Source organism: Lissotriton vulgaris, chromosome 4_1 (genome assembly GCF_964263255.1).
Source record: "Lissotriton vulgaris chromosome 4_1, aLisVul1.2, whole genome shotgun sequence".
In the NCBI taxonomy this organism is placed as follows: Eukaryota; Metazoa; Chordata; class Amphibia; order Caudata; family Salamandridae; genus Lissotriton; species Lissotriton vulgaris.
In genome coordinates, this window is record NC_141691.1 from 1,491,281,248 (window position 1) to 1,491,353,336 (window position 72,089).

Below are 72,089 nucleotides of genomic sequence, written 5' to 3' on the forward strand. Positions count from 1 at the left end.
CCACAATCCGTTTGACCTGAAGACAAGCTGTAGTGGGGCGCCCCTTTATCGTTTTAGTTGCCATTCCGCCCGCTTTTGCTACACTGTGCCTCTTCCGCCATTCAGCTGTTTACCGCCCGCTCTTGCGACTACAGCGTCTCGCTCACCATGTAGTTGAGTTGCGCCCGCTCTTGCGGTGCAGCGATAGGCGGCTGCCACAGGACTCTCAAAATGGCGGCCGGCTCTTCGGTTTTGGGCCTGGTCCACTAAAATGGCCCTGGGACACCTTGGAACTCGGACGCTTCCCTGATAGGGCTTGGGTCCCATTCTCGAAAAGCGTCCCCTCAGCCGTGAAGATTCTACAAAAGTCTTGGGGGCCTCCGACTCCCGCAGGCTTCTGGTGGGGAGCGGCTGCCATGATTGCTCGTGGAATGGCCACGACGGAGCTACGAGATGGTAGTGGTCTCATGCTGACGCCAGCTTTAGTCTGAAACATCCAGAAACACTATAGACTACCAATTCGATCAGTTCCGGTAGCGCCCCAACATGACCCGGAAGAGAAGAACTTGCCCTCCCCTCTTTGACTGATGGTTCTTGTTGCCTGTCCCCTCTGTTGTCATTTAACAGAACTTTTTGGACTGCTGAAAGGGGTTGTGTTCTGAACGCTGGTTGGTGGAGACATTTAGACTATATTCTTGACCTACGTTGTCGCGTAATGCGTTTTATGACACGCCGCGTTAGCGCACCCGGAAGTGATCCGAGGCGTGGCGCGCAGCGCGTAACGTAAGCATAACAGGTCATGTGACTTGTTAATAAAACTTTTCATTGGTTCATTTTACTTTTGTTAATTTAATGATGAAAAGCTTGGTCATATGACCTAAAAATTACGCTTTTTATTATTTTCGAACAATAATTTTTTTTTCAAACATATGTTATAATATTCCAGGCTAATGTACTTTCCCGGAAAAGTTACAACTGTCTTGCAAGTAAAATATATTCCTTTTTCGAGAAAAAGGGCGTTTCTTCCTTCCATGACGGAGCCGTTGAGTAAAAGAGATTCGGCCTGCTGTCTTAGTCGCCGATACGCCTGATTATCAGATTCTTATCGATCACTTTATGTTGCAGACATGAAAAACACAACTGCCCTTGACCATTTATCTTTACTGCGTTCCTACATATTATACCTTTTATCCGTCATGTAATTGGACTGCTTTATTTCACTTGCCTTTTACTGATTCGAAAACAGTGACTAAAAGTAAAAACTTTACCAATGTAAATACTACTACCGTGTTTTGTTTTAAAAACCTTTATTGTGAAAATGTCAGTATACAAATACGGGCCTATAACCACGTGGGCCGGCCACGGAGCAAACTGAAATCGTATATGATGAGGAGACATTTACACTGTAGAGGAACGTAACGAGCGGGCCATTAGGTTGCAAGAACTAAGGTGTCTAACAGTTGCGGAATCGGTGGACATACATTTTGTAATTAAAATAGAACAGGGCCACTTACAATAACATTTTCTAGATATACATTTGCGGGCAAGGAGTTACGAGTCCCATTTATACCGGCGCCATTTTGGGCGAGGCCGGGCAGGTCCAAGATATAGTCAAAATGTCTCCACCAACCATCGGCCAGACCAGAACCCCTTTCGGCCCTTTATGCTACAAGATGGTGTCTTCCATTCAGAAAATATTGTTGGCAGCATTTTGAAAGGAAACAGAAACAGCCGTTCTCCTAGTGAGTTTCACATTGTTACATTTAGGAAGAATGTTGAAGAGTAGTATGTGGAAAATCTGAAGCCATTTTTCTACAAACTCTCAATCAGACTTGGATGGAAAAAAAAAACCTGAAGAATGTACAAACTGAAAACCAATTTTTGTCTGTATAGCATCAACAGTAACGCTTGAGTCAGCTTTGTGTCAAGCCGCCATTTTCATTCAATCAATAGCGTCCCCCTGCACACATTCAGGGACCTGGTCGTGTCTTCAGATGAAACGCATTGTAGGAAAAGAAGCAGAAAGGAAAAGGCAAAAAGTTCCGCCGGACCTAGTGAAGCTGCAGCAGGTGCAAATAAGCTTCAGACAGTCTTACAAGCACTGCTCAGAACTCTCAACTGAGGCACTCAACATCCAGGACTTGCCATTCGGATCTTGGCGCCTTGTGCTGGTTCCGACCTATTCACACATCGGTCCACTACTGACATCACCTCATAAGCCAACGGGGCACCCCACGCCGACTTTCGGCGCAGCATTGTAGGATGGCCACACCAGTGCGGCAACTTGCTGGACACAACATCGGGGCCATCCAGATCTCGGCGCGTTCGACTCACTGTACCGCAACAGTGACCGCAACTCAGCTGGACACGCCGTCTTTCGGCGCAGCATTGTAGGATGGCCACACCAGTGCGGCAATTTGCTGGACACCACCTCGGTGCCATCCGGATCTCGGCGCGTTCGAGTCACTGTACCGCAACAGTGACCGCAATTCAGCTGGACACGCCGTCTTTCGGCGCAGCATTGTAGGATGGCCACACCAGTGCGGCAATTTGCTGGACACCACCTCGGTGCCATCCGGATCTCGGCGCGTTCGAGTCACTGTACCGCAACAGTGACCGCAACTCAGCTGGACACGCCGTCTTTCGGCGCAGCATTGTAGGATGGCCACACCAGTGCGGCAATTTGCTGGACACCACCTCGGTGCCATCCGGATCTCGGCGCGTTCGAGTCACTGTACCGCAACAGTGACCGCAACTCAGCTGGACACGCCGTCTTTCGGCGCAGCATTGTAGGATGGCCACACCAGTGCGGCAATTTGCTGGACACCACCTCGGTACCATCCGGATCTCGGCCCGTTGTGCTGCCTTCGGCCTGTTCGCACATCGGTCCGCTACTGACGCCGCCTCACGTGCCAACGGATTTTCTACGCTTTTTGTAGCCCTATGCCGCATAACAGGTCATGTGATTTGTTTATAAAACTTTTCATTGGTTCATTTTACTTTTGGTTTCCTAAAGATGGAAGGCTTGGTCATATGACCTAAAAATAACACTTTTCATTGGTTTAGAACATTTTTTTTTCCCAAACGATGAAAGCCCCACCTTGTTTCTGGATCATTCAGACTGAAGCTGGCGTCAGCATGAGAGCACCACCATCTCGTGGCTCCGTCGTGGTCATTCCGCGAGCAATCATGGCAGCCGCTCCCCACCGGAAGCCTGCGGGAGTCGGGGGCCCCCAAGACTTTTGTACAATCTTCACGGCTGACGGGACGCTTTTCGAGAATGGAGCCCAAGCCCTAGCAGGCAAGCGTCCGAGTTCCAAAGTGTCCCAGGGCCATTTCAGTGGACCAGGCCCAAAACCGAGGAGCCGTCCGCCATTTTAAGAGCCATGTGGCAGCCGCCTATCGCTGCACTGCAAGAGTGGGAGCAACTCAACAACATGGTGAGCGAGACGCTGTAGCCGCAGGAGCGGGCGCAACTCAGCTAGATGGCCGCCACCTGGGGAGGCCCGTTCACGCCGCCTCCCCCACGCCCCCCCCCGGGCCGCCGCACGCCAATTTTCGGAGCAGCATTGTAGGATACCAAAACCAGTGCGGCAGTTTACTGGACATCACCTGGGTGCCTGTCGTACATGTTGTGTCAGCCATGTGACACTGGACACAGACCGCTACTGACGAGGCCTCCCCCCGCACCACCCGGGACGCCCCACGCTGTTTTTCTGTGCTGCATTGTAGGATCCCTAAACCAGTGCGGCACCCAGGCGACATCACCTGGGTGCCGTCCAGAACTCTGCACGTTGTGCTGCCTTGGGACTATTCGCACAAAAGACAGCTTCTAACCATTGTTGCTTTTTGTGTTGAGAAATGTTTAAATGTTTTTAGTTTTTGTTCCGTTCGTTAAAGTTAATAGTTAATAAAGTTTTATAACCTTACTTTGTTGGAGTGTTATCTATTTTTTTTAAAACGGGTGAATGGGGCCTTGAATCGGGTTATTGTCATGTGTGGGCTTTGGAAGTGTGCTGCTGCAGGATCGGACATTTCAAACTCAAATGCACGTTCTTTTTCTTACCTTTCCGAAGCATGGAGCGCAATAGCAAGCAGAGAAAGGGTGATGCACGTGTTGAACACTACCTGACCTGGCAAGTTGCTGGCAGTGCCCCCCCGCCCGCTCCTGAAAGAGGAAACACACACACCGCCGCTCCGAGTACTTCACAAATCTTTAAAAGACCATGCGCTTGTTCATGAGGCTTAAATGGTTTATCACCTCTTCTAGAACCCCTGCATCGACCCTCTGACGTTTCCTGGAAAAATTACCATGTAACACAATACCAAGCCCTGTCAGCTGAAACCCCCAAGGAATCGTGGGGCATATTATCAAGGGGGTTTATCTCCGCTTTTTTGGCTTTAAAAGCCTTGAAAGCGGAGATAAAATTATCTCCCTATTACCAAGCTGTCGCTAACACCAGTTAGTGACAGCTAAAAGGAGATAGCGACCATCTTGGGCCCCGCTTTGCATGTCAGTGATACTTATCACTAATGGCATGCAAAGTGGCGTGCCAAGATGTTAGCGACTGGAAACAGTCCCTAACATCGCTACCTTCTATTACCAACTTTTGGAGATATTCGCGCTAAGCGCGAATATCTCCAAAATCTAACACCTGCCCTGAGCAGTTCTTAGCCATGTTATCCAATGGGAGGTGGATAACATGGCTAAGAGCATTTGCTCGATAATACATGAATATCGCTGACTTTTCTGCGATAATAGCAACGTTTATCTGCGATAAAAATCGCCGATGTACGGCGATAATTTTTGTCTCTAAACAAGTTAGAGACAAAAATTATCGCTAGTTGTTCGTAATATGCCCCCGGGTTTTTGCTTGCAGAAATCGGGAGGCGGGAGACTAGCACTGAAATCAGTAGTCACACGCCTGAATCGGGAGGATTGGCATGTCTGAATTCTCTACAGCTGGGGCCATAAACTACATCCGCAGGGTTAGGTGATAGCCTGGGACCAGCCTGGCATCTAAAATGGCTGCCGTGCACGACTAAATTGTGGCATTGGAAAAAAGGCAAGATGGCGCAGCCGCTGGAAGAGATGTATCAACATATATCAGCCTCCTCAGCCACCCTCAGGAAACATAGGGGATTAGGATACATCTCCCGCACCCCCTTATACCTAGTACTTTAATTAACGAAGCACAAAATGGCGAATTCCCGTTTCGCTACCAGTTTGCGGCCCAGTTCGCGGCCCGTGAAGCGCTTCTACCGTGAAAAATCATTTTTTTTTATTTTCCCCACGGGACCCTTTAATAACCCCAACAACATTCCTAGGGGGTCAAGAGGGGGATACCTTGCCCCCTTTCATTAAATTCCCCCTTAGTTTTTCACCTTTTCTTCTCTCTCGATCCTACCGAGAGACAAGATGGCGGCCGCTCCGGACTGTCACGCAGCAAAAAAAAAAAAAAGCTCACGCACAGCCACTGGAAGAGATGTATCAACATATATCAGCCTCCTCAGCCACCCTCAGGAAACATAGGGGATTAGGATACGTCTCCCGCACCCACTTATACCTAGTAATTTAATTAACGAAGCACAAAATGGCGAATTCCCGTTTCGCTACCAGTTTGCGGCCCAGTTCGCGGCCCGTGAAGCGCTTCTACCGTGAAAAATCATTTTTTTTTTTTTTTTCCCCACGGGACCCTTTAATAACCCCAACAACATTCGTAGGGGGTCAAGAGGGGGATACCTTGCCCCCTTTCATTAAATTCCCCTTTCGTTTTTCACCTCTTCTTCTCTCTCGATCCTACCGAGAGACAAGATGGCGGCCGCTCCGGACTGTTTAGAATGTTGACAGACACCGGAGAGCCAATCAGCTTTCTGCGCGCAAAGTTCCGTTTCGCGAAAAGTAAGCGGACCGGATCGCTGCCCAGAGCGCTGTTACAGATATATATCTTGATTTGAACGTTAATTTCTCAAAATCCACTGAAGCACATATATTGAGACCTAGCAAAGGCACATCGGGCTAACAGTCCCTACAATTTTGCCAAGTTTCGTGCAAATCCATTCAGCCGTTCGAGCTAAAAGTGAGTCCAACCGCCCTATGGAAATTAACATGGGAAAAACGCGTTTTGGGACCCCCCTTTTTTCTCGGCCCCCCCTTGACGAAACCCCACTCAAATTTTTAGGGGCTGCTCAGAAACAAAATGTGCCATTTTCCTGAAAATTTCAGCCCATTCCGTCCACAAACGCCAAAGTTATTAGACATAGAATTTTCAGAAATGCCATAGGGAATTAATCCTAACTATATATACCTACTGGCGATAGCCAGTAGGTAATATATATATATCGCCAGTAGGTATATATAGTTAGGATTAATTCCCTATGGGATTTCTGAAAATTCTATGTCTAATAACTTTGGCGTTTGTGGACGGAATCGGCTGAAATTTTCAGGAAAATGGCACATTTTGTTTCTGAGTAGCCCCTGAAAATTTGGTGGGGTTTCGTCAAGGGGGGGCCTAGAAAAAAGGGGGGTCCCAAAACGCGTTTTTCCCATTCATTTTTCCATAGGGCCTTTGGCCTCACTTTTAGCTCGAACGGCTGAATGGATTTGCACGAAACTTGGCAAAATTGTAGGGACTGGTAGCCCGATGTGCCTTTGCTAGGTCTCAATATATGTGCTTCAGTGGATTTTGAGAAATTAACGTTTAAATCAAGATATATATCTGTAACAGCGCTCCGGGCAGCGATCCGGTCCGCTTACTTTTCGCTTATCGGAACTTTGCGCGCAGAAAGCTGATTGGCTCTCCGGTGTCTGTCAACATTCTAAACAGTCCGGAGCGGCCGCCATCTTGTCTCTCGGTAGGATCGAGAGAGAAGAAGAGGTGAAAAACGAAGGGGGAATTTAATGAAAGGGGGCAAGGTATCCCTCTCTTGACCCCCTAGGAATGTTGTTGGGGTTATTAAAGGGTCCCGTGGGGAAAAGGAAAAAAAAATGATTTTTCACGGTAGAAGCGCTTCACGGGCCGCGAACTGGGCCGCAAACTGGTAGCGAAACGGGAATTCGCCATTTTGTGCTTCGTTAATTAAATTACTAGGTATAAGGGGGTGCGGGAGACGTATCCTAATCCCCTATGTTTCCTGAGGGTGGCTGAGGAGGCTGATATATGTTGATACATCTCTTCCAGCGGCTGTGCGTGAGCTTTTTTTTTTTTGCTGCGTGACAGTCCGGAGCGGCCGCCATCTTGTCTCTCGGTAGGATCGAGAGAGAAGAAGAGGTGAAAAACGAAAGGGGAATTTAATGAAAGGGGGCAAGGTATCCCCCTTTTGACCCCCTAGGAATGTTGTTGGGGTTATTAAAGGGTCCCGTGGGGAAAAGGAAAAAAAAATGATTTTTCACGGTAGAAGTGCTTCACGGGCCGCAAACTGGGCCGCAAACTGGTAGCGAAACGGGAATTCGCCATTTTGTGCTTCGTTAATTAAATTACTAGGTATAAGGGGGTGCGGGAGACGTATCCTAATCCCCTATGTTTCCTGAGGGTGGCTGAGGAGGCTGATATATGTTGATACATCTCTTCCAGCGGCTGTGCGTGAGCTTTTTTTTATTTTGCTGCGTGACAGTCCGGAGCGGCCGCCATCTTGTCTCTCGGTAGGATCGAGAGAGAAGAAGAGGTGAAAAACTAAGGGGGAATGTAATGAAAGGGGGCAAGGTATCCCCCTCTTGACCCCCTAGGAATGTTGTTGGGGTTATTAAAGGGTCCCGTGGGGAAAAGAAAAAAAAAAGATTTTTCACGGTAGAAGCGCTTCACGGGCCGCAAACTGGTAGCGAAACGGGAATTCGCCATTTTGTGCTTCGTTAATTAAATTACTAGGTATAAGGGGGTGCGGGAGACGTATCCTAATCCCCTATGTTTCCTGAGGGTGGCTGAGGAGGCTCATATATGTTGATACATCTCTTCCAGCGGCTGCGCCATCTTGCCTTTTTTCCAATGCCACAATTTTGTCGTGCACGGCATCCATTTTAGATGCCAGGCTGGTCCCAGGCTATCACCTACCCCTGCGGATGTAGTTTATGGCCCCAGCTGTAGAGAATTCAGACATGCCAACCCTCCCGATTCAGGCGTGTGACTACTGATTTCAGTGCTAGTCTCCCGCCTCCCGATTTCTGCAAGCAAAAACCCGGGGGCATATTACGAACAACTAGCGATAATTTTTGTCTCTAACTTGTTTAGAGACAAAAATTATCGCCGCACATCGGCGATTTTTATCGCAGATAAACCTTGCTATTATCGCAGAAAAGTCAGCGATATTCATGTATTATCGAGCAAATGCTCTTAGCCATGTTATCCACCTCCCATTGGATAACATGGCTAAGAACTGCTCAGGGCAGGTGTTAGATTTTGGAGATATTCGCGCTTAGCGCGAATATCTCCAAAAGTTGGTAATAGAAGATAGCGATGTTAGGGACTGTTTCCAGTCGCTAACATCTTGGTACGCCACTTTGCATGTCATTAGTGATAAGTATCACTGACATGCAAAGCGGGGCCCAAGATGGTCGCTATCTCCTTTTAGCTGTTACTAACTGGTGTTAGCGACAGCTTGGTAATAGGGAGATAATTTTATCTCCGCTTTCATGGCTTTTAAAGCCAAAAAAGCGGAGATAAACCCCTTTGATAATATGCCCCACGATTCCTTGGGGGTTTCAGCTGACAGGGCTTGGTATCGTGTTACATGGTAATTTTTCCATGAAACGTCAGAGGGTCGATGCAGGGGTTCTAGAAGAGGTGATAAACCATTTAAGCCTCATGAACAAGCGCATGGTCTTTTAAAGATTTGTGAAGTACTCGGGGCGGCGGTGTGTGTGTGCCCTCTTTTAGGAGCGGGCGGGGAGGCACTGCCAGCAACTTGCCAGGTCAGGTAGTGTTCAACACGTGCATCACCCTTTCTCTGCCTGCTATTGCGCTCCATGCTTCGGAAAGGTAAGAAAAAGAACGTGCATTTGAGTTTGAAATGTCCGATCCTGCAGCAGCACACTTCCAAAGCCCACACATGACAATACCCGATTCAAGGCCCCATTCACCCGTTTTTAAAAAAATAGATAACACTCCAACAAAGTAAGATTATAAAACTTTATTAACTATTAACTATAACCAACGGAACAAAAACTAAAAACATTTAAACATTTTTCAACACAAAAAGCAACAATGGTTAGAAGCTGTCTTTTGTGCGAATAGTCCCAAGGCAGCACAACGTGCAGAGTTCTGGACGGCACCCAGGTGATGTCGCCTGGGTGCCGCACTGGTTTTGGGATCCTACAATGCAGCACAGAAAAACAGCGTGGGGCGTCCCGGGTGGTGCGGGGGGAGGCCTCGTCAGTAGCGGTCTGTTGTGCGAATAGTCCCAAGGCAGCAGAACGCGTTGAGATATTGATGGGACTGTGTCCAGTGTCACATGGCTGACACAACATGTACGACAGGCACCCAGGTGATGTCCAGTAAACTGCCGCACTGGTTTTGGTATCCTACAATGCTGCTCCGAAAATTGGCGTGCGGCGGCCCGGGGGTGGGGGAGGCGGCGTGAACGGGCCTCCCCAGGTGGCAGCCATCTAGCTGAGTTGCGCCCGCTCTTGCGGCTACAGCGTCTCGCTCACCATGTTGTTGAGTTGCTCCCACTCTTGCAGTGCAGCGATAGGCGGCTGCTACATTGTTCTTAAAATGGCGGACGGCTCCTCGGTTTTGGGCCTGGTCCACTGAAATGGCCCTGGGACACCTTGGAACTCGGACGCTTGCCTGCTAGGGCTTGGGCTCCATTCTCGAAAAGCGTCCCCTCAGCCGTGAAGATTCTACAAAAGTCTTGGGGGCCCCCAACTCCCGCAGGCTTCCGGTGGGGAGCGGCTGCCATGATTGCTCGCGGAATGACCATGACGGAGCCACGAGATGGTGGTGCTCTCATGGTGACGCCAGCTTCAGTCTGAAACATCCAGAAACAAGGTGGGGCTTTCATCGTTTGGGAAAAAAAAATGTTCTAAACCAATGAAAAGTGTTATTTTTAGGTCATATGACCAAGCCTTCCATCTTTAGGAAACCAAAAGTAAAATGAACCAATGAAAAGTTTTATAAACAAGTCACATGACCTGTTATGCGGCATAGGGCTACAAAAAGCGTAGAAAATCCGTTGGCACGTGAGGCGGCGTCAGTAGCGGACCGATGTGCGAATAGGCCGAAGGCAGCACAACGCGCTGAGATCCGGATGGCACCGAGGTGGTGTTCAGCAAATTGCCGCACTGGTGTGGCCATCCTACAATGCTGCGCCGAAAGACGGCGTGTCCAGCTGAGTTGCGGTCACTGTTGCGGTACAGTGACTCGAACGCGCCGAGATTCGGATGGCACCGAGGTGGTGTCCAGCAAATTGCCGCACTGGTGTGGCCATCCTACAATGCTGCGCCGAAAGACGGCGTGTCCAGCTGAGTTGCGGTCACTGTTGCGGTACAGTGACTCGAACGCGCCGAGATCCGGATGGCACCGAGGTGGTGTCCAGCAAATTGCCGCACTGGTGTGGCCATCCTACAATGCTGCGCCAAAAGATGGCGTGTCCAGCTGAGTTGCGGTCACTCTTGCGGTACAGTGACTCGAACGCGCCGAGATCCGGATGGCACCGAGGTGGTGTCCAGCAAATTGCCGTACTGGTGTGGCCATCCTACAATGCTGCGCCGAAAGACGGCGTGTTCAGCTGAGTTCCGGTCACTCTTCCGGCACAGTGACTCGAACGCGCCGAGATCCAGATGGCACCGAGGTGGTGTCCAGCAAGTGGCCGCACTGGTGTGGCCATCCTACAATGCTGCGCCGAAAGTCGGCGTGGGGAGCCCCGTTGGCTTATGAGGTGATGTCAGTAGTGGACTGATGTGTGAATAGGTCGGAACCAGCACAAGGCGCCAAGATCCGAATGGCAAGTCCTGGATGTTGAGTGCCTCAGTTGAGAGTTCTGAGCAGTGCTTGTAAGACTGTCTGAAGCTTATTTGCACCTGCTGCAGCTTCACTATTGCCCTGGTGTGGCCAAAGGTGGCACATGACATAGGCGGCCGGCTCCCGAGGTGCGGCAGAACTTTTTTCCTTTTCCTTTCTGCTTCTTTTCCTACAATCCGTTTCATCTGAAGACACGACCAGGTCCCTGAATGTGTGCAGCGGGACGCTATTGATTGAATGAAAATGGCGGCTTGACACAAAGCTGACTCAAGCGTTACTGTTGATGCTATACAGACAAAAATTGGTTTTCAGTTTGTACATTCTTCAGGTTTTTTTTTTCCATCCAAGTCTGATTGAGAGTTTGTAGAAAAATGGCTTCAGATTTTCCACATACTACTCTTCAACATTCTTCCTAAATGTAACAATGTGAAACTCACTAGGAGAACGGCTGTTTCTGTTTCCTTTCAAAATGCTGCCAACAATATTTTCTGAATGGAAGACACCATCTTGTAGCATAAAGGGCCGAAAGGGGTTCTGGTCTGGCCGATGGTTGGTGGAGACATTTTGACTATATCTTGGACCTGCCCGGCCTCGCCCAAAATGGCGCCGGTATAAATGGGACTCGTAACTCCTTGCCCGCAAATGTATATCTAGAAAATGTTATTGTAAGTGGCTGTGTCGTATTTTAATTACAAAATGTACGTCCACCTCTTGCAACCTAATGGCCCGCTCGTTACGTTCTTCTACAGTGTAAATGTCTCCTCATCATATACGATTTCAGTTTGCTCCGTGGCCGGCCCACGTGGTTATAGGCCCGTATTTGTATACTGACATTTTCACAATAAAGGTTTTTAAAACAAAACACGGTAGTAGTATTTACATTGGTAAAGTTTTTACTTTTAGTCACTGTTTTCGAATCAGTAAAGGCAAGTGAAATAAAGCAATCCAATTACATGACGGATAAAAGGTATAATATGTAGGAACGCAGTAAAGATAAATGCTTAATAGCAGTTGTGTTTTTCATGTCTGCAATATAAAGTGATCGATAAGAATCTGATAATCAGGCGTATCGGCGACTAAGATAGCAGGCCGAATCTCTTTTACTCAACGGCTCCGTTATGGAAGGAAGAAACGCCCTTTTTCTCGAAAAAGGAATATATTTTACTTACAAGACAGTTGTAAATTTTCCGGGAAAGTACATTAGCCTGGAATATTATAACATATGTTTGAAAAAAAAATATTGTTCGAAAACAATAAAAAGCGTAATTTTTAGGTCATATGACCAAGCTTTTCATCATTAAATTAACAAAAGTAAAATGAACCAATGAAAAGTTTTATTAACAAGTCACATGTCCTGTTATGCTTACGTTGCGCGCTGCGCGCTGCGCCGCGGATCACTTCCGGGTGCGGTAACGCAGCGTGTCATATAACGCATTACGCGACAACGTAGGTCAAGAATATAGTCAAAATGTCTCCACCAACCAGCGTTCGGAACACAACTCCTTTCAGCAGTCCAAAAAGTTCTGTTAAATGACAACAGAGGGGACAGGCAACAAGAACCATCAGTCAAAGAGGGGAGGGCAAGTTCTTCTCTTCCGGGTCATGTTGGGGCGCTACCGGAACTGATCGAATTGGTAGTCTACAGTGTTTCTGGATGTTTCAGACTAAAGCTGGCGTCAGCATGAGACCACTACCATCTCGTAGCTCCGTCGTGGCCATTCCACGAGCAATCATGGCAGCCGCTCCCCACCAGAAGCCTGCGGGAGTCGGAGGCCCCCAAGACTTTTGTAGAATCTTCACGGCTGAGGAGAGGCTTTTCGAGAATGGGACCCAAGCCCTATCAGGGAAGCGTCCGAGTTCAAAGGTGTCCCAGGGCCATTTTAGTGGACCAGGCCCAAAACCGAAGAGCCGGCCGCCATTTTGAGAGTCCTGTGGCAGTCGCCTATCGCTGCACCGCAAGAGTGGGCGCAATTCAGCTGGATGGTGGGCAAGACGCTGTAGCCGCAAGAGTGGGCGCAACTCAGCTGGATGGGACAAGGTTCAGAATTGAAGAGTCATCAAAAGGCAAAAAGTTCCGCCGGATCCCGGGAGCCGGCCGCCTATGTCGGGGGCGATCTCAGGCTACACCAGTGCTATAAGACTTGGGGAGGGTGTCGGAGCCAAGCGTCTTCTCCGAGTCCATGGCCATCACACCGCCCCTCAGGGGCCTTCGTCAAGCTGTTTAGGAAGGTAACATATCACATTGTTTTCTAATGCAGTCAGGTCCACAAACGACACTCACTTACTTTGAGAATAGTGAAGCTGCAGTAGGTGGAAATAAGCTTCAGACAGTGTTACAAGCGCTGCTCAGAACTCTTAACTATGGCACCCAACATCCAGAACTTATGCTATTTGAGAATGGCAGTGACATCGAAGCATCTCAGGGACCAAAACCATTAACGTACTTTCACGTATGAAAATCTTACTTGGGGAGGGGGCAGGAGCGAAGCGCCCCCTCCCAGTCAGCGCCACCACACCGTATGTTGAAAATTTGAAGCCATCGTTCTACAAAGTCAACCAAACTTGGATTAAAAATCTAGAAAAATGTACAAACTGAAAACCAGTTTTGGTCTGCATAGCATCAGTAGCAACGCTTGAGTTAGCTTTGTGTCAAGCCGCAAATTTGATTCAACAAAGCACAGACATTGAAAAAGGCTCAAATTCAGAACTCTAAACTATGGCACCCAACATCCAGGAGCTTGCCATCCGGATCTTGGAGCCTTGTGCTGCTTTCGATCTATTCACACATCGGTCCACTACTGACATCATCTTATAAACCAACGTTATGTAAATAGTTTTTTAATAAAATGTTTTACCCTGTTTCTTTGCTGGTGTGTTGTCTATATTTTTAATATTTGCATAGGGTTTGTCGTTATTTTGTGCGAGGTGGGTGATGGAGCCGAGCTGTCTTGCAGCCCTCATGGTGTGGAGCTCAGTTCATCTCACTATTTTCGTATTTCTCATGAAGGGTTGTTCCTAATATTTCTATTTTAGCGAGGTCAAAAAGAGATCCAATTAGTGGCCTACTGATTTTGCTCGATTACTTTTATTTTTTTACACGATTTTTCACTATCTGCAAAGACTAAACAGAGTATTGCGACTTTGTGCTTGTTTGTAAATAGAGAATGATTCAAAGAGAACCAATTCTAAAACAGTAAATGCTTGGACAACAATCAATCAAATGGAGAGACAAGGAGGCACGACGGATTACAACGGGGGTAAAGGCCTGCGTTAACTACCCTTCAGTATCTGCAAAGAGAGAGTACTACTAAGACAAAAGAGGGGAGGGGGGGGGGTGCAGCGTTCAAAGCACATCAGCGTGCATAAATACGAAAATGTTTTTATCTATCACGTACTTGACATTTTAAAGCTTTTCATATTTGCTATTAAAAAACCAATGAAATTCATAGAAAAAACCATAGGTTATAGTGGATATATAGTTAGGAATTTGCATTTACAAAACCTTGAAAATTCAATGAAAAAACCATTGGTTTTAGGCCATATATAGTTAGGAATTAGCATTTACAAAACCTTATTTTACTCGCATAAAACCATTGAAATTCCATATATAGTTAGAAGCGCTAACTATATATCGCGCACCCGCAATCCACTGCTGATGATGTCACATATTACATCATTCATGACATGGTCAGTGACATCACTGATGGCATCACTGATGACATCTCAAATGACATCACTGATGACATCACTGATGACAACTCAAATGACATCACTGATGACACTTCAAATGACATCACTGATGACATCACTGATGACAACTCAAATGACATCACTGATGACATCTCATTTGTCATCACTGATCACATCACTCATGTGATAATACAATGAACCTCTTCAGACTCTAATATAACCTTACATACACTCAGTATAAACAGACACTCACAGACTGTCACTCATCCATGGAGTTACTCACACACCTAGTCAGTCATGCAAAGAATCAATCACACCTTCATTTCCTCAACTATACAGTTATACACATCTTACTTATTCAAACATATAATAACACATATTTACTCTCTTATATAATCCCTGATACAAGCTCACAGTGATCGATACAGCCACTCACACATTCACTGGCTCTTATGTTCAGTTATTTATATATCTCAACTCTCACATGTATTGTGTTTTACATACGTACTTACTTGCACATGTAGCAATGAGAAATCCATTCACTCACCAACAGACCCATGCACAGTCAACCGCCCATATAGCTGTTTCCACATGCACTCTTGAACTCATACTCCTAGTGAATCAACTGCTTACACATCTATGCACAGAGTCACGCACCTCCCAGCCACCCACACACACACACTCAGCCTCCCATTCAAATACTTGGGCAACCAATCAATAACCCATATGGCCACTCTTATAGCTACTGATCAACACATGCAGCAGCTTACACAACAACAAACATAATGATGCACAAATTAAGACAGTTTAGTCACTAACCTATGCACTCAGTGAGACACATTTAATCACTCACTCATACACTCAGTCATGCACCTACTAAATTCTTCATCCAGACACTTATACATCCACTCATTCTTCAATATGTAAAACATATTTAAACTTTACAGACACATACAATCACTGGATGTTGTCATCAGTGATGTCATCAGTGATGTCACTGACCATGTCATGAATGATGTAATATGTGACATCATCAGCAGTGGATTGCGGGTGCGCGATATATAGTTAGCGCTTCTAACTATATATGGAATTTCAATGGTTTTATGCGAGTAAAATAAGGTTTTGTAAATGCTAATTCCTAACTATATATGGCCTAAAACCAATGGTTTTTTCATTGAATTTTCAAGGTTTTGTAAATGCAAATTCCTAACTATATATCCACTATAACCTATGGTTTTTTCTATGAATATATATATATATATATATATACTGAAGAATGAGTGGGTGTATAAGGGTCTGAATGGATGATTTAGTAAGTTCATGTCTGTCTGTATAAGTGAGTAATTAAATGTGTCTTAGTGAATGCATGGATTAGTCACTAAACTATGTAAATGTCTGTATCAGTCTGTCTGTTGCGGTGTATGTGGCTGCATCGGTTGGTGAGTACCTACATGAGAATCTGTATGGGTTATTGATTGGTTGCCTGAGTATCTGAATGGGTGCCCGAGTATCTGTGTGGGTGGGTGAGGTGTGTGTGACTCCATGCATGGATGTGCGAGTGGGTGATTCACTGGGTGTATGGGTTCAAGAGTGCATCTTTGAAGGGCTATATGGGTGGGTAAGTGTGTTTATGGGTGTGTTGGTGAGTGAATGGATGTCTCAGTGGTAACTTAATTTGTGAAAGGCAGTATATGTGAGTGTTGGCGTATATAAATGAACTATATGTGAGAGTGATTCATTGTGAGTGGCTGTATAGATGAGTGTGTGGTTGTATCAGTGATTGTATAAGAGAGTAAGTAGGTGGTAATGTCTGATTGAATAAGTGGACTTGTTTTTGCATAACTGTATAGGTGAGTAAATGGAAGTGTGATTGAATTTTCCATGACTGACTAGGTGTCTGACTAACGCTATGGATGAGTGGTGGTGTGTGAGTCTCTGTATAGTTGTTTAAGTGCATATGATAGTGCTGTACTGATGAGTGACCGAATGTATGAGTGACTGTATAGGTGCATGGTTAGATGTGTATGTAGACCTAGGAATAATTAAGTGGGTGTGTACTAACTGCTATTGGTCTGTCTATGGTTTTGATATTGGTAGTCTGTATCTCAGAGTAGGTGTACCAAAGGTTATATTAGGGTGTGAGGAGGTGCATCAGATTATCACATGGATGATGTAATCAGTGATGTCATCAGTGATGTCAATTGAGATGTCATCAATGATGTAATCAGTGATGTCACTGACCATGTCATGAATGATGTACTATGTGACGTCATCAGCAGTGCATTGTGGGGGCGCAAGTTATAGTTACCTGAACTAACTATAACGGACACATTTTTCTGGTTTTGTATGAGTGAAATGTCCAACTAACTATAACGTCCCTAAAAACCTATGTTTTTTTCAGTGAATTTCTTATGCTTTTTAAATGCTAATTCCTAACTATAACGGGTTTGAAACCTACGTTTTTTTCAGTGAATTTCAAAGTTTTTTTTAAATACTATTACCTAACTATAACGGGCCTGAAACCTATGGTTTTTTTCAGTGAATTTCAATGTTTTTTTAAATGAGAATTTCTAAGTAAAATGTGCCTCAATCCTATGTTTTTTTTATTTACGACATATATATTTATAAATTAAACAACATTTGAGAATGATTTAAAGTTTGGAAAATGATATCATTGTTTTTTTTAATTAATTCACAGGAGTCGCACACCATATGAGCACCCTACACGATGGCTGTGCGCTCCTCGCTACCTTACATTTCAGAAGTCATGCCAAGGTTGCGCTGGCTTCGCTCCCCGGTCGCATCTTCAGCGTAATTCGAAAAGTAAGAAATCGTATTAAAGAAATGATCAATACATAGTTTGGCGATAGTGTTTAACTAATTTAATTTAGAAATCTTTTTAGAAACTATTTTTTCAGTATATTAATAACAATATGAAATTTGACGTGTGTGCGACGTATACGCAAACTGTCAGCAGCCGTCCCGCATGTATATCCGGATCACGCCAGGGTCGCGACTTTGGCGTATTTTTAAAGTGTGAAATCTTACGATTTAAAGTTCAAATATCAGATTTGTAAAAACACTTTCACTAATATCCTTTGTAAAATATTGTAAAAACTTTTTTTATAGTTTATAATTATGTATACAATATTTCACGGGTGTGCAATGCATAAGCAATGGGTGTTGGCACCCTACGCGACTTCGTGTCAGCAGGAACAGAGACAATCTGATTGGTGTGAAACATTTTCATTCTGTATGAGGGAGGATCCATCCTTGTGATGTCCCTCTTATTATTTGGCTTTCTTGGTGACAAGACATGTTTCTTGTTACTCTCTTCTTTTTTTTCATATTGTGTGTGTGTTTTTTTTCCCAACACTATGGCTTCTACTCAGCAAGACATCGACCCCTTGGATTTGGAGAAGGAAGAAATAGTTGAACCGGCAAAGAAGAGGAAGAAGAGTATTTTATGGGCCTTCTTCTCAGTACCTGAGGGTGAGAAGAAAGTCAACACTCGTAAGGTAACTTGCACATTCTGCGAATGCATTTTATCCAGAGGGCCTGAAAAAAAATACTTGTGCGGAACCAGCGGCATGAAAAAGCATCTGGAAACTCTGCACCATGTTCACCTGGCTAGAGGGCAGAGGAGGAGACAACTTAATGAGGCAGCACAACAAGACCCAAATACTCCTCCTACCTCTTCACAGCAAATTCCCCAGCGCCAAGGCCCCACATCATCCCTGAACTTTTTAAAGTGGCGATCAGCCGTAAGAAGTATGACACCAAACTCTGCATTGCAGAACAATGCATCGATGTTGTTACAGCTGCCATAAGAGCTCATAAATGTTAATTTTTATAATGTATTTTTCTTTTTGTGAAACAGCTTATTTTCTGTTTTTAATTTTGTTAGGTTCTTTAAAAAATGAAAAACACACAAAAAAGAAAAAAGGTTTCAAAAATATTTTTTTTTTACATTGTTCAAAAAAACGAAGAAAAAAACGGTTCTTACGGAACCACATCTATTGGTTAAAAAAAGAAAAATGTCCTGAATAATTGCATGAGAGCAAGGGCACTGTGTGGGTGATTGTAGAACTGCAAAGGTACTGCATGTGTGATTGTATCAGTGTATGGGTAATGTTTGGGTTATTCCATCAGTACATGGGTAGTGCTCCATTGATTGGGACAGTGAATGGTTAGTATCTGGGTCATTGCATGAGTACATGGGTACTGACTGGATGATTAGTGTACTCCAAGGATAGTACATGGGGAATTTGCAAGTGCTTGGGTATTGGCGGAGTGATTGGATAAGTACATAGTACTGGCTGGGTGATTGGAAGAGGGCATGTGGAGTGAGAGGGTGATTGCTGAACTGCATTGGTACTACCTGGGTAATTGAAGGAGCAAATGAGTAGTGTGTAGGTGGTTAGAGGACTGCAAGGGTAGTGCACAGGGGAATGTAGCAGTGAATGTGTTAGTGCCTTGGTCACTGCATAAGTACATGGGTACTGATTGAATGATTAGAGTACTACAAGGAGAGTGCATGGTGAATTTGCAAATGCTTGGGTATTGGCAGAGTGTTTGGATAAGTACATAGTACTGGCTGGGTGATTGGAGGAGTGATAGGGTTATTGCTGGACTGCAGGGGTACTACTAGACTAAATAATTAGAGTACTGCAAGGAGAGTGCATGGTGAATTTATAAGTACTTGGGAATTTGCGGAGTGATTGGATGAGTACATAGTACTGGCCATACCAAAAACAAGAGAAGAAAATGCCTTAAGACAACACTCCACTGCATGTGCATTATACATTCAACTTCATACAGACGTCTATAATCATTCAAGTGTGGAAGTATGTTTGAATGTAGGGTCAGTGATTCCCACTTACGTCCATGTTGCTCATGTTGTGGGACTTGAGTCACAGGGTGCAACATTATCGATTGCGCACCGGGTGGCGCAGACATTACAACATGGACTCACCCATTACTTACTTCCTTCTCCAACCCAGGATGGAACACCACCCAGGGCCCAGGGGTCATTGTTCACACCCCTACACTGGACTGGCATACGCCAGGCTAACCCACTCAGCTTACGCTAACAGGGGGCGGGGATGACAATGCTACATGTCCCAGGTCTTCCCTGTAGTGATCTGCTGATCACAGGGCTAGTTGTCAGCATGCCACTCCCTCAAGGCTGGTTTACACCCACAACACACCCATCCAGCACAGATGTCACAGGACATATGACCTTGTAAAAAAAAAGGCCAGGCACACGTGCTCAATGCCATTTCCACTCTATATCTGGGTGTGTCTGTGCTGTTAATATTTATGCATGAGGGCCTTGGGACCTACCACATCACAATCCCCACTGCCGAAGTGATATGATGGCTTCAGCACCACACTATTCAATCATAAAGGGCCCATGACTTGAGGTGCACAGAGTTGGTGGCAGCCGAGGCACTTTGGCCGACACAGGCCCCGCACAACGTGGCGATGACTTGAGGTACACAGAGTTGGTGACAGCCAAAGCATTTTGGCCGATTCAGTCCTCCCGCCATGTGGCGATGAATGGAGATACACAGAGTGGTGGCAGCCGAGGCACTTTAGCTGACACGGGCCTCCTGCCACGTGGTGATGACTTGAGGTACACAGAGTTAGTGGCAGCCGAGGCATTTTGGCTGACACGGGCCTCCCACTACGTGGGGATGATATGAGCTGCACTGAGTTAGTGTCACCAGAGCTGAGCGCTTGTGCAGACTGCGATGATGAGTAGGCCTTGATACACCATCCTGGGAATCAAGACCCGATTTGAATTATGAGCTCAGCAGGATGGCGTGTACAACAAAGGCAGAGGGCTGTATAAACAAGACTCCTCTGCGTGTTGCAGCAGGATGCGCTGGGGGCCTATGCCGCAGAAATCAGCGACGGCTGAGGAGGTTGCTCCTGCACTTGGTGGGCCCTATTGGAGACACGCCAGTGACAGCGGATGAGCATTGAGGTCTGGGTGCGCAAGGTTGTGCAGTCATATTGCTGGGCATCAGACCGGTCTGGGGACTAGGGCTGGGGTGCTTGCGGAAGATGTAGACATCATGCACACTGCCTGGGAAGTTTGTGATGACATTGGTGTACAGGCCCCGGTGGTGCAGTTTTCCTTCACATTGTTAGAGTGCGTGTGGTTTCTATTACGGATATTGTGTGCAGTGTCAGCAGGGGGCACAAGTAGTACATGTGTGCAATCAATTGCCCCTAACACGTTTGGGAAGACTGCTATGGCATGGTTACCTTGCTTAATATCCAGCTGTTCCTGCGCTGTGTGGGTGAAGTGTAGCTGCATGTGTATCAAGCTGAAATGAACCGTGATGCTTACAGGTATGATAAATACTGCATAATGAGACCGTAACAGAATTTCATGTGGTCCTAACCTTCCTTTTCTTTCCTACAAAGGTCACGACCACACAAACTTCTGTTACGCTCTTTTTCTGCAGAAATGATCATACCTGTAAGCATTCCGATTTGTTCAAGTGAAAAATATTGTACCAGATTACGTTTGTGACCATACTAACGCTTGACCATTGTCTCCATTTATCCAACAGGTTTCTGAATCAGGACTTTTGGAATCTTGAATTGTATTGGGATTTCCAGGAGGATCTGCAGTTATTTGGATCCATAAGTTGCCCTGATGATGTTCCCCGTTGGGAATGTCACTTGTTGTTTAATGTTTTCGTGTTGTTAGTTTATGTTTTTGTAATAAAGTACTGTTTTTATACAACTGTTGACTACTGGACTTCAAAACCTGGCGCACATCCATTTCAGAAACCACATTCTTGGATCTGGAGAACAGAGGGGCAACGCAGCGGCTGGGGTTGGGGTTGGTTACGCAGGAAGAGTACGAATTGGGATGAGCGTGTGGTGCGGATACCGGGGACGCCATTCCTTTTGTGGACATGCATCCAAAACATGTGTGAAAAAATATAATAGGGCTGGCTGTGAGACTCCTCCGACTCTCGCAGTTGTTGGTTCGAAGGTACCAGAGGCCAACAGGTGCAGCACAGCCACCAGTTTTGTCTGCGGAGGGATGTTGATTGTCCTCTGTGTTGGTACCATCAGCCTGTGGGCAATGTGACAGTGTGCACCATCTTGAGAATGGGGCGATAATTCTTTTTCCACTTTTACTGTGATAAACATCCGATAACTCTGCGATAAGTCCCCACTGTTCTAAATGAGCCCTTGTGTTTATTAGGAGTTTGTTATAGCTACATGCAAATCACAATAAAAGATGTTTTTTAAAAAGTGAACAAGCAGTAAAAGTGGGCAGTGTACAAACACCCTGACACCCTAGGCCTGCTCAGGGGATCCCAAAAGGACCCAAAAAATCATTTTGTTTTAAAAAAAAAGCGGCTGGTGCGCGAATCCAGATGAAAAATAAAGAAACAATGGGGCATATTCTCAAGGACTTATCGCCAAGTCATCTGCACTTTAGCGCAGGAAAAGTGACAAAAGAATTATTGTTGCATTCTCAACCTGGTGCAAACTGCCGATATCGCCAGTTTTCCAGCGATAGCTTCCGAAAAAAACATCAGCACGACGAGAGCAACAACTAACGCTAATGATATGCAGAGTAACCGTTACCGTGCAAAAAAACACGAAAACACCACTTCCCGATATTTTCAACGACCTGCCAAATCTGTGATGTGATCCAAAAACAGGCGATAAGACGCGTAAGCAGTTGGAATTTAACACCTGCCTTTTACTGGTGTAAAGAAGGATGACTATCTACAGTATGAAAGGGAGCCAAATCCAGAGCCACATCGGAAGACCAGCCCATGTCATGGAGCTACTGATCATTCAGCTCGGACACCCAAGAGGGCCACAACACCCACTGCCACCACCCACTAGACCCCCTGACTACCACCGAAGCAGAACAGGCCAGCAGACATTGTTCCGAAAATAACATGGGCCCTCAGTCAAACAATAGCTGAATGTTGCGCTAGATGAGAACCAAGTATGTGTGAAGGAGGCAAGTCACCCATGAATAGGAATGCACACAATGCCAAGTGTGGCGGTGATGTGCTGGACAGACCTCACTATGCAGAGAACAGACCTCTCCATGTGGACATATACTGCTGGTGCTTGTAGTGTTGAGGACAGTGGACTCAACCATGTTACCTCAAGAAGTGGCGAAGATCTCGGTCATGTAGCTGTGTCATCCCCCCTGTAAGCGTAAGCGGAGTGGGCTGGCCTGGCGTACGCCACTCCAGCGTAGGGAAGTGAATAAATAGGACAGGACTCTAGGCATGGTTCCCTTCCAGGAAGGCCAACACATCTGCCAGGGTGGCAGCCCAATACATGCCACAAGGCTGCCGCCATGAACACCGGCCTCCTTGACGAAGGCCCCCTGCAAAACAGCACTGCGCAGTTATGTCTGTGCTAACTACTGCCTTCGATCTACACTGTGGATAGTAGGGCTCACAATCGCAGTCCAATTGGCAACAGACATTGCTCCCAGTGCGGCCCGCCCGGACCATGCATCATCGCTGGCTGCGCGCACGCTGAGAGCTTCAGGTGCCACTAACTCTGTGCAGCTCAGTCAACGCCACGTGTCCGTGGGTCCTTGCTGACTGCCGCCTCCGGCCTACACTGTTGTCAGCAGGGCTCACAATTCAAATTCAGTCTTAATTCATTAATTGCAGAGTCCAGTAGGCAACGGACACTGCATCCAGTGCAGCCCGCCCGTACGACGGATCATCGCTGGCTGCGCACACGCTGAGTGTTTCTGGTGCCACTAACTCAGTGCACCACAAGTCACCACCACGTGACCTTATTGAAGCAGAATTCATTAGGCAAAAGACATTGCTCCCAGTGCGGCCCGCCCAGACCACGCATCATTGCTGGCTGTGCACACGCTGAGTGCTTCAGGTGCCACTAACTATGCAACTCAAGTCAACACCACCTGGCTGTGTTTCCTTGCTGACCAGTGCCTCCGGCCTACACTGCAGTCACCAGGGCTCACAATTCAAGATTTGTGCCAATGCAAATTGTTATAAGGGAGTATAATTGGTTAAGAAGACTGTATGCTCCCAATCTGTGCAGCTCAAGTCAAAGCCATGTGGCTGTGGGCACTTGCTGACCGCTGCCTCTGGCCTACACTGTGGACAACAGGGTTCACAATTCAGATTGAGTCGCATTTGCACATGACGCAGTTCAGTAGGCAACAGACATTGCAACCAGTGTGGCCAGCCTAGACCACGCATCATTGCTTCAGGTGTCACTGACTCTGTGCAGCTCAAGTCAATGCCACATGGCTGTAGGCCCTTGCTGACCGCAGGTCTAACACATATCCAAACCAATCCTGACCTGCAAGAACACACAATCATCGCTGGCTGTGCACACTCTGAGATCTTCAGGTGCTTCTCACTCTGTGCATCACAACTCATGGACCCTTTATGATTGACTTTCGTACTGTAGATACCTGACCCAACAATGTCACCTCAGGCAGCAGGAATATCCTGAAGGGACATTAACATTTTCTTCACATAAGCACGCTCATCTCTAGTGCCCCTGCCTCAGTGCACCACAAGTCATGGACCCTTTACGATAGAATCATTTGTGTGTGATTTCAGATCTGAAACCCTAACCTTGGTGCACAACAATAAATGGACCCTTTGTGATTGAATCTCTGTGTGTAATCCGATGATCACTGTTGCCAGCACCAACTATTCCCTGAGGGCTGGCTTACACTCACCCCACACGCATCCAGCACAGGCGCCACTGGACATATGACCCTGGTAATAAAAAGGGGCCGGGCAGTGGGGAAGACCTTGCTTATGTAGCTTTGTTGTACCCCCTGTAAGCTTAAGTGAAGTGGTCAGAGCCGGTGTATGCCAGTATAGAGTAGGGGTATGCAGAATTTGCCAAGGGCTCTTGCCGTGGTTCAGTTCTGGACTCGACAAGGAAGTAACAAATGTGTGTATCTGTTTTAGTGTCGGCGCCACCTGGGACACAATTGACAATGTTGCAATGTAGCGTGCACTCGGAGGGCGGGCTCGCACAAACGGAGAAATGAAGGAGCACAAGACAGTTTTGGTCTTGGCTCTTACATGCCAAGTGTTGTGTGTATCTGTATTGCCACAACATGAGTCACATGCCTAGCCCAACTCACAGCACAACTTCACCAGGCATGAACTCTACATCTGTGTCCGCCCTATACTTACCATAGGCCTACACTCACTTGGCTGCCCACCTTCAACCGGCAGCATCCGTGTGTCGTTGTCAGGCTTGTGGACATGCGCATAAAAGCATGACAATGATGTGCCATAGGAGTGCAAGTGATACAACCGGGCAACGCACACAAGTAAATAGACTCGGAGGGATGGAGGAGCAGCTGTGAGGCAACGTAACACACAGTGATGCCACACATTTGTCACATGCAAGACATGACAGACATGAATCTCAAAGTCATACACATCCTACCACACACTATGGCGTCCATAGAAGGTGCTGCCCTGGAGCCTGATGTTGTGCTCCTTGGGCCAATAGATGAAGGCCAGGATTGTGACGAAGCACGCAAAGTACACGGAAGAAGCCGAAAAACAGTGTGTGCCAGCATTCTGAAGAATCGTGTGGAGACACCAAAGGAGGGACGACTGCTGCTGCAAAGGAATCATGACGGTCCAGGAGTAACAGAGAAGCCAGGAGGCCAACGATACCACGCTGCATCCAGCATCTCTCCTTGAGGAGCATGGCTCACACAGCTACAGGATAAGCATGGGTGGAAAATCCGTTTCGCTCGCGGATTTTGCGGATTTTCGGTAAATTCGCAATCCGCGAGATTCGCGAATCTCCCGCAAAATCCGCAAATCCGCGAGCAGCGGATTTTATGGCTTGCTCGCACTGTTCGCGTGAGTTCGCGGCTTCCCAGTACAACTTCGCGCCCCGCGAATAAGCGCAAAATTGCAGAAATACGATCTTAGCAAAACTGAAACTACTTACCAGGTTCAAAAGTTCAGGCTCATCATTAGTAGCCATTTCCTGTAGTGCTTCCTGAGGGGCCCCTCCAGAGTTCAGTTGCCAGTTGCAACTATTATGTGACCCTGCTCTGAACCTCAGAATAGTTACACATATGCCACAAAGGTCCTGAATTACAGCTAAGGGAGACAAGCAGGAGCCAGGCTGGAAGTTCAAATCCATTAATCAGCCCCTAATTCATTATTGTCAGTTGGGGCAGGGCAGGTGTTGTAACTAATTTTGCAACAATGAAAGCACTTAGCAAGTGCAAAAGATCTCTAATCAGGAAGCACTAAGGAAGCAGGTGCCAGCTAAAAAAATATTCTGTGACACATTAATCAGCCCCAAATTAATTCAGGTCACTTGAGGCAGGGAAGGTGTGCTTGCTTTGCCACAATAATGTACACTGACTGGACAACCAGAGGGTGCTGTGATGAAACAGAGGGTGGCATGGGTGGGCCAGAGGGTGGCATGAGTAGTCAGAGAGTGGCAGTGGTGACAGAGAGTGGCAGTGATGAAGAAGAGTGTCCCAAACAGGCTGGACACGTAGAAACAACAAGTTCGCGAAACTTGCGACCCGACAGGTAAGTTCGCGTTTTGCGAAATTGTACAAAACCCTCGCGAACTGGCAGAAACCCGCGCGAACACAAAAAAAAAATCCGCAAATTCGCGAGAATTCGCAGATTTTGCGGATTGCGAGTTCGCAAATCCGCAAAATTCGCGAACGCGAGATTCGCAAAATTCGCCCATGCTTACTACAGGACCACTTCTCTGGGTGGGAGGGAGGAAGGAAAAAGCCATTGAGTAAGGCGTATCTCTCTCCCTGCCTCCTGAAATTGCTTTCTCTGTCCCTGAGCACTCTTTTCACGTCTTTAGACATTCGTCACGGTGCGGGTGATACCTCACTCCCTACCTCATTGCATACATACATATAGAGGCCCTCCAGAGTTTCCATATCTTCTCTTCCTCTTTTCTGAGAGATTTGGGTGATCGGAGAAAGACCGAAAATCCGAAAACGGAAGAAGAAGGAATGAGGAGCCCTCAAAAGAGAAGAGAGATGGATAAGAAGCATTATCCAAACATACACACTCTGAGTTCACATAGGAGAAGAGTATATAGAATAATAAAACCCTCTTTAACTCGCTCTGGTGTACAGTCCGATCCTTGCCTAGTGGTGGAGAATGTGGGCAGCCTGTCCATTAGTACCGACGTAATGGATGCCCTAATTCAACATTTGATAAAAGGACAAGAGAAGTTGGGATGGGCCGTGGAGCGGCAAATGACATCGGCCCGGGATATATTCAAGGATACCATAGCAGCCCGAATGGAAGGGCCACAGAAATTGGTAACAGAACAAACCCCGACCGGAGCCCGGGATACCAGGAGTCACCCACAGGGGCCCACTGGGGTTTCTCTACAGAAGTACATAAACGGGGAGGACCCAGATGCATTCCTTCTTAATTTTGATAGGGCAGCCAAAGGCTGATGTTGGCCCATTGAGAATTGGCCCTTCTTCCTGACTCCGTTATTGACGGGGGAAGCCCAGGCTGCCTACCAGGTTGCAAAATCCCTTGGAAACACCCCATGCGCGGAGAATAAAACTATCATTCTAGATCATCTGGGAATGGACGCAGAGGCATACAAGGTACGGTTCCGGAAAGAAAGGGGGAACCCTGGGGAGAATTTCAAAACCCTATTCTACCACCTCAAGTCCGCAGAAGACAAGTGGCTGAAGCCCCTAAAGAGCACTGAAGAAGAAATGATGGACCTTATTTACCTTGAACAATACCTAGAGGCTTTTCCATACAACACCAAAGGTGGCTATGTGAACATACCCACCTGTCCATGGAAAAAGCAGTCAAAATGGCAACTACTTTCTCCCGTGCCCAACCCAGTGCTCTCCTATGGGAACCAGAAACACCAAACCGTCCCATGGCAGGAAAAGTAGATAAACGGAATAGTAGACCCCCACCAGGACCTCCAAAACCCCAGCCCCAGAAACTTGAAGCCCCATCATACAAAGGTCCACAATGCTTTGGATGTGGCGTCTGGGGAGACATAGACAGGTTATATCCCAGGAAGAAATCCACCTAGAAGCGAATGGAGGTTGGCTACATCCCGAAGTCCATACTGCATACGGAAGAACTGGGGAGTGCATTCTATGTAAGTCTAGGTGTAAATGGAAGAACAGTGAGGGCCCTATTGGATTCGGGGTGTAGACAGTCAGTCATTCAGAGGGGTCTAGTACATCCCACCCAGATCGTACCAGAGGCCTGGGTGCACATCAGGTGCATACACAGAGACATAAAGCCTTATCCCTTAGCCACTATAGTCCTTAACCATCTCGGTGGGTCCCCTACACTATCAGGGTGGGGGTTTTGGCAGAACTCCCGGAGGATCTAATAATCGGGACAGAGAATCCTGGTTTCCTCAAGATGTTCCTCTCCACTGTCCATAACCAACATGATAGGGAAGGATGAGAGACCCCCAGAATAAGACCCCTAACAGCCCTCATTACCCCCGAACCTTGGCTCCTTGATAGAAAGTTCAAATTTGCTCAGGGTAATGACCCGACCCTCCAAAACGTGTGGAAGAGTGCCCAAAATAATAGCGATACCCCTCCCATGTCTTATCCATATTTTGCCATCAAGAATAGGTTGTTGTATCAGATAGTCACATTGGATTCTCATATCACAGTGGGTCATATTGGTTCTGAGAAGACCACCCAAAACGTGTTGATATATTTCTACTGGCCAGGAATATATGGTAACATAAAAAGGCACTGTCAAGAAGCAAGACATGCCATAAAAGAAACCCCTATTGACCTCCCCCAGAACCTCTACAACTTCTACCAGTAATAGGCGCACCGTTTGAAAGGGTGGGTATGGACCTTATTAGACCTCTACCAAAAACCCTGAAAGGACACTAATACGCCCTAGTAGTCGTTGATTACTCGACCTGGTACCCCAAAGCGTTCCCGTTAACAGCCTCTACCACCCACAACATCTCGGAGAGACTCATTGAGCTCTTCCCTAGAGTAGGATTCCCACGTGAGATCGTGACTGATCAGGGCACCCCGTTTGTCTCCCAGCTTAAGAAAGAGGTTTGTAAAGTCCTAGATCTCAACCACATCAAAACATTGGTGTACCACTCACAAACCGATGATCTGATGGAAAGGTATAATGGAACCCTGAAGTTAATCCTTAAAAAGATGCTGAACACCAAAGGGAGGGAGTGGGACCAGCTTCTATCCCTGGCCTTGTATGTGATCCAGGGTCAGGTCTAGAGCAGCCTCCGGTGTTCCTCACTTGAGATGTTGTTTGGGAGATAGCCGAGATCACTGATGGAATGACGAATGAGACCTGGGAGAAAGAAGAAGAGGATGAGGCCCGGGGATTTCTTGAATACACCCAGAAACTCAAATCCAGATAGGGAAGCTATGAGACCTTGCTTATTCTCACCTGGATAGAAAACAAGAAAGAGAAACACATTTTTATGATAAAGGGAAGAAGTGGAGAAGCTTGGCCAACAATGATTGGGTCTTGCTACTTTTGCCCTCTTCCTCTTTCTAAGTTTAGATCAGAATGGCAGGGCCCCTACAAAATAGCGGGAACAGTTGGAAACACCAGCTATAAGGCCAGATAAGACCCTCCTTTTTACAGAGCTATCACAGAAACATACTAAAAAAGTGGTTAGGACATTTGCCCACGTCCGCCCATCTAACCTTACCAACAGCGAGCACACCCTCCTGTACCCTAGACCAGCTATTCTTTAATGACTCTCTTTCAGACCAAGAGAAACAGGCACTGGATGCTGTCTTACGTCCCTTCTCGTCTATGTTCTCAGACGATCCTGGGAAAACATCCTTACTAGAACAAGCTATTGTTACCATCCCGGGCAAGATCATAAAACAATGGCCCTACCGGATACCATCGGCCCGGAGGCATACTGTCTGGAATGAGTTCAAAAGCATGTTAGCCACCCATCGTAATGTTCCCCAAACCGGATGAATCCACCAGATTTTGCATTGATTTTAGGGCTCTCAGCTCCATCTCTAAGTTTGATTCCTACCCTATATCTAGGACAGATGAATTGATAGAAAAGCTGGGATATGCAAGGTATATAAACACGCTAGACGTTACGAAAGGGTACAGGCAGGTACCTCTGAAGGAGGCAGACAGAGAAAAAACTGTCTTTGTCAAGGGGGATGGGCTTTAAGAATTCACCGTACTACCCTTCAGTCTTCACGGAGCACCTGCCACTTTCCAACATCTGATGAATGCAGTGCTCCTTGAACACCAGACTTTCTCGTCAGCCTATCTATGCTTATTGTGGTATTTAGCCCCACATTGGGGAGACCACCTGAGACACCTAGAGAAAATCCTGCAAGCCGTACATAATGCCGGCCTCCATATCAACAAAAAAAAATCCAGGGTGGGATTCCAGAAGGTCCGATACCTAGGATATGTACTTGGATATGGGGTGATAGCCCCTTAAGCGGAGAAAGTAAGGGCCATTCCAGAGACCCCTTTTCCCTCAACCAAAGGGGAGATGAGAGCCTTTCTTAGGTTGTTAGCGTATTACAGACGATTTATACCCCAGTACTCAGAGATAGCATGACCCCTCACAGACGTCCTATGTAAGAATATAAAAGCAGAGGCACTACTAAATTCGACTGACAGCATGATAGACGCCTTTTGTATATTTTAAAGATTGTTTTTATTAGGTTTTTCATAACACTCTAATCTTATACACTCAACACAGTTACATTTCCATAGTGAGATCAACATGTTGCTCAAGATGGTTGATTGTTATAATTTACATTGCAGAACACACAATATTATTATCCATGTAGGTGATAGCAATTCAGTAATAATGACATTGTGTCTCAAGTCTAGCCCAGCAGTCTCTCACGAATTCCATCAAAGGGAAAGTCAGTCTCTCACCAAAGGGAATAAAGAAACCCTGGGGAGTGGTCGGGTTATTGTCTATAGCATCCTATCAGAGCATGCAAAAAATGTAGACTATTGGAGCCTAATACTTAGGCTACACTTTCAGAGGTTTTGTGGAATAGGATAGAAGCCATAGTGAGAAATAAAGAAAGCAATAACACAAATTCCTTGTCTTCATGTTATATAAAACAAAACAATTAACTTAGAACAAAAAAAAAACCACCTGAGGTCTGCTATTAGCTTGGAGATCTGTCATTGGTTGAGGGTCACTACGTATGGGATCGGGGGGCCTACCGGGAGGAAGAGGGCGAAGAGCCAGTGCGACAGGCGGACCCAAACAGCCAATCCCTGAACCAGCAAGGACCCCACCTGGTACTTGAACTAAGTAACTGCATGTCCCTTCCACAGAATTCACTCAACCACCACCCAACCCGCAATGTGAATGTCTATTCTCACCCATGGGAATAAGTAGAATGCGTGGTCACATCAGATGAGTGTTGCGTATCCCAAGCCCTCACTAGTTCTGCCCAGAGCTCAGCTAACGGTTTACGCCATTTTGTGACTTTATCCTCCCTGATCAAAGCCTGCTCCTCCGCCTTAGCCCAGCAAGTAACACCCTGTTCCCAATGTATCACTAGACACATTTTGTCGACTAACAAAAAGCCATCACTTCTAGCCCTGTACTCTCCTCTCCAGACTACACCAAACCCTTCATCCTCCACACTGATGCCTCTGACTATGGCCTACGGGCAGTGTTATCACAACTTTCACCTGTTGGAATAGACCACCCCATCCTTTTCATCAGTAGGAAGCTATTACCCTGCGAAAGGAAATAACCTATGATAGAAAAAGAATGCCTCGCGTGGGCCATTGATAAGTTGAGGTATTATCTGGAAGGGACTCACTTCACCCTGTATACTGACCATTCACCCCTCCAATGGATGAGCAGAAACATGGGCCAAAACCCACGGGTCTTACGGTGGTTCCTATACCTGCAACCATTTTTGTTCGAAGTGAAACATCAGAGGGGGATCGACAACGGGAGCGCTGACTTTCTGTCCCAAGTCTTCCCTTTCCCCGATCGGGAGAATCATAGGGGAGAATCACGATTCCAGCTGTCCCCACGAGGGAATTGATCAAGTAGAGGAATGGTGGACTCTACCTCCTGAAACTGGCCCTCTCCTCTCTTTTCAGCCAGAGGACTGGGTGAACCCACAATATCACACGCCAGCAGGGGAAACCTCCTTTTCAGGTCAGGGTCCTTTAACCGGGAGGCGTCTGTAGAAGGTGCTGCCCTGGAGCCTGACATCATCCTCCCTGGGCCAATTGAGGAAGGCCAGGATTGTGACGAAGCACGCGAAGAACACGGAAGAAGCCAAAGAGAGGCGTGTGTCGGTTCTCTGAAGAATCGAGTGGAGACGTCAGAAGAGAGACGACTGCTACTGCAAATGAATCCCAAGGGTCCAGAAGTAACTGAGAAGCCAGTAGGCCAACGATACCATGCTGTGCCCAGCCATGCTCCTGGAGGTGCGTGGCTCACACAGGTACGGGACCACTTCTCAGTGTGGGTGGGGAGGAAGGGAAAAGCCGACGAGTAAGGCGTATTTCTCTCCCTCTCTCGTGAAAACACTTTCCCGGTCCCCGAGCACTCTTTTCACCTCTTTAGACATTTGTGACGGTGCAGGTTATCCCTCACACCCTTCCCCATTGCATACATACATAGAGGCACTGACGAGTTTCTATATCTTCTCTTCCTCTTTTTTGAGACATCCGGGTGATCAGAGAAAGACCGAAGGACCAAAAATGGAAGAAGAAGGAAGGCGGAACCCTCAAAAGAGAAGAGAGACAGATAAAAAGCATTATCCAAATATAAGAGCACTGGCTTCACATAGGAGAAGAGTGTATAGAATAATAAAACCCTCTTTAACTCGCTCTGTTGTACAGTCTGATCCTTGCCTAGCGTCACAGGTGTAATTAGACAACCTCTTAGGATGTTCTCTTACGTAATGCGTACATTGTTAAACTGCATACATGTGGTGTTCACAGACTCGTAGCTCAGTTAACCTCTGTAAAAGGGAAGAGGAAACTTCCATAAACTCTTAACTTACCTATTATCAAACTGTGAACGTACGATTACTTGCCTTCTGACAACTCTTCAATTGACTTGCAGGCGTATTCTACTTCACTACAACTGCACTTGCTTCACTTGTGTTACGTCCGCCTAACCTGTTTTAGTTAGGGTAGTGGCACAGCGCCTGCAATGTGTACGGCTCCGACGTCCGTACCACGCCTAACGGTTACAACCACGCGCAATGTGCTACTAGCAGCGCTATCAAGGACACACCTCTAAGATATCGTAACAAAATTGCCCGTATATTACAACAGTATGACAGGCAGCTCAGAGGCAAGCTATTACAAGTGTATAAGTAACAAAATGGATGAGGCGCAACGACTCACTGACCCGCAGACCATCAATTTCCTTCAATTGATAACATTGAAAACCTTACTTCCATTTATATGCTTTTTAGATATCAGCAGAAGTTCTTTGTCGGATATCTGCAGAAGTTCATTGTTGGTTGTTCTCTGTATTGATATTATTGATAATTGCCGTAAAAAATTAATTATATTTGAAAGATTTAATTATAATTAAAAGGTTTGGTTCTCTGCATCATCTTTCAGATAGGGCTTATTCTGGCCTGGGTGGGTATGGTCGGCCTAGTCTATTTTAAACTTCTGGGTATAGTTTAGCCTAGGACACTTTTTAACCCCCCTCCCCCCCAACCCCCCCTCCCCCCCGGGTATACTCTGGCCTGGGCCAAACTATACCTGAGTTTAATTTGAGCAGGGGAATTTTTCGGCCTGCTACACCTGTAGTGACCAAGTGCGTGAGTCCCTGGAAGGGTCTGTGAGTGTGTGCATAAGTCTCTCAGTTGATCTGTCAGTGACTGTGTGAGTGTTTGAGTGCATTATTAACTTGGTGCATGAGTCTCTGAGTGGGTCTGTGAGTAGGTGTGTGAGTCACTCAATGAGTCTGTAAGTGGGTGCATGGGTATGTGAGTGAGTCTGAGTGGGTATCTGAGTCTCTGAGTAGGTTTGTAAGTGAATGCATGAGTCTCCGACTGTTTCTGTGAGTGGATGCATGAGTCTCTGAGTCGGTGTGTGACTGGGTGCGTGACTGGTTGAGTGGGTGTCTGAGTTTCTGAGAGGTTTTGTGAGTGGGTCTATGAGTCTCTGAGTGGGTCTATGAGTCTCTGAGTGGGTCTCTGAGTGGGTGTATGACTGTATCTCATTGGGTCTGACTGTGAATGTGTGAGTCTCTGCTTGGGTCTATGAGTGAGTGCATAAGTGTCTGAGTAGATCTTTAATTGGATGCATGAGTCTCTGAGTGGCTTTGTAAGTGGTTTTGTGAGTCTCCCAGTGGGTCTGTTAGTGGGTGTGTGAGTGACGAAGTGTGTCAGTGAGTGGGTGCATGAGTCTCAGAGTGGGCCTGCAAGTGGGTGTGTGAGTCTCTGAATGAATCTGTGATTGGCTGTATATGTCTCTGAGTGGGTGCATGCTTCTATGAGTGGGTCTGTGTGTGCGTGCTTGAGTCTGTAATTGGGTCTGTGAGTGGGTTTTTGAGTAGTTCTGTGAGGGATTCTGTGACTTTCTGAGTGGGTCTGCCTGTGGGTGCATGACACTGTGAATGAGTGACTTTCAGTTCACCTCTAACTGGGTGTGAGAATCTCTGAATGGGTCTCTCAGTAGGTGTATGAATATATGAGTGGGTCTGTGCGTTAAAGTGTGACTGACTGTCTGTCCGACTCTGTAAGAGCATGCAATAATGTATGACTGAGTGTTGGAATTTATTTGTTCGTAATATTTGTTTTGGCAAGGTTTAAGACTCCTCCACTGTGTTACATTGGGGGTCCATGCCAAGCCCCGCGATGGAGTTGTGACACCAAGCGATTGCCAAAACAATTATTACTGTATTTAACACCACTCGTAAGGGTTACTTTACAAACCTCTACAATAAAATATTGGAATAAAGGTACCCTACCCTGACCCTTTATAAAAATGTTACCACTCCCATATATCCCCCGGGACTGGCACCGCTGGATGAAATGGGGCTGTTTAGTTGGGGTGCGCAACTCCACTGCGATTTTACACGTGTGCCGCACTGTGAGCTGCATTGGAGTCAGGACCCAACCAACATACAACAAAAGTATTAATCTCACTATTCTAAAACACAAAATAGATCTCCATAACTCCCGAAAAATAGACCCATGGGGTCAAGGTACTCCTTGACCCCTTCTATTTTTTTTTAACCCTTCAAAGAATCCCCTGGGACCAGTTCACTTCAGAAATCGGCGGCTGCAACATTTTCCAAAGCTTGAATGCAGCCAATGACAGCTCTCCTCCTGTCCCGTGGCTAGCGTAGCAATGCGTCAAAGTGGCAAACCCTTCACGTCCCCAGTTGTAAATCTGAAAGACCTTTGAATAACTCCAAAACTAGTAAACAGATTTACACGATTTAACAAAAAGGCACTTCCCCGAAGCAACATCTACCTTCCTGCTAAATGTGGTGTGATTCCTTTCAGTAGTTCCGGCTGTAGCCATGTCTAAAGTTGCTATGGAAATTATCATGGGCAAACAGTGTTTTGGGCCCCCCTTTTCTCAGCCCCCACTTGACGGATAATCCCGAAACTTTGAAGATAGCAGCTGAAGTGAGCATCAAAATAGTTTTGAAAATTCAGCAAGGATCCGTCGAATGACGCCAAAGTTGTGGGCAAATGAATAAAGGCTGTTCAGATGGAAACTACATTCTAACTATAAATGCCTACTGGCAACCCCCAGGGGGTAATACAGCCACATTTATGATCCAAAGGACGGAACGCAATAGAAGAAGGGGAAATTGAGGTCAAAGTTTAAAAAGAACCCACAAACTGAAAAATACATATTTGCATCTTAGACTTTTTCAAGTGTAGAAAGTGAGAATATATCCAACTCTTCATAGCAGAAGGACTAGCAGAGAGATGAGGAAGAACAGAAGAAGTAAAAAAAGAGTATAAAAAGTACCTTTGAAATTGTCATGTTAAAAATGTGTATGTAATTCAAAGGAAGAGATAGTAGGTGACTGTGAAGTAGTGTAAACAGCGAAGGCAGTGGGTGAAGCACTGATCCTTTAGGAACACCATATATGAACAAGATCAGCGTTTTGCTTCTAAGCTTAGATTGTGAAAAGGGCATGAATGATGCAACAACTAGACATACCACACTGATAAAAGGCCTTGCCGAAGTCCGACTTATTTTGATCACATACCTGTTGAGATGTATGTGCTGCTTTGTCTAGGTACTGCCGTAGTCTGTGTCTATAACTTTAAAAATGATGGGGCATATTACCAACAACTAGCGATAATTTTTGTCTCTAACTTGTTTAGAGACAAAAATTATCGCCGCACATCGGCGATTTTTATCGCAGATAAACCTTGCTATTAACAAGGTTTATCGCAAATGCGATAAAAAACGTCCGAAATGCATGAATATCGCTGAAAAGTCAGCAATATTCATGCATTAGCGAGCTAAGGCTCTTAGCCATGTTATCCACCTCCCATTGGATAACATGGCTAAGAACTGCTCAGGGCAGGTGTTAGCTTTTGGAGATATTCCCGCTTAGCGCGAATATCTCCAAAAGTTGGTAATAGGAGATAGCGATGTTAGCGACTGTTTTCAGTCTCTAACATCTTGGCACGCCCACTTTGCATGTCATTAGTGATAAATATCACTGACATGCAAAGTGGGGCCCAAGATGGTCGCTATCTCCTACTAGCTGTTGCTAACTGGTGTTAGCGACAGCTTGGTAATGGGGAGATAATTTTATCTCCGCTTTCTTGGCTTTTAAAGCCAAAAAAGCGGAGATAAACCCCCTTGATAATATGCCCCAATGACTTCTATGACCAGTGATCAGCACTGAGCAGTTGCTCCCATGCTGTAGAAGGTACTTTGGTATATTGCCAGCGGGATTTCTCTGAGCATTCAATGTCAGCACCACCTGACAATGTTAGCCTTCTCCGAAGAGCTTTAAATAAATCACAATGGCATGATGCCAGGCGATAACTTCAGGGAAATTTGAAATATATTTTTTAAAGAAAAGGATCGCTCCATTTAACACTTCAGTATTTTATTGCTAAATAGAGACTGAAAACGGGAATGAAAGTTGCAAAGACTTCTGCCACAATGCTGTGCTACCTGTGATTAGTTCGTTTTCTGTGCTGCTATTTTTTATTGCTTTCAGTCTGTCGTGCCTTTGAAAAATCTAGCTTCCAATGCTAGATGCTTGCCCCACAGGGGTTGGTTAGTTCTCATAAAGCAACAGGTAATTTGTTCATTTTGCTATTTCTTGTGCTTTTCAGCATTCAAAGTCAACACCACCTGACAATGGTAAGTTCCTCTGAATACCTTAAAGAAAAAAGAAATGTTGTCATGATAGGAATTATCCTTGTGAATTTCGAACTGTAATATCTGTTAAAATGAAAAGAGATTAGCTCACTGAAAAGTCACTTGTATTTTACTGTGAAGTAGATAATGAACACAGGGAATGCAAGATGGATAAACAACATCTGTCACAATGAAACGTGGTGTTATTGAAGACACACACTTCTGGGAGTTTCTGTGCTGCATGTCTGAGTGCTGCCAGGTCCGTGTTTATGCTTTTGATGCTTGTGGGTTCGGAGGTCAGTGCTCTGCATCCATTTGTTGTTGCTGTGCTGGAACAAGTTCTTGAGTTTTACTTTTTACCGTTTGTAATGACCTGCAGCATTTGCAACAAATGAAAGCAAAAGGACATGATTATAGGAGATTACCTCAGTGAAACCTGAACTAAATGAACTACCTAAATGAAAGGAGATCGCCTCATTGAAACTTAATTGGTATTTCACTGCGAAAAGAAGACGGCAGTGCTGCAACTGAAAATAGCACTTTTTAACCCTGAAATTTGGGAACAATGGTGGGCTGCAGCGTTTAAGTGCTGCCACCATTCCGAGTTATTATTGAGTACGGTAATTTTAGACAATGCAGACCAGCCTACTTATTTTTACAATTGCTCCCGGAACTGTTTACATGTGTGGTAGTTGCAAGATTTTTGAGGTCTGTCATCACTAGAAGGAAGTTTATAACTGCTGCACCATAAATCCGTAATTGCTTTTATCGCATTTGTTTTTAATGAACCAACTAACTTTTTTCTTTTTTTTATTTGTACTGAATTGTAAGCTTTTATGATTCTTTGTCTGAATCTAATAAAGTTGAATTGAATTGAGTATGGGGTGTCCACGTGAAGAAATAAGGTGTGATGTTGTATTCAGTTTTGGAGGCAATATGTAGACGAGTGGTTCCTAACCTTTTGACTTCTGTCGACCCCACTAATTCCTTACAGGAATCATTGCTGAAATCCAGGGATCCCTACTGATTCATTATATTAAATCTGGGACCCCAGCCTACGCAATTTCGATGATTTGAACCACAAAACAATACACAAAATAAGTAAATAATCATTCATTAAACATATACACAAATAATTAAATCTTTTTTTTTGAATTCACAAAAATATTTAAAAAAACAAAATGTTAATGAGAATCTTGGAAAAACAGCAATAACAGTGCAAAACAGAGGAAACCGAGGACTTTTGTTTCGTTCATAGGTTCCATTTGGCCACAAAATAATAGCTGTGGTCAAATGAAGTAAGCTTTAGCTCTCCGTGTAAGAGAAGACCTACCTCGTGGAACTAGCCAGGTGTCTAATTTTCAAGAGTATGCATGTGTACAACAGAACACAGATCCTTGGATTGAATCTCTGCATACAACCAATGTTGCAATGAGACTGTTTATTCAGCAGTTCTATTTAACCAGAAGTTATGTTCTAAATTGCACCAACCAATATTGGAACATTGGCATTTTGGGAGCTCTATTGAAGACAATGGAGTGCTCCATGCTTTTATGGTCCGGTAAAGGACCGCAAAGCAACATTCCAATGTTGTTTTCAAAGGCCTCTCAGAGTCCGAGGGAATTTAAACCCCTCGAACTACCAGAAGCCTTTGTTTTATTTGTTGGAAAATTCTGCCCTCTAGTGGCAGAATGTTCTAATAAATCATAAACACAAAAAACCCAGTCTCTAAGGCAAACTGTTTTTGGAAGAAGTATGTATATACCTCACATCTATATCTTCAGCAACATAACCCCCGTATTACTGTTTTATATGTGGAAATGTGCTATGCTCATTGCCCTTAATTTAAAATGAAAACCTTTCTCGACAGTCTTCAAGAAACATGCACAGAGACTGAAATGCAATTTACACAGTTCTTAATCATTTCAGTACACCTAAATCAATGAAAAAAGTGAGAAGGACAAGATGATCCCTCACAGGCGCTCCACCAACTGGGTAACTGGTAGGTACCCACCAGAGAGGCCCCATGTTCTCATCATAGGCAGTCATTTTTGTCCCAGAAAAAGAAAAGTGTCCTAACAAAGAAAATCGTGAAGTGCAGAGGAGTGATAAGTAGTCACACTCCACTTAGTGACAAAAAGTGATTATAATTGGCAGACGCAGTTCTATCACAATTTTATTATTAATTTTTGAGTGTAATCTGTCAAATCAAAAAGAAGGCTGGTAGCTATCCTTGCATACCAGTACCCGATGCCAACATGTTTCTCTGCCACGAAATCTTCGGCAAATTCTTCAGGGCCAGACACTTTGTCCCAGCACCAGTGTTGGACACATCATTCTTGTAGACCTCAGTAAGCTCATGTTTCTCATACCAGCTTAAGAGGTACACTTATTGCATAACAAACTCCTCATATGAGTCCTCCTTTCGATTGACCCGCGGTTACCCCGTTTTGTGTTTATGATTTACTGAGTGGAGGACAACCCTGAGTCTCTTTTTCCCTCTGTGCTCCTATTGGAATAGAATGTTCTAATAGCCTTGTAGCCCTTCGTAGCTGGGATATTCCAGCTATTAAAGACCCGCTCCATTGTTAAAGTCCCTCGCCTTTGGTTCGGGCCTTTAACGCTGGAGCGGCCCTTTAACAGCCAGTGTAGTCCGCTATGGCGGGCTACAAGGCTATAGTATGTCCTTCCCCACATTTCACAAGACATTTCCCTTTGTTCAGCAGACATCACAATGGTGCACTTCTCAAGTGGGAATCAAGGCACATTGCACTGCCCATCACACTGTTGTCATTGAACACGACAGACAGCACGCTGAACTGGTCATGAGGCAAAGCATACTAGTGTTACTTTAAACCGAAAATAAGTGAACAAATTGATGTTATTGAATTTTCCCTGTTGCTGGGAAGCACTGGTATTTCTGCAAGCTCGGTTACTCAATATATGCTTGTTTATTATCCTGGATCTTCATTTCAAGGTACTTCCAGTCCTGCCCCAGTGCTCTGTTCTCCTTGGCCAGCCTGGGCTCTCCATTACAGAATCTCAGCCCTGGCCTTTTTTTGTCTGTGTTCTCCCTTGGACTCTCTCATCAGCTAATTTATCATCCAGAATTGGATGGAGAAATTCTATAGATGACTGGCAAGGCCTCTTTACTGACAACATATGCAGAGAGGGTGTTCTAGGGAGAATAGCTTGACTGTTGAGAGACTCACATCCATCTTAGATTCAGTCACATATTTAGACAGTGCCCATCCTTAGACTGGTGCCAGTCGGTGAGAGCTCCTAAAGTAAGCTGGACTGGCCTCATCTAATTTTTGGTATTTTAAGTGCACTGCTCCTGCTTGATCTCTCTCCTGGTCCAGTACCACCTCAGGAAAACCAGCATCTGGGCTTCAATGACCTTCAGAAGTATTGCATGAAGACACTTACCTGTTAAGTTGCAAATATGCCACCAACTCGCTTCTTAGTTTATCTAAAAAACTATTCGTAGCAGACAATAAGAACGCTGTATAAGATTCTAGAGCAAATAACTAGTTTGTTACGGACATACGTGCGTAAACCTTTAACTGAAAAAAATGAGTAAGATTAACATATTTTCCTAATACGGTAGCTAAACTAAAATGTAGGAAACAATAGAAGCCAGGAGTGAGGTAAACATCTTTCCTTTAAAATCTAACAAGAGGATTTTACCAAGTTGACAAAAGATAGAGAAATACAGAGCTTACTAAAGTGTGAAGGTCGTATTCTAACATCTTTGATGTTATGTCACAGCTGGGTTTGGTGACAAAGGCCTCACATAACAAATATGTTAACCATATCACGAAATACCTTTATGCCTGGATTTGCAAAATGCAGTCACATCTGAAAGAATTTTACGCAATACTGTGAAGTTTTGTGAGAGTAATTTCAATTGATTATGTAAGGTACCCTTGCCACAACGCAAGGAGGTAGATAGAAACAGACCATTTCTTGTTGGACCAGTGGATCCAGTGAATGTATTCACCCTCCTTCTCTCCCAATCCAACCCCCTCCCCTTCTCGGTATAGGTTCTATTTCTCGGTGAACAGACAAAATATCGACTCCAAAATATCGACTGGACATAATATCGAGTTTTAAATATAGACTGGACAAAATATCGACTGGACATAATATCGACTACAAAAATATCGTTTTTCAGGTAAGTGAAGTAATATCGACTGTATTAAATATAGATAGCAAAAATATCGAATTTTTAATAATATATAATATTTTATAGTGTATTTTTATGTAATAATATGTGTGAAAAGTGTGTATTAATGTTATAAAATATTTTATTAAATGGATTTTGTTTTTTTAATAATTGCGTTATGTAATTCTGTAGCGGGTTGTGGGTTTATAGGGGAATAGGGTGGGAAGTAATTTAATAATTAATTAATTAATTAATATATGTTTGTAAATATTTATAATTAATAATTAATTGATAATTAATAATAATTAGTTAATTAATTAATATAATTTTGTACATATTTTTAATTAGTAATTAATTGGTAATTGATTAATTGTAATTAGTTAATTACATTGATTAGAGTCCATTTAAATATATATAATTTTGTGTTATTGTTAAGTAATTAATTGGGAAAAAATAATATTAATTATTAAAATAATTACAGCTAATGTGCTAATATATTTACTTTATTGTTATTGGTAATTAATAATTATTTGGTAATTAAATAATATTGATACATTTTGGGTAAAGGAGTATTTTTAGGGTTCATGGTCAGTTTTTAGTTTTTGGGTAAAGGGGCATTTTTAGGGTTCAGGGTCAGTTTTCAGTTTTTTGGTAAAGGGGCATTTTTAGGGTTCAGGGTCAGTTTTCAGTTTTTGGGTAAAGGGGCATTTTTAGGGTTCAGGGTCAGTTTTCAGTTTTTGGTAAAGGGGCATTTTTAGGGTTCAAGGTCAGTTTTCAGTTTTTGGGTAAAGGGGCATTTTTAGGGTTCAGGGTCAGTTTTCAGTTTTTGGGTAAAGGGGCATTTTTAGGGTTCAGGGTCAGTTTTTAGTTTTTGGGTAAAGGGGTATTTTTAGGGTTCAGGTTCAGTTTTGGGTTTTTGGGTAAAGGGGTATATTTTAGTGTTCAGGGTCAACAAATAAGATTGTAAAAAATTATTTTTATTATTTTCATTTATTATTTAATTATTATAATTTAATTTAAGTATTTTTAAGTATATTTTAGTAATTAAAATTTAATATTAATTTAATTTAACACTGTTTTTAATAAAGTCGATATTTTTTACATCTATATTATTGTTAACGATATTTTGTACTCGATATTTTTGTATTTACCTGTTTGTAGATAGAAAGTCGATATTTTGTCTGTCGATATTTTGGCAACGATATTTTTGCAGGTCGATATTTTGGCAGTCTATATTATTTCAGTGATCCCTATTTCTCCTGTAGAACACCCATCAGGAAATGGGGCCATGGGTGAATTTGCAACACTCGCCAGCTATGTGGAATACAATGTAATCCCTGACTAGACGGCGAGTGCTATTCAGAAATATATTGAATGTATTGCATTTAGTTCATTGTTTTTATATAGGTTTCAGGTATGCCCACTTTTATTATTGTGTCATTTTTTTCTTTTTCATTGATTCAGGGTTTACACCATTCCGTTAGCTGTTATTCACTCCCCAACGCGTGCAGGAGCAAATGTACAGCAATATGAGGCTGTTGCAGACATGACTGTAGAATGGGCCTGTCCAAGCCGGTCTTTACTTTTTCACAATGGGGTGGAACCACACTAGCGCCAAGTGTATCAGAACCTTTACGATGCACACCTAGGACTGCGCCATCGCATTTGAAAGAGGCACTACTCAATGTACTGTTTATGTGACACTCCATGTTGAAATTCCTACATTGATTACTGATTATGAAATTGTCATCTTTTTTTAGATTGAAATTTGGCCTAAAGAAGACGTTAGCCTTTATATTGTAACATGGCGATAATGGTTCATTCAGGAGTTAAAATATGCCGCAAACTTCATAAGGGAAAACTATGGATCGTAGTCCCCATTGTCTAATGCAGCTGCTACTTTAACACAGATGTCTTCAAGAGAGGATTCAAGTAAGTTAAATGACTTCCATTTTGTTTGGACACTAATATTGCCCCAATTTTAATAGGACGATAATCTAACTCCCGAGTGGCTCGGCCTCTAGTGTTGTGCTTGCTCCAAAAACAACGTAGCTGCTGGAAATGGGGTCTCTAACTTGTGGACAGGGGGCCCTATTTTTCAGCACTAAGAAATCTTCAAGCTCAAGCACTGTAAAGCGACACATGAATCATGTTACCAGCACCTCTCATATAATAGTTATTACACCTGATCCCTCCTCCTCCAATCAAGTCTGACAGCTGAGTTGTCTGTACCGTGGGCTAGAACGATACCAGCAAACTAACTTTGTCTTCCGGTGTAGTTCATTTAATTCCTGTGACATGAAAAACTGCTACAAGAACCTGTTTTACTGCATTGTTGAACACGATGCCAACGCCATCCAGCTGTGCCATGATCACAGGAACCCATCTTTATCTCGACACTTAGAAGAGCTCCTCTTATTGAAGAGTGGATACAAATTTCGAACGCATCTGCCATCCAGATTACACTCTAGCTGTTAAATTATTTTTATACGACCACTCATAAGAAATTCAAAATGGCTGCTAGGCAAGCTCTGGTTGTTTTTTTAATGCATCTCAGCTGGAAAACTCCCATAATTCTGCTGAGAGATTTTTAAAACTATTCATGAATTTTCTTCTTCCGTGAGTGGCAGTAATTTACCCATACCGTCTTAGGGACTGTATTTCAGTACTCTTTTGAGTAACATTTAAGCCCTTTATAAACTGCTCAGGAACCCCTCAGCGGATTCATCTCTAATAGTTATGATAAGCCAGGTTTCTATTTTCGACCTTTAGCACGCTAGATGAATTTCTTCCTGTCACATTAGACTCCACTGTGAAGATTATGCCTAGTATGAAGTATGTCACCTTATGATCCAAACTCAGTTTTTTTTAACATGGCCATGGGCCATGTCTTATTAAGCTTATCATTCAAGAGTGTCAGCTTCCCTTATCCTGAAAAGAGGATCAAGTGGTTCCTCTACTGGAAAAAAAACTACCTTCCACTCCTCACTACACAGTAAATCTCGTACTATGCCCTTGTTCTCATTTGCTGCTAAGTCAGCAGAAAAAAAGTGAATTTGCAAGTTATTTTATTTTAAAACTTGCTAGATTCAGCCCAAGCTGGCCTTTGGGTTATACGTGGAATGGAAGCTAATATTCTATATTCCAACAATGAAGAATGAGTTCAGACTTATTCAGGATCAGAGAGGAATTACTGCACTTTTCTTGCTACAACTTTTTCTCAGCCTTTAATTTCCAGACTGCATAGGACTGCTGTCTGATGGAGAGCCTGCTTTATTTCCGTTCTGAAAAGACACTCTCAGATGGTCATCTTGTCACCCTTCCCAAAAATCTCAACTGAAGAGTGATTCAGGGGACATCTCTTAGCCCACGCTCTTTTCCTTATCAGGGAGCAAAGGGCTACAACGTTTTGTCACTGTAGTCAGAAAACTTCAGAAGACCTGGATTTTTAATTAGTAATTTATTCTCTCCACCTGCTATGCAGTATCTGAACCCGGTTCCAGGTCACCTTTACCAGTAATTGTGTACTTAATAAATCCTAGATAAGTAAAAAAAAACATAAATTAATGTTTAACAAAGTATAAGGAACACACACGTAACCTCTTCTAAATGTGTGTTGTAGAGAAATGATGTGCTTATATTGACAACGAAGTCCCATTTCAGTTAACTAACGCCCTATATAAAACTTTATATATAAATAAATAAATAAAAGAGTTTTTGAGGTTGAGTTATCAAAGTCACAGTCAGAAGACCGAAGACAAATGACATGCACAGTTTTGCTGTCCTACAAAAGAACGAGCTAGGGCCTGATTTAGAGCTAGGTGGACAGGTTACTCCGTCACAACAGGGACGGATATCCTGTCCGCCTAAATATAAATCCCATAGGATACAATGGTATTTATATTTCGGCAGACAGGATATTTAAAATATATGTTTTCAAAATGTTCTAAAGTGTACCAATGCTACGAAGAAATTAGATGCCGATAAAATTTTTCTCTAGTGTTGAGTAGAGAAACTATCTCTTGTATTACATCCATAGTTGTCTCAGACAAGGGATCTTTGAGTCTAGAAATCACAATTTGAATGGAAAATACATAGTTTGTCAAGGTGTAGCTCTTAAAAAAAACAAAAGTCAAAATAGGGTCTCATGATAGAAGACAAGGGGGGTGACTTAGAGCTTAACAGACAGGTTATTCTGTTGTATACATAATTGAGTACCCTGTCCCCCAAACTGGAGGTCCACGCACCCTATTTAGCGTCAGTAAGTAAAGTAAGTAAGTAAGTAAGTATTTAGGGTCAGTAGAAACATCTGCTTTCTGTATATGGAGTCACCATTGGCTCCATCTGTGGAAAGATTCTTCAGTAACTTTGTATCACAATGGCCAATTTACAAAAGCCCTATAGTTGTACTTTTTTACATACTACAATTACATCACAAACTAAAACATAAAATCTATATACCAATACTTTTGCTAGAACATTTTGGTTACGGTTATATATAGGGTTTCAGGTTCTTCAAGATCCCGAGGTACCCAAAGCAAACAACTGAGCTGCACCGTACAAAGTTTTTCATTGTTTATGGAGTATGGACCAGTTCATATGGTGAAATATGTGGAGGGAAATATATGTAAGTAGCTAAATCCAATCAGCATTAACCAATATCCTACTATTCTATGCTCCAACATGCCTTCTGACAAAAAATGGTACCTCACTTGTGCTGGTAGGCTAAGTGCCTGCAACAGGAAATGGTCCAAAATGCAACATGGATTCCTCACATTTGCCCACTCAAAACAGACCTGTTTCCTGTAAAGTGGGTTGCAAAGTAGGTAGCTGTGAATTTTGGGCCCTAGCTCAGCCAGCACCTAGGAAAACATATAAAACCTGTAAATTTTTAAAAACTAGACAGCGAGGGAAATTGAGGATGGGGTGACCTGCGTGGCTCTCACCAGGTTGTTTAACCCAGAATCCCTTGAAAACCCCAAACGTTGACTAAAAACACACTTTCCTCCCATTTCTGTGGTGGAAAAGTCTGGAATCTGTGGGAAGTCACAAGCTTCCTTCCACCCAGAATTCCCCTGTATTTTGGTAAAAAATGGAGTGCGCTGACAAACCGCTCTTAGTGGGCAGAAGTAAAGTGAGAAAGGCACTCTGGTAGAACAATGGCTGAAGTGGGCTCAACCTTGCCCCATGATGTGTGCTGTGATGAGCAGAATCAAATTGTAAATGCCACAGAAACTGATTAGTGTTTGGAGAGAGCCGACAAATTGCCCTATGCTGTGGTAGGTGAAAGGAGAAAGTGAATGACACAGTGGCAGACCTATGGTTGAAGTGGGTTTACCCTTTACCCCATGACGTATGCTGTGATGAGTGGAAGCAAAATTTAAATAGCACAGTAACTCATCAATGTTTGTAGTGGGCTGACACTTTGTTATGTGCTGTTGTGAGTAGAGGGAGAATGTGAATGGCACCATGGCAGAACTATTGGTGAAGTGGGCTTATCTCTTGCTCCACCATGTCTGGTTTGATAGGCAGAAGCAAAATGTGAATGTCACAATTACTGATCAAAGTCTGGAGTGGGCTGACACATTGCACTGTGCTTTACGGAAGAAAATGTAAATCAGACAAAGTCAGAACTATGGGTAAAGACCCCTCACCTTTTGCCCCACAATATATGTGTTGGTAATGTATATGTTTCAAATTGAATCAATAGTTTTTCTTTACTGTCTCTTAGCTTCTTTGGCAAGAGTATTTTGATCCAATACTAATATCTGAGAGAGAGGATCACAGAACAGAATCTAGAAGTGATTATTCAGTCAGAGGAGTTTCATCTAATGATGAATTGTCCTCCAGTGATTCTGAAGAATATGGTCATGGCAGTCATGATATTACCTCACATCCACAATTGGACCAGCAGAGAGATAGTGGCTGCATATCCCAATCTGGAGAGCAGGCAGGTTTCGTACCTATCCTTGGCAGAAAGCTCACTTGCTAACCCCCGAATTTATTTTGCACCAAATTCTCCCATTCACTGCAGATGATGGATGTGAAGTCAATACATAATTTGTTTGGCCTATTGACTACTTCCTTTCCATTCTGGCTGAAAACTTCCTAAAGGAAATTGTGCACCTACCAAATTTGTGTGCGGAACAGTTTCTGAGGCAGCATGGAGCAATCTCAGGCGTCATTCTAGGGCACACAGAAGGACTCCTCCTTTACTTGGGGGGACAAAATGGAAATAATGCACAAAACAACCGTGCAATTGTACTGGCCTAATTGCACAGTTTTGGGCAAAACTCAGGTTTGCGCTGGACATGAGCAGAGACAGGTTTTTAATATTGCTGCATATGTTGCCCTTCAGTGATAATTCAGTAGCATTTTTATGTTAAAGGGGAAGCAACATATCAGTTTGGGCATTGTAGCAATGGCCCAAAAGTTTGGAAAAGAGACAGAGGAGGCAGCCTTCTTGCCTGGACAGTAGTAATAATAGGTGCAGCATGAGCAGTTGCACCAATGTGATGAATGTATGAGGTCCCCAATACCCTCTTAATATAGAATGGGACACACAGTTCATCGAGGAGTCCAAGGGGCTTTACCCGGCCCAGTCAGGCTTCCGTGCTGCTCACAGCACGGAATCCACCCTGCTGGAGGTTGCAGAGGCAATTCGGGAGTGTCTGGATGCCAGCGGGAGGGCAGCGTTGTTTATGCTGGATCTCTCGGCGGCATTCGACACGGTTCCCCATGCCATGCTCCTCAACCGCCTTTCAGCTAACGGCATTGTTGGCAAGGCCTGGCATTGGATTAGCTCCTTCCTCGAGGGCCGACAGCAGCAAGTTTTGCTCCCACCAGGTACCTCTTCACCTCTGCCTGTGTCAAACGGTTTGCCTCAGGGTTTATCACTTAGCCCCCTCCTTTTTAACATCTATGTGACTCCGCTCGTGTTATCTGGCAGCATCACTGGAGGCTAAGGTGATGGCTTACGCCGATGACACCCAGCTGCTGTTTACCTGGCCCAAGGAAGCGGACTCGGTCGGGTTGGCCCAAAATTGCCTTTTCCCTGTCTTTCACTGACTATCTAATGCTCAGTTGAAATGCAATGAAGGGAAGTCTGAGGTGCTGTTGTTTGGATCCTTTCCTTCTGATTTCAGAGAGAGGCTTTGGCCTCCCGGTTTTTCTCGGCCCTCTGATAGAACGGGCGCGGTGAAAAAATCTGGATGTTTGGTTCGACCAAAACCTGGATTTCGTGACGCACGTAAAGAAGTTGGCCGGTACTTGCTTCGACATACTGAAGAGCTTGAGGAAGTTTCTTCCCTTCCTGCCGAGTGCCGCCAGAGAAACCGTGGTCTGTGCGTTGATTCTTTCCCGCTTGGACTACGCTAATGCGCTCCAGGTGAGCTGCTCGGGGTCCCTGGTCAAAAAAATGCAGGTCGTGCAGAACTCGGCGGTCAGACTCCTTATGGTGCTTTCTCCTAGAGATAGTGTGTGGACACACTTGCGTGCCCTGCAATGGCTGCCAGTTGAGTCCCGCCTGAAATTCAAAATGCTAACCATCGCTCACCGGGCCCTTTATGACACCTGCCCCTTATACCTACAAAGGAGATTTGTATTTTATGTGCCGGGCAGAGTGCTTCGGTCCTCTGCCAAATGGCTGATGCAGATTCCGAAGTTCAAGCATCAGAGACTTGGTGGAAACTCCTTTGTGCGTCGGGCCGGTCTGGCCTGGAATCTGTTGCCTTTAGCCCTGAGGACTACTCAAGACCCAGTGCTTTTTTTTTTTTTTAAACTCAAGACGTTGCTGTTTTAATCTGACACACGTTCATTCTTTCTTTCAGGAGCTAGCGCCGGGACACTTTGAGTAGTTGCGCGCTTTATAAGCTCAATATAACCTAACATAACAGTTGATTTGGGCAATCTGTGTTTTTGTTTGATGCATTTGCACTGTTAGTATTTTTACAACTAGTGTAGGTTATGGGCTACATAAAAGGTACACTTGACATTATTTCATAAGCCTCTCCCCTCCACCTCACCTTTCATGCAGTGCTACCGATCCCCCTTCCTTACCACAAAAGCCTGCCATGGTCTGAACTTGTTCACATGTTGTTCAGGTGGGGCTCAGAACAAACATGTTTGAAGATCTTGGTCCTATATTATTAGAGACAATTCCTTTTCATTTGCTTATCTGACATTTCCTTTTCTGCCAAGCATTTCAGTTTTTTTCTTTTAGATCATTTAACGTAAAGCAAATCTTAAATTGGTCAGTTCCTTAACACTATTACCTTATTATGCATGTGTTAATAATAATTCCTCCCCTTTTTAAACAATAAAATAGAATTAAGTTATGTTGCCTTATCTGTTTAACTTTCCATTACTGCAACCAATTCCATTTTTATTATCTCATTGTTAATTTAATTGTAATTTTAATTAGCAAGTTCCTTGGAAGATGTTTTCTCTTTTAGTAGCATTAGAGATTAATTTTATTTTTGGCACCAGAAATGTTTTAATTTATTGTTGTATCAATTCGATTAAATTAACAAAAAAACAGGCTACATTGTATTGAAATAATTTTAAATGTAAATATAAATTCTAATCAAAGTGTACCACATGATGGGTGGTTCTTGCATGTTATTAACATATTTTTTTAATGTTTTTTAGTGTTGCATATATTATCACGTTTTTATTGCATGCTCTTGTTATTCTTTTTTTAAAAAGATTTCTATGTGTGGAAATCGACTAAAGATTATTGGTATTGACTTACTACTCTAGTACTGCAGGGACAGAGCTCATAACATGTCAGCATTTTGTGAAAACTAGAAAAAATGCAATCCAAATTTACTTAGGAACTTGGCAATACAAAGAAATTAGGCAGTAGTCCAAAGTTTATAAAAGATTATCTAGGTAGAAAGCTTAAAACAGATCAAGACACGGACATGGTTATCTGAGATTTGCAAGTGATTTCAATTGTGTTGTCATTTTAAAGCATACAAAAAAATGAGAAACCAAGCATCCCAATGACGTATGGGGGAGGCGTGGCTCCGGCCCCAACAAGATGTCCATCACCTGACAGCACTCCAGTGAACAACACAGCTCACACTACAAAATGCAGTGGAAGTAGTGCCTCTAAATGAATACAGATAGCTAAGTCACTTCCTTTATCATGCTCTCTTCCTGAAGGATTTTTTCTTCATCCTGGGCATCCTGTCAACACGAAACTCTCTGCGAATATTGTTTCTTCTCAGTAGCGCCCTCAATCTTAGATACCATTGTGCTTCTCTCATGAGGACAGCTTATTTCCTTTCATCTTGCAAAGTTCACCTTTGGCCTCCCCATGCTTAAATTTATCATATCTTGGTCAAAACTCTGCTATACCTATGTGTATATGAAGTCTTTGCCTGCATTTATAATTTGAACACATTTTTGTGTTCTCCCCCTAGAAAGTGCCCTGGATGCTGCAATATTAACCAAACTTCTCATCTCTTTTCAAGTTTGTGTGTATTTCTGTATGGGGAAATTTAGAAGACATAAATTGGATGGCAATTTTTCACAAGTTGTACTCACAGTCTCTTTAGCCAACATCATTGAGCCTTTGACAACGGAAGCCACAGCTACTTCTTCCATAGACGTCTCTCCTCTGATGAGTCCTAAATCTAGCAATGTGATCAAACCATCTTCTTATATCAATAAGAGGTCAAAGAAGGATCCAATGTCTCCCACTGAGACTTCGCCTATTTTCTTCATGGATTTATTACTAGAAGAGATTAGAGCCCTTAAGCCTTTTATGGAAGAGACTAGGAAGTGCCTTTGACCTTTAGATGGTCAATGTTCTTTTATGAATAAACGGGTTACAGAAGTTGAACAGCAAGTTAGCGACATTCAGGATGCAACTCTAAAAATTGATGTGATGCAGAAAGAGATTGATCTTCTCAAGAGACAAGTAGAGGACTGATAGAACAGAAACAGATGGACTAATTTAAAAATAATGGATTATCAGAAGGCGTTGAGGGTCACAACCCTGTTTCTTACATTCCTTTGTGCCTTAAGGTATTAACATGGATGGTGTCTCTTTTAACATACAGAAAGCACATAGACTAGGCCCTTTGTCTAAATTTGCTAACGCTACAAAACCCAGAGGTATTATCTTATTATTGATGCTGAAGTGAGCATGGACATCGTTTTGAAAATTCAGCGAGGATCCGTCAAATGATGCCAAAGTTGTGGGCAAATTAAAAAAGGCTGTTCCGATGGAAACTACATTCTAACTATAACTGCCTACTGGCGACCCCCAGGGGGTAATACAGCGGTAGTTATTAGCCAAAGGACCGAATGCAATAGAAGAAGGAGAAATTGAGGACAAAGTTTAAAAAGAACCCACAAACTGAAAAATACATATTTGCATCTTGGACTTTTTCAAGTGTAGAAAGTGAGAATATATCCAACTCTTCATAGCAGAAGGACTAGCAGAGAGATGAGGAAGAACAGAAGAAGTAAAAAAAGAGTATAAAAAGTACCTTTGAAATTGTCATATTAAAAATGTGCATGTAATTCAAAGGAAGAGATAGTAGGTGACTGTGAAGTAGTGTAAACAGCGAAGGCAGGGGGTGAAGCACTGATCCTTTAGGAACACCATATATGAACAAGATCAGCGTTTTGCTTCTAAGCTTAGATTGAAAAAAGAACATGAATGATGCAACAACTAGACATACCACACTGATAAAAGGCCTTAACGAAGTCCGACTTATTTTGATCACATACCTGTTGAGATGTATGTGCTGCTTTGTGTAGGTACTACCGTAGTCTGTGTCTATAACTTTAAAAATGATGACTTCTATGACCAGTGATCAACACTGAGCAGTTGCTCCCATGCTGTAGAAGGTACTTTGGTATATTGCCAGCTGGATTTCTCTGAGCATTCAATGTCAGCACCACCTGACAATGTTAGCCTTCTCCGAAGATCTTTAAATAAATCACAATGGCATGATGCCAGGCGATAACTTCAGCGGAATTTGAAATTTCTTTTTTAAAGAAAAGGATCGCTCCATTTAACACTTCAGTATTTTATTGCTAAATAGAGACTGAAAAAGGGAATGAAAGTCTCAAAGACTTCTGCCACAATGCTGTGCTACCTGTGATTAGTTCGTTTTCTGTGCTGCTATTTTTTATTGCTTTCAGTCTGTCGTGCCTTTGAAAAATCTAGCTTCCAATGCTAGATGCTTGCCCCACAGGGGTTGGTTAGTTCTCATAAAGCAACAGGTAATTTGTTCATTTTGCTATTTCTTGTGCTTTTCAGCATTCAAAGTCAACACCACCTGACAATGGTAAGTTCCTCTGAATTCCTTAAAGAAAAGTGAAATGTGAAATGTTGTCATGGTAGGAAATATCGTCTGTGAATTTCGAACTGTAATATCTGTTATAATGAAAAGAGATTAGCTCACTGAAAAGCCACTTGTATTTTACTGTGAAGTAGATCATGAACACAGGGAATGCAAGATGGATAAACAACATCTGTCACAATGAAACGTGGCGTTATTGAAGACACACACTTCTGGGAGGTTCTGTGCTGCTTTGTCTGAGTGCTGCCAGGTCCGTGTTTATGCTTTTGATGCTTTTGGGTTCGGAGGTCGGTGCTCTGCACCCATTTGTTGCTGTGCTGGAACAAGTTCTTGAGTTTTACTTTTTACCGTTTGTAATGACCTGCAGCATTTGCAATAAATGAAAGCAAAAGGACATGATTATAGGAGATTACCTCAGTGAAACCTGAACTAAATGAACTACCTAAATGAAAGGAGATCGCCTCATTGAAACTTAATTGGCATTTCACTGCTAAAAGAAGACTGCAGTGCTGCAACTGAAAACAGCACTTTTTAACCCTGAAATTTGGGAACAATGGTGGGCTGCAGCGTTTAAGTGCTGCCACCATTCTGAGTTATTACTGAGTACGGTAATTTTAGACAATGCAGACCAGCCTACTTATTTTTACAATTGCTCCGGGAACTGTTTACATGTGTGGTAGTTGCAAGATTTTTGAGGTCTGTCATCACTAGAAGGAAGTTTATAACTGCTGCACCATAAATCCCTAATTGCTTTTATCGCATTTGTTTTTAATGAACCAACTAACTTTTTTTCTTTTTTTAATTTGTACTGAATTGTAAGCTTTTATGATTCTTTGTCTGAATCTAATAAAGTTGAATTGAATTGAGTATGGGGTGTCCACCTGAAGAAATAAGGTGTGATGTTGTATTCAGTTTTCGAGGCAATATGTAGACGAGTGGTTCTTAACCTTTTGACTTCTGTGGACCCCACTAATTCCTTACAGGAAGCATTGCTGAAATCCAGGGATCCCTACTGATTCATTATATTAATTCTGGGACCCCAGCCTAAGCAATTTCGATGATTTGAACCACAAAACAATACACAAAATAAGAAAATAATCATTCATTAAACATATACACAAATAATGAAATCTTTTTTTTTGAATTCACAGAAATATTTAAAAAAACAAAATGTTAATGAGAATCTTGGAAAAACAGCAATAACAGTGCAAAATAGAGGAAACCCAAGACTTTTGTTTTGTTCATAGGTTCCATTTGGCCACAAAATAATAGCTGTGGTCAAATGAAGTAAGCTTTAGCTCTCCGTGTAAGAGAAGACCTACCTAGTGGAACTAGCCAGGTGTCTAATTTTCAAGAGTATGCATGTGTACAACAGAACACAGATCCTTGGATTGAATCTCTGCATACAACCAATGTTGCAATGAGACTGTTTATTCAGCAGTTCTATTTAACCAGAAGTTATGTTCTAAATTGCACCAACCAATATTGGAACATTGGAATGTTGGGAGCTCTATTGAAGACAATGGAGTGCTCCATGCTTTTATGGGCCGGTAAAGGACCGCAAAGCAACATTCCAATGTTGTTTTCAAAGGCCTCTCAGAGTCCGAGGGAATTTAAACCCCTCGAACTACCAGAGGCCTTTGTTTTATTTGTTGGAAAATTCTGCCCTCTAGTGGCAGAATGTTCTAATAAATCATAAACACAAAAAACCCAGGGGCATATTATCAAGGACAGGCGATACATTATCGCTGCTTTTAGCGGCAGGAAACTGCCGATAAAGCGGCGATAATGGCCTTGATAATATGCTCTATGAATTCCAATCGAAGCCCATGTTAGATGTGAACACATCTAACATGGGCTTCGATTGGAATTCATAGAGCATATTATCAAGGCCATTATCGCCGCTCTATCGGCAGTTTCCTGCCGATAAAAGCGGCAATAATGTATCGCCTGTCCTTGATAATATGCCCCCTGGTCTCTAAGGCAAACTGTTTTTGGAAGAAGTATGTATATACCTCACATCTATATCTTCAGCAACAAAACCCCCTTATTACTGTTTCATATGTGGAAATGTGCTATACTCATTGCCCTTTATTTAAAATGAAAACCTTTCTCGACAGACAGTCTTCAAGAAACATGTACAGAGACTGAAATGCAATTTACACAGTTCTTAATCATTTCAGTACACCTAAATCAGTGAAAAAAGTGAGGAGGACAAGATGACCCCTCACAGGCGCACCACCAACTGGGTAACTGGTAGGTACTCACCAGAGAGGCCCCCTGTTCTCATCATAGGCAGTCATTTTTGTCCCAGAAAAAGAAAAGTGGCCTAACAAAGAAAATCGTGAAGTGCAGAGGAGTGATAAGTAGTCACACTCCACTTAGTGACAAAAAGTGATTAAAATTGGCAGACACACTTCCATCACAATTTTATTATTATTAAGTGTAATCTGTCAAATTAAAAAGAAGGCTGGTAGCTATCCTTGCATACCAATACCTGATGGCAACATGTTTCTCTGCCACGAAATGTTCGGCAAATACTTCAGGGCCAGACACTTTGTCACAGCACCAGTGTTGGACACATCATTCTTGTAGACCTCAATAAGCTCATGTTTCTCATACCAGCTTAAGAGGTACACTTATAGCATAACAAACTCCTCATGTGAGTCCTCCTTGAGAAGTGTACCCGCGGTTACCCCGACTGGGTTTTTTGTGTTTATGATTTACTGAGTGGAGGGGAACCCTGAGTCTCTTTTTCCCTCTGTGCTCCAATTGGAATAGAATGTTCTGATAGCCTTATAGCCCTTCGTAGCTGGGCTATACCGGTATTAAAGTCCCGTTTCCTTGTTAAAGTCTCTAGCCTTTGGATCAGGCCTTTAACGCTGGAGCAGCCCTTTAACAGCCAGTATAGTCCGCTACGGCAGGCTACAAGGCTAAAGTATGTCCTTCACCACACCTCTCAAGACATTTCCCTTTGTTCAGCAGACATCACAATGGCGCACTTTCCAAGTGGGAATCAAGGCACATTGCACTGCCCATCACACTGTTTTTTATTGAACACGGCAGACAGCACGCTGAACTGGCCACTTTAAACCGAATTGATGTTTTTGAATTTTCCCTGTTGCTGGGAAGCACTGGTATTTCTGCAAGCTCGGTTACTCAATTTATGCTTGTTTATTATCCTGGACCTTCATTTCAAGGTACTTCCAGTCCTGCCCCAGTGCTCTGTTCTCCTTGGCCAGCCTGGGCTCTCCATCACAGAATCTCAGCCCGCCTTGTTTTGTCTGGGTTTTCCCTTGGACTCTCTCATCAGCTAATTCATCATCCAGAGTTGGATGGAGAAATTCTATAGATGACTGGCAAGGCCTCTTAACTGACAACATATGCAGAGAGGGTGTTCTAGGGAGAATAGCTTGACTGTTGAGAGACCCACATCCATCTTAGATGCAGTCACGTATTTAGACAGTGGCCATCCTTCGACTGGTTCTAGTCGGTGAGAGCTCCTGAAGTAAGCTGGACCGGCCTCACCTCATTTTTGGTATTTTACCTCAGAATCTGGAGCAGTGCACTGCTCCTGCTCGATCTCTCTCCTGGTCCAGTACCACATCAGGAAAACCAGCATCTGGGCTTCAATGACCTGCAGAAGTATTGCATGAAGGCACTTACCTGTTAAGTTGCAAATATGCCACCAACTCGCTTCTTAGTTTATCTAAAAAACAATTCGTAGCAGACAATAAGAACGCTGTGTAAGATTCTAGAGCTAATAACGAGTTTGCTACGGACTTACGTTCATAAACCTCTAACTGAAAAGAACGAGTAAGATTAACATATTTCCCTAATAAGGTAGCTAAACTAAAATGTAGAAAACAATAGAAGCCAGGAGTGAGGTAAACATCTTTCCTTTAGAATCTAACAAGAGGATTTTACCAAGTTGACAAAAGATAGAGAAATACAGAGCTTACTAAAGTGTGAAGGTCGTATTCTAAAAACTTTGATGTTATGTCACAGCAGGGTTTGGTGACAAAGGCCTCACATAACAAATATGTTAACCATATCACGAAATACCTTTATGCCTGGATTTGCAGAATGCAGTCACATCTGAAAGAATTTTACGCAATACTGTGAAGTTTTGTGAGAGTAATTTCAATTGATAATGTAAGGTACCCTTGCCACAACGCAAGGAGGTAGATAGAAACAGACCATTTCTTGTTGGACCAGTGGATCCAGTGAATGTATTCACCCTCCTTCTCTCCCAATCCCACCCCCTCCCCTTCTCGGTGTAGGTTCTATTTCTCCTGTAGAACACCCATCAGGAAATGGGGCCATGGGTGAATTTGCAACACTTGCCAGCTATGTGGAATACAATGTAATCCCTGACTAGACGGCGAGTGCTATTCAGAAATATATTGAATGTATTGCATTTAGTTCATTGTTTTTATATAGGTTTCAGGTTTGCCCACTTTTATTATTTTGTCATTTTTTTTCTTTTTCATTGATTCAGGGTTTACACCATTCCGTTAGCTGTTATTCACTCCCCAACGCGTGCAGGAGCCAATGTACAGCAATATGAGGCTGTTGCAGACATGACTGTAGAATGGGCCTGTCCAAGCCGGTCTTTACCTTTTCACACTGGGGTGGAACCACACTAGCACCAAGTGTGTCAGAACCTTTACGATGCACACCCAGGACTGCACCATCTCATTTGAAAGAGGCACTACTCAATGTACTGTTTATGTGACACTCCATGTTGAAATTGCTACATTGATTACTGATTATGAAATTGTCATCTTCTTTGACATTGAAATTTGGCCTAAAGAAGACGTTAGCCTTGACATTGTGACATGGTGATAATGGTTCATTCAGGAATTAAAATATGTCACAACCTTCATAAGGAGAAAATATGGGACGGAGTCCCCACTGTCTAATGCAGCTGCTACTTTAACACAGATGTCTTCAAGAAAGGATTCAAGTAAGTTAAATGACTTCCATTTTGTTTGGACACTAATAATGCCCCTATTTTAATAGGACGATAATCTATTGCTCGAGTGGCTCAACCTCCAGTGTTGTGCTTGCTCCAAAAACTACGTAGCTGCTGGTAATGGGTAGCCCTGGGCGAAGAACTACGCTCCGTTTGCGGAGTTTGCGGAGTTTCGGCAACTCCGCGCTCCGCGGAGAACGCGAAGTTGTCGAATACTCCGCAAACTGCTGCGTAGCGTAGTTCTCGCGCGCTCAATAGCATTTTCGCGTGCGCGAGGATGCTTGTCGGTAAGATCGAGTTGCCGAACACGCAGAAACTGCAATCTGGCACAGAATAACTCGCGAACACGTTAGTAGTGACCGGAAATAAGGGGACCCGAGCGGGCGGGACAAACCTCATGGGTAACTTTGCGCGCTACACATCCCGAGCATGCAGGCAATCAATCAATCAATCAATCTATCAGGATATTTGTATAGCGCGCTACTCACCCAGAGGGTCTCAAGGTGCTTGGGGGAGGGGGGTCCGCTACTGCCCGAACAGCCATGTCTTGAGTTGCTTCCTGAAGCAGAGGTGGTCTTGAGTCAGGCGGAGGTGGATGGGGGGGGAGTTCCAAGTCTTGGCTGCCAGGTAGGAGAAGGATCTTCCTCCCATGGTGGATCTTCGGATGCGTGGCACGGCGGCGAGGGCGTGGCTGGTCGATCGTAGCTGGCGGGTGGGAGTGTAGAAGGTCAGGCGGTTGTTGAGGTACCTGGGGCCCAGGTCGTGGAGGGCCTTGTGTGCGTGGGTGAGGAGTTGGAACGGATTCTCTTTCTGACGGGGAGCCAGTGAAGGTCTCTCAGGTGTCCGGAGATGTGGCTGTGTCGGGGGATGTCCAAGATGAGTCGTGCGGAGGCGTTCTGGATGTGTCTGGAGTTTGGCTGTGGTTCCGGTATAGAGGGTGTTTCCGTAGTCCAGTCGGATGGTGACGAATGCCTGTGTGACCGTCTTCCTGGTTTCGGTGGCGAGCCATTGGAAGATCTTTCGGAGCATGCGTAGGATGTTGAAGCATGATGATGAGACGGCGTTGACTTGTCTGGTCATCGAGAGGGAGGAGTCCAGGATGAAGCCCAGGTTGCGTGCGTGGTCCGTTGGTTTGGGTGCGCTGCCCAGGGCAGGGGGCCACCAGGAGTCGTCCCAGGCGGAGGGTGATGATCCAAGGATGAGGACTTCCGTCTTGTCTGAGTTCAGTTTCAGGCGGCTGTTCCTCATCCACTCGACTACGTCTTTCATCCCTTCGTGTAGGTTGGTTCTGGCAGTTCCTGGGTCGTTGGTGAGGGAGAGGATCAGCTGGGTGTCGTCGGCGTAGGAGATGGTGTTGAGGTTGTGTTGGTGTACGATGGCTGCGAGGGGGCTCATGTAGACGTTGAAGAGGGTGGGGCTGAGTGATGATCCTTGTGGTACGCCGCATATGACTTCGGTGGCCTTGGATCTGTACGGGGGGAGGCGGACTCTCTGGGTTCTTCCGGTGAGGAACGTGATGATCCACTCCAGTGCCTTCTCTTGATTCCGATGTTGCTGAGGCGCTGCACTAGGGTGCGGTGGCAGACCGTATCGAATGCTGCGGAGAGGTCCAGGAGGATGTGGGCCGCTGTTTCCCAGTTGTCGAGCAGGGCTCGGATGTCGTCAGTGGCTGCGATGAGGGCGGTCTCGGTGCTGTGGTTGGTGCGGAAGCCAGGCTGCGAGTGGTCGAGGCTGGTTGGGCGAGCGCAATTGGTGATCCACTGTGTGAGGTTGTTGGCTGCTTGGTTGGGGTCCGTTGAGCTGGCGGGAGGTTTCTGGCTCAGTGAAGTGGTGAGCTGGTCGGTGGTGATCTTGTTCCAGTTCCTGCGGGGAACCTGTTGCGGGTGGTGGTGAGTCGTGGTCTTTCTGAAGCTGAAGTGGACGCAGCTGTGGTCTGTCCAGTGGAGTCCGGTGGAGTGGCTGAAGGAGATGTACTTGCTGGATTAGAAGACTGGGTCAAGCGTGTGTCCGGCGTAGTGGGTGGTGGTGTTCACCAGTTGCATGAGTTCGAGGTTGGCAAGGTTGTCCAGCAGGGTGGTTGTGGTGTTGTCGTTGTTGTTCTCCAGGTGAAAGTTGAGGTCCCCTAGGAGGATGTGGTCAGCGGAGGCGAGGGCGTGCGGGCTGATGAAGTCTGCGATGTCTTCGCTGAATTGTGTGCGAAGTCCTGGGGGTCTGTAGATGAGGGTGCCTCTGAGTGTGGTCTTGGGGTCGGTGTGTATCTGGAAGTGAAGATGTTCGGTGGCTGTGAGGGTGTCGTCTGAGTTGGTCGTGATGCGGATGGTGTTCTTGTGGACGATGGCGATGACTCCTCCTGTCTGGTTGACGCGGTCTCTCCGGGTGATCTTGTATCCGTCCGGGATGGCGACGCCGATGTCGTGCGCTGAGGAGGCATTCATCCATGTTTCCGTGAGGAAGGCGACGTCTGGAGATGTGGTGTCGAGCAGGTTCCAGAGTTCCACGGCGCTCCCGAAGACAAAAAACGGCTCGCGAACGGGTCAAGCAAGCTACTACGCATGTTCGCGGAGTTATGCGTAGTTTGCGGAGTGCATCTTCGCGTAGCTCCGCGGAGTGCGGCTACGCGAACTACGCCCAGGCTTAGTAATGGGGTCTCTAACTTGTGGACAGGGGGCCCTATTTTTCAGCACTAAGAAATCTTCAAGCTGGAGCACTGTAAAGCGACACATGAATCATGTTACCAGTGCCTCTCATACAATAGTTATTACACCTGATCTCTCCTCCTCCAATCAAGTCTGACAGCTGAGTTATCGTACCATGGGCTAGAACGATACCAGCAAACTAACTTTGTCTTCCGTTGTATTTCATTTAATTCCTGTGACATGAAAAACTGCTCCAAGAACCTGTTTTACTGCATTGTTGAACACGATGCCAACGCCATCCAGCTGTGCCATGATCACAGGAACCCATCTGTATCTCGACACTTAGAAGAGCTCCTCTTATTAAAGAGTGGATACAAATTTCGAACGCATCTGCCATCCAGATTACACTCTAGCTGTTAAATTATTTTTATACGACCACTCATAAGAAATTCAAAATGGCTGTTAGGCAAGCTCTGGTTGTTTTTTTAATGCATCTCAGCTGGAAAACACCCATAATTCTGCTGAGAGATTTTTAAAACTATCCATGAATTTTCTTCTTCCTGAGTGGCAGTAATTTACCCATACCGTTTTAGGGAATGTATTTCAGTACTCTTTTTAGTAACATTTAAGCCCTTTATAAACTGCTCAGGAACGCCTCAGCGGATTCATCTCTAATAGTTATGATAAGCCAGGTTTCTATTTCCGCCTTTTAGCACGCTAGATGAATTTCTTCCTGTCACATTAGACTCTACTGTGAAGATTATGCCTAGTATGAAGTCTGTCACCTTATGATCCATACTCAGTTTTTTTAACATGGCCATGGGCCATGTCTTATTAAGCTTATCATTCAAGAGTGTCAGCTTCCCTTATCCTGGAAAGAGGCTCAAGTGGTTCCTCTACTCGAAAAAAACCTACCTTCGACTCCTCACTACACAGTAAATCTCGTACTATGCCCTTGTTCTCATTTGCTGCTAAGACAGCAGAAAAAAATTAATTAGCAAGTTATTTTATTTTAAAACTTGCTAGATTCAGCCCAAGCTGGCCTTTGCGTTATACGTGGAATGGAAGCTGGTATTCTATATTCCTACAATGAAGAATGTGTTCAGACTTATTCATGATCAGAGAGGAATTATTGCACTTTTCTTGCTACAACGTTTTCTCAGTCTTTGATTTCCAGACTGCATAGGACTGCTGTCTGATGGAGAGAGCCTGCTTTATTTCCGTTCTGAAAAGACACTCTCAGATGGTCATCTTGTCACCCTTTCCAAAAATCGTAACTGAAGAGTGATTCAGGGGACATCTCTTAGCCCACGCTCTTTTCCTTATCAGGGAGCAAAGGGCTAGAACGTTTTGTCGCTGTAGTCAGAAAACTGCGAAAGACCTGGATTTTTAATTACTAATTTATTCTCTCCACCTGCTATGCAGTATCTGAACCCAGTTCCAGGTCACCTTTACCAGTAATTGTGTACTTAATAAATCCTAGATAAGTAAAAAAAAAAAAAAATGTTTAACAAAGTATAAGGAACACACACGTAACCTCTTCTAAAAGCGTGTTGTAGAGAATTGATGTGCTTCTATTGACAATGAAGTCCCACTTCAGTTAACTTACGCCCTATATAAAACTTTATAAATAAATAAATAAATAAAAGAGTTTTTGAGGTTGAGTTAGCCAAGTCACCGTCAGAAGACCGGACAAATGACACGCAGAGTTTTACTGTCCTACAAAAGAACGAGCTAGGGCCTGATTTAGAGCTAGGTGGACAGGTTACTCTGTCACAACAGGGACGGATATCCTGTCCGCCTAAATATAAATCCCATAGGATACAATGGTATATATATTTTGGCAGACAGGATATTTCAAACATATGTTTTCAAAATGTTCTAAAGTGTACCAATGCTACGGAGAAATTAGATGCCGATAAAGTTTTTCTCGAGTGTTGAGTAAAGAAACTATCTCTTGTATTACATCCATAGTTGTCTCAGACAAGGGATCTTTAGCATGAGTCTAGAAATCAACATTTGCATGGAAATACTTAGTTTGTGACGGTGTAGTTCTTAAAAAAAAACAGAAGTCAAAATATGGTCTCATAATAGAAGACATGGGGGTGACTTAGAGCTTAACAGACAGGTTATTCTGTTGCATACATAAGTGAGTACCCTGACCCCCAAACTGGAGGTCCACCCACCCTATTTAGGGTCAGTAAGTAAAGTAAGTAAGTATTTAGGTTTTGTAGGAAAACCTGCTTTCTGTATATGGAGTCACCATTGGCTCCATCTATGGAAAGATTCATCAGTAACTTTGTGTCACAATGGCCGATTTACAAAAGCCCTATAGTATTAATTTTTTATTTTGCAGAGTAAGAGAAGAAGAAAAAAACTGCTTAACATACTACAATTACATCACAAACTAAAACATAAAATCTATATACCAATACTTTCGCTAGAACATTTTGGTTACGGGTTTATATAGGGTTTCAGGTTTTTCACGAACCCGAGGTACCCAAAGCAAACAACTGAGCTGCACCGTACAACGTTTTTTCATTGTTTATGGAGTATAGACCAGTTCATATGGTGAAATATGTAGAGGGAAATATATGTATGCAGCTAAATCCAATCGGCATTAACCAATATCCTACTATTCTCTGCTCCCACATGTCTTCTGACAAAAATGGTACCTCACTTGTGCTGGTAGGCTAAGTGCCTGCAACAGGAAATGGTCCAAAATGCAACATGGATATCTCACATTTGTCCACTGAAAACAGACCTGTTTCCTGTAAAGTGGGTTGCATAGTAGGCAGCTGTGAATTTTAGGCCATAGCTCAGCCAGCACCTAGGAAAACATAGCAAACTTGTACATTTTTTAAAGCAAGACCGCGAGGGAAATTTAAGCTGGGGTGACCTGCGTGGCTCTCACCAGGTTGTTTAACCCAGAATCCCTTGAAAACCCCAAAATTTGACTAAAAACACATTTTCCTCCCATTTCCGCGATGGAAAGGTCTGGAATCTGTGGGAAGTCACAAGCTTCCTTCCACCCAGCATTCCCCTAAGTATTTTGGTAAAAAATGGAGTGAGCTGAAAAACAGCTCTTAGTGGGCAGAAGTAAAGCGAGAAAGGCAATCTGGTAGAACTATGGCTGAAGTGGGCTCACCCTTGCCCAATAATGTGTGCTGCGATGAGCAGAATCAAATTGTAAATGCCACAGAAACTGATTAGTGTTTGGAGTGATCTGACAAATTGCCCTATGCTCTGGTAGGTGAAAGGAGAAAGTGAATGGCACAGTGGCAGACCTATGGTTGCAGTGGGCTTACCCTTTGCCCCATGACGTATGCTGTGATGAGTGGAAGCAAAATGTAAATAGCACAGTAACTCATCAAGGTTTGTAGTGGGCTGACACTTTGCCCTGTGCTGTTGTGAGTGGAGGAAGAATGTGAATGGCACCGTGGCAGAACTATTGGTGAAGCTGGCTTATCTCTTGCTCCACCATGTCTGGTTTGATAGGCAGAAGCAAAATGTGAATGTCACAATTACTGATCAAAGTCTGGAATGGGCTGACACATTCCACTGTGCTTTACGGAAGCAAAATGTGAATCAAACAAAGTCAGAACTATTGGTAAAGACCCCTCACCTTTTGCCCCACAATATATGTGTTGGCAATGTATATGTTGCAAATTGAATCAATAGTTTTTCTTTGCTGTCTCTTAGATTCTTTGGCAGAAGCATTTCGATCCAATACTAATATCTGAGGGAGAGGATCACAGAACAGAATCTAGAAGTGATTATTCAGTCAGAGGAGTTTCATCTGATGATGAATTGTCCTCCAGTGATTCTGAAGAATATGGTCATGGCAGTCATGATGTTACCTCACATCCACAATTGGACCAGCAGAGAGATAGTGGCTGCATATCCCAATCTGGAGAGCAGGCAGGTTCCATACCTATCCTTGGCAGAAAGCTCACTTGCTAACTCCCGAATTTAATTTGCACCAAATTCTCCCATTCTCTGCAGATTGCTGATCTGAAGTCAATACATATTTTGTTTGGCGTATTGACTACTTCCTTTCCATTCTGGCTGAAAACTTCCTCAAGGAAATTGTGCACCTACCAAATTTGTGTGCAGAACAGTTTCTGAGGTAGCATGGAGCAATCTCAGGCGTCATTCTAGGGCACACCAAAGGACTCCTCCTTTACTTGGGGGGACAAAATGGAAATAGTGCACAAAACAACAGTGCAATTGTACTGGCCTAATTGCACAGTTTTGGACAAAACTCAGGTTTGCGCTGGACATGAGCAGAGGCAGGTTTTTAATATTGCTGCATATGTTGCCCTTCAGTGATAATTCAGTAGCATTTTTATATTAAAGGGGAAGCAACATATCGATTTGGGCCTTGTAGCAATGGCCCAAAAGATTGGGAAAGAGACAGAGGAGGCGGCCTTCTTGCCTGGACAGTAATAATAATAGGTGCAGCAGGAGCAGTTGCCCCAATGTGATGAAGGTGTGAGGTGTCCAATGCCCTTTTAAAATATAGAATGGGACACACAGTTGATTTGGGCAATCTGTGTTTTTGTTTGATGCATTTGCACTGTTAGTATTTTTACAACCAGTGTAGGTTATGGGCTAAATAAAATGTACACTTGAAATTATTTCATAAGCCTGTCCCCTCACCTCAGCTTTCATGCAGTGTACAGATCCCCCTTCCTTACCACAAAAGCTTGCCATGGTCTGAACTTGGTCACATGTCGTTCAGGTGGGTTTCAGAACAAACATGTTTAAAGATCTCGGTCCTAGATTATTAGAGACAATTCCTTATCATTTGCTTATCTGACATTTCCTTTTCTGCCAAGCATTTCAGTTTTTTTCTTTTAGAGCATTTCCCTGTTAACGTAAAGCTAATCTTAAACTGGTCAGTTCCTCATCACTATTACCTTATTATGCATGTGTTAATAATAATTCCTCCCCTTTTTAAACAATAAAATAGAATTAAGTTATGTTGTCTAATCTGTTTAACTTTCCATTACTGCTACCATTTCCATTTTTATTATCTCATTGTTATTTTAATTGTAATTTTAATTAATTGCAAGTTCCTTTGAAGATGTTTTCTCTTTTAGTAGCATTAGAGACTAATTTTATTTTCGGCTCCTAAAATGTTTTAATTTATTGTTGTATCAATTCAATTAAATTAACAAAAAAACAGGCTACATTGTATTGAAATCATTTTAAATGTAAATGTAAATTCTACTCAAAGTGTACCACATGATGGGTTGTTCTTGCATGTTAGTAACATATTTTTTAATGCTTTTCAGTGTTGCATATATTATCATGTTTTTATTGCATGCTCTTGTTATATGCTTTTTTAACCCCTTTGATGCTCATGACGGAACGGTTCCGTCATGAGCGTCGGTTGCCCTGTGCTCATGACGAAACCGTTCCGTCATGAGTCCATAAGCCCAAAAGAATGTTCAGCACAGCGCAGGAATTTGTGCCGCACTGAAGAGGTTAAAAAGATTTCTATGTGTGAAGATCGAATAAAGATTATTAGTATTGACTTACTACTCTAGTACTGCAGGGACGGAGCTCATAACATGTCAGCATTTTGTGAACACTAGAAAAGATGCAATCCAAATTTACTTAGGAACTTGGCAATACAGAGAAATTAGGCAGTAGTCCAAAGTCTATAAAAGATTATCTAGGTAGATAGCTTAAAAACAGAACAAGACACCGACATGGTTATCTGAGAATTGCAAGTGATTTCAATTGTGTTGTCATTTTAAAGCATGCAAAAAAAATGAGAAACCAAGCATCCCAATGACGTATGGGTGAGGAGTGTCTTCGGCCCCAACAAGATGGCCACAACCTGAGAGCACTTTAGTGAACATCACAACTCACACTACAAAATGCAATGGAAGTAGTGCCTCTAAATGAATACAGATAGCTAAATCACTTCCTTTATCATGCTCTCTTCCTGAAAGTTTTTTTCTTCATGGTGGGCATCCTGTCATCATGAAACTCTCTGCGCATATTGTTTCTTCTCAGAAGTGCCCTCAATCTTAGATACCATTGTGCTTCTCTCCTGAGGACAGATTATTTCCTTTCATCTTGCAAAGTTCACCTTTGGCCTTGCCATGCTTATATTTATCATATCTTGGTCAAAACACTGCTGTACTTATGTGTATATGAAGTCTTTGCCTGCTTTTATAATTTGAACACATTTTTGTGTTCTCCCCCTAGAGAGTGCCCTGGATGCTGCAATATTGACCAAACTTCTCATCTCTTTTCAGGTTTGTGTGTATTTCTGTATGGGGAAATTCAGAAGACATACATTGGCTGGCAATTTTTCACAAGTTGTACTCACAGTCTCTTTAGCCCACATCATTGAGCCTTTGACAACGGAAGCCACAGCTACTTCTTCCATAGACATCTCTCCTCTGATGAGTCCTAAATCTAGCCATGTGATCAAACCATCTTCTTATATTAATAAGAGGTCAAAGAAGGATCCAATGTCTCCCACTGAGACTTCACCTATTTTCTCCATGGATTTACTACTAGAAGAGATTAGAGCCCTTAAGCCTTTTATGGAAGAGACTTAGAAGTGCCTTTGAACTTTAGATGATCAATGTTCTTTTATGGATAAACGGGTTACAGAAGTTGACCAGCGAGTTAGTGACATCCAGGATGTAACTCTTAAAAGTGATGTGATGCAGAAAGAGATTGATTGTCTCAAGAGACAATTAGAGGACTTAGAGAACAGAAACAGATGGACAAAATTAAAAATGAATGGATTATCAGAAGGCGTTGAGGGTCACAACCCTGTTTCTTGCATTCCTTTGTGCCTTACGGTATTGACATGAATGGTGTCTCTTTTAACATACAGAAAGTACATAGACTAGGCCCTTTGTCTGAATTTGCTAACTCTACTAAACTCAGAGGTATTATCCTATTATTACTGACTACTGAAAGTTCTTTCTCTTGTCAAATCTAAGAAAAATCTTGGTCTTTTCTTTTTGCAGGATGTTTCTAGAATCACAGCAGATCACAGAAGGAGATTTTTAGACATGCAACCTGCAACCAGTGTTGGGTTAACTTTTTGGGTTGATTCATCCATGTCTGTTTAAAGTCACTTACAAAAATAGGACCGCTACATATGAAGATCCAGCCAAGCAGCAAACATGTTGTAATGATTGTAAGGGAGTAGCAATGAATACAGCTAGATCTCACTTTTCTTCAATTTTCACTTTCTAGTTATGTCATTCATAATGACTGCAAAAATACTGTTTGACCTTGAATCCTTGGCATGGTATCCCCAACCTTTTTACCTTCTGACGTCTTGTTTTGGCTCATTTTGTTTTTGCTCATCTTAGGATTCTGCACACTTTACCACTGCTAACCAGTGCTAAAGTGTTTGTGCTCTTTCCCTACAACATGGTAGCATTGATTTATATTAAATTGGCATATTTAATTTACTTATAAGTCCCTAGTAAAGTGCACTACATGAGCCCAGGGCCTGTAAATGAAATGCTGCTAGTGGACCTGCAGCACTGCGTGTACCATCCTCCTTTTGTAGCTCTCTAAACATGACTCAAGCTAGCCATTGCAGAGCCTTGGTGTGGAGCTAAAACTGCCTTTTCAACCTGGCAAACCTTTTGTCAGGCCCAAATCTTCCTTTTTTATATATATGAGTCAACGCTAAAGCCCTGGACAGCCCAAGGGCAGGGGGCATTGAATTGAAAAAGTTGAAAATATACTTTTTAGTTTTACATGTCCTGGTATATAAAAACTCCTAACTTTGCTTTTGACTACTGCAAGGGCTATCTCTCCAAAAGGATAACATTGGAGTTTCCTTATTACATTTTAGAAGTGTAATTTTCAAATGGGAAGATATAGCGACGTCAAGTTTGGTGTCTTTGGAATCACAATTTAAAATACTAACATATGGTGAAGTCCGATTGTAAAATGCGACTTTTAAAAACTTAGCATTTTCTGGCCTTAGTCATCTGGTTCTTGCAGCCTGTCTCTGATCACATGCCAGGGAGTAGTTGGCAGTTAGACTTTATGTTTTTTTCCTAGATAGCCACACACAATGGGAGCTTAGGTGTTACTGATTGGGTCATCACTGATAGGATGAAATGGAGGAGCTTGTCCCAGCCTCACTTACACTTGAATAGTCTGTGTCCTGTCTCCACACAAAGTGCTGCAGTGCTTCAGACACCCTATAGTTAGACCAGAGACAGTGAAGGCAGGCCATCAATGTACTTCAAAGGCATGCCTACAGAAGCTTCTCTCCACTTCAAGGGCACAGGTGTGTATAAAAGAAGGACTTCAGACACCATCACTTCAGTATACTTCTGGTCCTGCGGATACTCTGCCAGGACTGCTGTGCTGCTGAAGGACGCCACTCTGCTGGACTGCACTTTTCTGGGCTCCTGCCTTTCTGTGCTGACCTGCTGCCTGCTGACACCATGCCAGGGTGAGGAGGACTGGACCTGCATCTCTAGAACCCAAAACACAGAGTGACTCTAAGGGCTAGTAAGCTGGCCTCCTCATCTGAAGCCTCAGGGGTATAACAGGCTTCCAACGACCTTGCACCTGCACCTGGACTCTGTCATCTGTGAATATGCCCTGCCAAGTGGTGCCACCTCAGTTTGGAACACTTGGAAATTAGCCTAAGGTGCTTACCATTAGAATCAATACATGTTCTCTGCTGAGCAGTGCATCCCCAAGCAGAACCGAGGCATTGCTGTTGCTGCGTGGATTGAAACTGTTGCAAAGTCTTGCATCACCCCGCAGTCCTCGTACCTGGTGCATCACCCTGACAGCGTGATGTATCCTCAGCCCAGGCTTTGCATCTCTTGTTAACAGCAACCTCGAAGATGACACTGTACTCCACATCGCAGCCTCACAGATTCTCAGATTTGATGCATCGGCAGCTGCACACGGCATTCCCGACATGGGACTTCGCATCGCAAGCCCTATTGATGGTATCCTTGATGACAACGCTACAGTACCTCACACCGCAGCTTCGATTCATCTCAGTACCAATCATCACATTGGCTGCACTGTAGATCTTTGACGCAGATCTAGGTAACGTTCCGAAACTAGGATTTAAAGTACTCTGTTCAGCAGACCTAGCTGGGTCTCTATAGCAGGCCTGTGCACACTGATGGTCAGCCTGAAGTTGTGACCAGTCCATGTACTTAGCTAATTTACTCATGCTGCATTGAAACCCAATTGGGGTTTGGCTAAGAAGCACTATGTCATCAGCATACTAAAGTCACCTGCTTTCCTCATTGGCTAACATTGGTGGATGGATATTTACTTCACAAAGTGCTTCTTCAAGATCAGATAAGAACAAATAAAAGAGGCTTGCGGCTAACACACACCCCTGCTTTAAACCCTTGTGGGGGTATATTGTTTTTGTTACACAACTGCCATCACCTATTTTTACCTGGGACCTGTATGTATTTCTTTGATGGCATTCAGTAGGTTGTTTGAGACGTCCCACATGTCCAATTTTTCCTTTAGGTCCACAAAGCAAACAAACATCCACTTGTTTTTGTGTTAGGCATTTTCGGTTAGCAGCGTTAGGGCTGTAAGATTTGTTCTAGTGCCTGCTTTGGGTCCGAGGTATCCATTTATTGTCATCTGGCAATTTTTTAAGATGTTCTAGTAGACAGGCAGTATATAACGTAGCTTGAACGTCTGTTAATGCAATAAGTCTGCAGTTGCTAGGCTGTATCGCGTTTTCACCCTTAAAAATTGGATGAAAAATACTTCCGTTCCATGATTTAGGGATTCTGTTTGTCAAAAACAGCTCGTTAAAAAAAGGTGTAAAATAATGCACCAAGTACAAAGCTTCTCCCTTGAAGAGGGCATAGAAAACAAGTTAAAATTAACGATTTTATTTGGTCTTTTTAAAATTATATTTTAAATACATGTTAATGTTAATAATATATATTGATAAAGAATAAATATTATTGAATTTTTAGATAATTTTATATGATTTTTATTTAACAATAAATGTATGTTTTTTGTTTATGAATAATTAAAAGAATTGAAGTTTATTTAACACATAACTTTTAGTAAGATTTAATACATACTAAATAAATATACACATTTTACTGTAGGAAGCTATTTTTTATGTGTTGAAAACACATAAAATGTATTATAATATACTAGCAGCCCGCTCCGGCGTTGCCCGGGGCAACAGGGGGCTGGGGGCAGCATCGCAGCAGGAGAGGCGCAGCAGAGCGTCCGGGAGCAGCAGAGCGTACTTACAGTGTTTCCTTGCTCCCGTTTTGTTGGTCCTGGCCGCTTCTGCCCACGCTCGTGTCCGCTGGTTCTCTGCGCTCGTTTTCTTGGTCCTGGCCGCTTCTGCCGACTCACCTGTCCGCTCTTACTCTGCGCTCCCCTGGGCATGTCGACGCTCCTCTACTCGCTCCGGACCTTGGAGGGTGTCGCTTCCGCTGTTTCTCCGCGCTCGTTTTCTTGGTCCTGGCCGCTTCTGCCGATTCTCCTGTCTGCTCTTACTCTGCGCTCCCCTGGGCATGTCGACGCTCCTCTACTCGCTCCGGACCTTGGAGGGTGTCGCTTCCGCTGTTTCTCTGTGTTCGTTCTCTTGGTCCTGGCAGCTTCTGCCGACTCTCCTGTCCGCTCTTACTCTGCGCTCCCCTGGGCATGTCGACGCTCCTCTATGCGCTCCTGACCTTGGAGGGTGTATCTTCCTTTCTCCTGTCCGCTCCTCGCAGGGTGTTGCTTCCGGCTTCCGCGCTCCCCCGTGATGTCAGCACGCATCAGCACGCACGTCGTTAGCTTGCGCTACTTCTCAGGGACTACTTTCCCTTAAAAATTACGTTTCCCTTCTAACATATATATTTTATTTTTATTTAGCCTATGTCCTTCTGCTTGCCCTGACGTTTTCAAAGATGTATTGGGTGTTTGGATTGGTGGTGTACTTTTCGAGTTTACCTGGCTCAAAGGACACAGGTCTCTCTTTATAATAGTAGTATAGATTTAAAAGAATTGTCATTCCCAAATAAGTTACTAGCGCTGTTTAGTGACAGCTAAAAGCTTTTTGACTACGCAACCAGTTTGTTCCCTAAGTATTATTCCCAGATTGCCCACCTCCTTAGGTTAGCCATCGACAACCCAAAATACATCAACAAGATCACCAATGGAGAGGCAACACTCAATAATCACTGTTGGAACTGGGTCTTTTGCATGGTTATCCCCAAACGTTTTCCCTCCTTCCTCTTATTTTTCTGACCCTCTTTTTGTTGGCTTTAGGACTCTGGGCACTTTACTACTGCTAATCAGTGCTAAAGTGTGATCTCCGACCTAAAACTTGGTATGATTGGCTTACACCCGATTGGCATATTTATTTTACTTGTAAGTCCCTTGTAAAGTGGTATACACTAAAGCCAGGGCAGGTAAATTAAATTCTACTAGTGGGCCTGCAACACAAATTGTGCTACCCATAGAAGTATTTTTCGAACCTGTCTCAGGCTTGTCATTGCAGTACCTGCATGCACAGTGTACTGAAACATTGACCTGCCATTTAAACCTACTTGCCAAGCCTTAAACTCCCCATTTACTACATATAGGTCACCCCTAAAGTAAAGTAGGCCCTAAGTAGCCCTATGGACATGGTGCTATGTAGGTAAAATTTAGCCTATTTTTTGTCACTACTGTGAGGCCTACTCCTCTCAGAGGTTAGCATTGGGAATTCCCTTATATATGTTTAAGTGGTAAATCCTGATCTGAAAGAAGTAGCATTACCATGTTTGCTATTATTAGAATGGTAGTGACAGATCACACCTACTCATGTAGGTGGATTTTTTATTACTATTTTAGAACTGCCACTGTTAGAAAGTGGGCATTTCTTTGTACATATAATGGCGACCCTTTGAGCATACTTTCCAGACAGCCACAACACAGGAAGGTCTGGGTGTGACAAGAGATGCACACAAACAGAGCTACCCAAGACTTCTCTTTTTTTAAT